This window comes from Gorilla gorilla, chromosome 20, assembly GCF_029281585.2.
Source record: "Gorilla gorilla gorilla isolate KB3781 chromosome 20, NHGRI_mGorGor1-v2.1_pri, whole genome shotgun sequence".
In the NCBI taxonomy this organism is placed as follows: domain Eukaryota; kingdom Metazoa; phylum Chordata; class Mammalia; order Primates; family Hominidae; genus Gorilla; species Gorilla gorilla.
Window position 1 is genome coordinate 57,444,399 of NC_073244.2, and position 57,898 is coordinate 57,502,296.

The 57,898-nt window shown below is 50.8% G+C and overlaps 1 protein-coding gene across 3 annotated transcripts; it reads right to left on the reverse strand.

The window, feature by feature from the left end:
- Window positions 1-7,137: 7,137 nt before the first annotated feature.
- On the reverse strand, window positions 7,138-44,679 carry NOVA2 (NOVA alternative splicing regulator 2). Of its 3 annotated transcripts, none has more exons than XM_031004457.3 (4): window positions 43,917-44,679; window positions 31,634-31,777; window positions 24,344-24,510; window positions 7,138-11,535 (listed from the first exon to the last, which is right to left on the reverse strand). In XM_031004457.3, the coding sequence occupies exons 1-4, from the start codon at window positions 44,191-44,193 to the stop codon at window positions 10,453-10,455; spliced, it is 1,671 nt and encodes a 556-aa protein (XP_030860317.1). In that variant the 5' UTR covers window positions 44,194-44,679; the 3' UTR covers window positions 7,138-10,452. The 3 variants fall into 3 exon arrangements, with proteins under 3 accessions (XP_030860317.1, XP_063557535.1, XP_055225755.1); XM_063701465.1 differs by lacking the exon at window positions 43,917-44,679 and adding an exon at window positions 32,894-33,825; XM_055369780.2 differs by lacking the exons at window positions 31,634-31,777; window positions 43,917-44,679 and adding an exon at window positions 24,743-24,868.
- Between the last annotated feature and the right edge of the window lie 13,219 nt (window positions 44,680-57,898).

Below are 57,898 nucleotides of genomic sequence, written 5' to 3' on the forward strand. Positions count from 1 at the left end.
AGAGGGACAGAGGGGGGACAGAGGGACAGGGTAGGGGGCAGAGGGACAGAGGGAGGGAGGATGGAGGAACATAGAGAGGGGATAGAGAGATGGGGGCACAGAGGGACAGAGAAGGGTGACAGAAGGGCAGAGAGGAAAGGGATACAGGAGTTATGGGCAGTAAGCTGGGCATGCCCCAGTTGGGATTCCAGATGGTGGACGCCTCGGCTCCTTTAACCAGTTCTCCTGGCTTTTTTTGTTGCCCCGCAGATTTCTTTTTGTTTTCCTCCACCTAAGGTTGCCAGGTAAAATACAGGATGCCCAGTTTCATTTGAATTTTAGATAAGCAACAATTCATATTGTAGCATACGTATTGCCCACATATTGCATGGGACATTTTTACACTTTTTTTTTTTTTTTTTTTTGAGATGGAGTTTCACTCTGTCACCCAGGCTGGAGTGCCATGGTTTGATCTCAGCTCATTGCAACCTCTGCTTCTTGGGTTCAAACGATTCTACTGCCTCAGTATCCAGAGTAGCTGGAAGTACAGGCGTGTGCCACCACGCCCGGCTAATTTTTGTATTTTTAGTAGAGATGGGGGTTTCACCACGTTGGCCAGGCTGGTCTCAAACTCCTGACTTCAGGTGATCTGCCCGCCTCCACCTCCCAAATTGCTGGGATTATAGGTGTGAGCCACCACGCCCGGCCTAAAAAGTTCTTCTTTTAATCTGAAATTCAAATGCCACTGGACACACAGTATTTTTATTTGCTAAACCTTGGCAACCTTATCTCCGTCACTTTCCAGTTTCTGCCTCTTTTTCATTTTCTATTTGTGTGTGCCTGCCTCTCCCTCTCTTCTAGTTCACCTCCACCGTCTCTATTCTCCTTCCTCTGTTTTTTATTTTTGTTTGAGACAGGGTCTTCCTCTGTTACCCAGGCTGGAGTGCCGTGGTGTGATCTCACTGCAAACTCTGCCTCCAGGGATCAAGCGATCCTTCCACCTCAGCCTCCCAAGGAGCTGGGACTACAGGCACGCACCACCACACCTAGCTAACTTTTGTGTTTTTTGTAGAAACAGGGTTTCGTCATGTTGTCCAGGATGGCCTCAAACTCCTGAGCTCACGAGATTCTCCCACCTCTGCCTCCCAAAGTGCTGGGATTACAGGCATGAGCCACTGCGCCTGGCCTCCCCGTCCCCTCTTAATGACCTGGCTCCTCTCATGTTTAGAGACCTCTCTTGAGACACCCCCACCAGGTCCCTGCCTAGGCCCCTTCCTCCCTCCTTCCCCCTTCCCAGCCCTCTTTCTAGGGCTGTTTCTGTGCTCCAGGCAACTTCTCTGTCTTCTTTCTCCATCTCTCTTCTCATTCAGATCCCCCACCTTTGCAATTCTCTCTATACTCCACTCACCCCCCGCCCAGAGGAGAAGGTTTGGGGGCTTTGAGGGAGCTAGGAATCTCCCATTACTCACCTTCATCCTGACCTCATCTCCTTTCCTTTCCATTTCCTGGGCCAGAGAGGTCATGAGGGTTTTCCAAAGCCACACAGCAGAACAGAAACACCCGCCCTCTCCCTCCAAATCCCTTCCAATTTCCCAGCTTCTTGGTGGAAAATTCCTTTACTCTTCCTGAAAATGGCCTGGCTTGGCAATGTTTCTGAATACCAGGCAATGCTTGAGGGTCGCAGGCCAGGACCAGAGGCGCCTGTGGCTCATGGGATGGTAGACTTTTGGGCACCTACTATGTGCTGAGAGTGAGGGATATGGCCTGTGGGCTGTAAATACAAGAACAGTGATGTGTCCTGGGCATCACCATATCCCTAGGCCCAGAACACAGTAGGTGTTCAATAAATACCTGTTGAATGAACGAATGAGTGAGTGGATGGACACATCCCCAGCAGGTGGAGCCTCATCTCCATGTCTGCCCTCCTCTTCATCCCTATCGCTCTTGCTTACTTTATCCTAGCCTGAGTCCCCCTTCTCCTTCCATCCCCCTCTGTTGGGCTTGTCCTTTTCTGGAGTCCTGTTATTGTTACTTTTATCACCTGGAGGGGGTCTCTGGTGACTACCATGCACTGAGCGTTTTCTCTGTGTCAGGTACTGAAGGGGTGAGTCACATGTAGAATCCTTCTGGAATATTCCAGAAGTCAAGTACAGCTTTCTAGGGCGTTTTCCAGATGTGGAAATTGGGAGCCAGGGAGAGGAAGAGAAAGTGCCTTGGGTCACACCAGAATCCAAGCGTCTGGCCTCACCCCACCCAGCCTCCTTGGCCTTGGTCTCTTGTTTCTCTGTCATTATCTGCCAAGCTGCATTTCTGACACCTCCAAAATGTAAGGCAATTACTTATCTTTTTTTTGTTTGTTTGTTTTATGAGACAGGGTCTTGCTCTGTTGCCCAGGCTGGAGTGCAGTGGTGCAATCACAGCTCACTGCAGCCTCGACCTCTCAGGCTCAAACGATCCTCCTGCCTCAGCCTCCCAAGTAGCTGGGACTATAGGCATGTACCAACACACCTGGCTAATTTTGAAGTTTTTTTTGAGACAGAGTCTCAAACTCCTGGGCTCAAGTGATTCTCCTGGCTCAAGCGATTCTCCTGCCATGGCTTCCCAAAGTGCTGGGATTACAGGTGTGAGCCACCACATCCAGTCAGGCTAATTTTTTTTTTTTTTTTGAGACGGAGTCTCGCTCTGTTGCCCAAGCTGGAGTGCAGTGGTGCGATCTTGGCTCACTGCAGCCTCCGCTTCCTGGGTTCCAGTGATTCTCCTGCCTCAGTGTTCTGAGTAGCTGGGATTACAGCCACCTGCCACCATGTCCAGCTAATTTTTGTATTTTTAGTAAAGAAATGGTTTCACCATGTTGGCTGGTCTCGGACTCCTGACCTCAAGTGAGCCGCCTGCCTCAGCCTCCCAAAGTGCTGGGATTACAGGTGTGAGCCGCCACACCCAGCCAGGCTAGTAATTTTGAAATATTTGCTCAGGGGTTGCAAACGTCCAGAGCCTAGGCAGGTGAGATAAGTGAGCAGTGCAGGTCAGGAAGGGGCTAAGCCTCTCTGCCCTGGGTGAGTGGCAGTGGCTGCCCCAGGCCAGCCCATTATGGGCAGGTGGCAATTGCAATCAAAGCTGTCACATGGCATTTCTCAAGAGGGTCTTGAAACCCATGTTTTCAAAGTCTCCCAATGTTTAAATGCTGGCAACAATTCCACAAAACACTGTTTGGGTGAAATGAAATTATGGGCACCGCACCTGCCTGTTGGCCGATGGTTTGCAACCTCTGAATTCATTTTAGTCCCACGTGTCAGGTTTTGTGTTAAGAAGAATTTCCCAATTCCAGTAGACTGTATGCTCCAAAAAGCCAGAGATACCCGGGTCTGTTTTGTTCATTGCTTTATCTTCAGCACCTAGAACAGTGCCTTATGCATCATAGGCCTTCAGTAATCATTTTTTAAAAAGTGAATAGTGTATTGATCCAAGCATAAGCCATATGATGTAGAAATAACAATTTAAAAAATCCCCGTGTTACAGATGGGGACATGAAGGCTCAGAGGAGCAAAGGACTGAGGGTAACACAGCAGCACGGGGATCTAAACCCATAGCTCACCTGACTCGAAAACCTCCACCTTGGCCTATCCTGATTCTACCTGGCGTTGTGTATTTGCAGGGCTGTGTGTGGGGATGTGCGTCCAAGACAAGAGCCTGTTTGTGGGACTGTGGCTCTGCATATGTGTGTGGTGGTGGTGGTGTCGGTTCCCCTGACTGGACACTGAGGCCCTGGAAGCTACGTTTTTTTTTTTTTTTTGAGACAGTCTTGCTTTGTTGCCCAAGCTGGAGTGCAATGGTGCGATCTTGGCTCACTGCAACTTCCGTCTCCCAGGTTTAAGCAATTCTCCTGCCTCAGCCTCCCAAGTAGCTGGGACTATAGGCGCGTGCCACCATGCCTAGCTAATTTTTTGTATTTTAGTAGAGACTGGGTTTCACCATGTTGGCCAGGCTGGTATCGAACTCCTGAGCTCAGGTGATCTGCCCGCCTCGGCCTCCCAAAGTGCTGGGATTACAGGCGTGAGCCACTGCGCCCGGCCTCTGGAAGCTAAACTTGAGCACCTGCTTCTCTTCAATCACAGTTACTCCGGATGCTCACCCCGTCCAGAGAGAACAGTCCTCCCTCCCCAGCTCCCCCATCTGGGACCATCCTCAGGGGTCCCCCCACCCTCTTCCCCTAAATGCCCAGAGCCCCGGGGGAAAGGGGGAAAGAATTTAGGATGAGGGTGGAGGTGCAGGGAGGAGGGAGAGGGAAGGGGATGGGTTAAGAAGGAGTGTGTGATGTCAAGCAAAAAAGACAACATTAGACACAGATGCTGAGATGGCGTTTATCGCGGCAAAAAAAGGTGAAGTCGCCGAGGGGAAAGGGGTGGGGAAAGGGGGTGTGGTGGGGGCTGGGGTGGGGGCCATGGAAGCTAATACATGGTGCACTAGGTCACACAACGGACACTGGGGGTGGGTGAGTGGGTGGGGTGGGCGTGGCCCAGGCATGGCAATGTGGGGAGTGGGAGGAGACGGCAGTGCACCCCAGCCAGGAGCTTCTGGAGGTGGTGGGGAGGAGGCGGGCGGCGTCTCTGGTCGCAGAGGATGGAAGGAATCAGTTAGAGGGGGTTGAATGGAGGCACTGGAGGCATGGCCACATTCCAAGAAATGGAATGAAGCAGTGGGACAGCAGGCAGGGAGCCAGCCTGGGGCCTGGGCCTTTTAATCTAAGGACTGGGGAGAACCAAGGGACCTTAGAGGTCCTCCAGTCCTCCCCACATTCCAAGAGGGAGAACAAGCCTGGAGAGGAGGCTACCTTAAGGTCCTAAGAAGGATTTAGCAATCGGTTCTCCAAAGATGGCCCTGCAGCCTCCCCTGCCCCCCATTCTTCTGCTACCCTGTCTCCAACAGAGAAAGGGGGAAGAGAGGTTCTGGCTCCTCTGACTCCACCATTATCTCACTGAGGCTCCTCAGGGAAATTGGAGGATGAATCCATTTCACAGAAGGGGAAAACGGAGGCATCCTCCCAGACTACACCTTTCCACACCTCTCCTACCTCCCTGCCGGGGAATCTATGCACCCCATCCCTCTAGAGTAATACTGATAGCTTGAAATCCTTAGCGATGGGGGCAGGTGAGGGGACATAGCTTAAAATTCTCCCAAATCGACCCGGGATGTGGGCCATGCCTCCAGTGGCCTGAGATGCCAACATAAAGAAAAGAAAAATGACTCCCCACGTCCCCTGGCTCAAACCCAGTACAAAAGTGACTATTTACAATGAAGGCGTGGGGAGTGTGTGGGGGGCACACGAAGGAGGGGGTCAGAGTGAGCGCTCCATTTGAGGGAGGCCACGCCCCTGGACCCGCCTTTTAAAGGGACAAAGCCAAATAGCATAGATATTTATAGAGGATGTCAATCCCCAGGGTGGGACAGACCCTAGGGGTGAGGGATGGGGGTGGGGCATGGGATGGGGTGCGGGTGGGGAGGCATGGGTGGTGGGAGGAGATGGAGGAAAGGTAGCAACTGCCCCTAGCCTCCCCCCTCCCCCCTGCCGGACACACAGTTTTCCGTGGGATGAACACAGAAGGGTTAATCAAAAAGAGTTCGATGAGCGAGTCTGACGGTCGAGTGGGGCGGGCTGGAGCAATGAGGCCGCAGGTCCCGGTGGCCGGTGGTGATGGAGTCACTTAGAAGATGAGAGGTTGGTGGTTTTGGGGGGAGAGGTGGGGTAGGGAAAGGGGTGGGGGAGGGGGGGTTAGGCAGTCCCCCCCCAGTTATCTCTGGGAGACAAGTGTCCTGGACTGGTTGAGAAGGGATTAAAAACCAGCAGCCTTCACCACCATGACCCCACAGATTCTCTTCCCATTTCCCTCCCTGCCACCCAGCAATCTCCAATGCAACTTGCAGGGGACACTAAGACGGACCATACACACCAGCAGCGGCGCCCGGAGACAAGCCCTCTCCAACCACGGCGTGGAGACAGCTGACCACAGTGCAAACGGATCGCGACAGCAGGGCTGGGTGTTGTCACCCCAGTAAACCAGTGTCCCTGGCTCGCCTGTGCCCCAGCTTGGGTATCGCGATCCCGTTCTCCCCATCGTGACATCCAGTCCAGGCTTTCAGGACAGCGAGCCCGGTTTCCAGGCAGGTGCTTGTCGAAGGCCTGGCTGGCTGTACCGACAGGCGGGCACTCAGTCAGCAGCCTGGACGCCCCAACTGCCATCCTCATCGCCACTCTTGTTAATACTTTTGCCACTGCACAGTCTATCACAGCCTCTAATCCCGGTCCTGAAACAGCAATCATCCATTCAGGGGGACTCCTCTCATTTTCCAAACAATTGGCCACCAATCAAAACAAAGTAAGAAGGAGGATGTGGGATGGAGGAACAGGGAGGAGAAACAGAACGAGGGGATATTGAAGGATTTGGTGGTCCAGAGGGGAGAGGAAATACACCTCGGAGATAAGCGGCACCTTGGTGTTCCAAGTAGAGGTCCCCAACCATCTATAGGTCGGCTTTTATCAACATCCACTTGGGATACCCATAATTCCCACCTACAAGTCCAGGGTAGGCGTTAGGGCAGATAGAAACGGCAAAATCATTGTCTTCTGATCACCACCCCTACTAATTATTGCAGTGAAGCCTCCTTGCCCATGTAGAGATGGCTGGGACAGGGCAGAAGAAGGTGGCTGGGCAGGTTGGCTCAGAGCCCCCTGAGAGGGGGGATGAAGGAGGTTAATTTGGCACATCGAACCCCCTCTTCTCATAGGAGCTTTGAGGTCCTTCTCTTGAATCCAGTTGGTACCGCCCCTTGGGCTAGCAGAGGAGGAGTTGAGCTTGTCGCCTCCTCCCCAGTTTCCATAGATTTGCCAGGAAGTTGGCAAGTGGGATTCTCCTTGGCTGGTGGAATTTGGGGGGACCCAAAAGGATAGGGGTAAGTTGAAAAGGAGAGCTTTTTTCTGTCTTTTTTTTTTTTTTCTTACAAAGATTCTAAGAAAAACTCAGGGTGGGAGGGCTGTGGAAGGGGGACCCAATTTAGCTCCATGTCTACACTTTTTCAATGCCTCTTAGGGACCTCCTCAAAGAGAAATGGTCCCATTTCCTTCCCTCTATCCAAGGTCCTCTCCCCCCAGAGCGGCTCAGTTCCAAGGAAGTTTGGCACTTTTTTTTTTTTTTTAAATGGGGAAATTGGGGAGAGAGAGTTGAGACATTTGAGGAGAGGAGGAAGACAGACAAAGACTAAGATGGAGACAGGACAGAAAACAATGGGAACCACACGGAGGGAAAAAAAATAGAAAGTCATAGGGAGCCAGGCAAAGAAAGGGAGGAAGACACTTGGAGAAGGTATGGGAAGCTAGAGGGCAAATGAGAAGGAATAGGGAGATAATTCAATGCAGCAAACACTTATTAAGCACCTACTGGGTGCTGAAGAGAAGGGTGCAAGGAGGCCACTCAGAGACTCTGAGATCAGATTGGCTAATAGGGAGACGGGGAAAAAAAAAGAGGTGATGGGTTTTTCAATAATCCTCATCCCTGACCCCACATCTGTGTCCCCTCTGGACAAACTGCAGCACAAAAGATTGAGGTCAGATTGCAGAAGGGACTTTCAAGAGATGGCAAAGATGGTGGAGTGAGTTTCCCAGGGTAAAATGGGGAAAGGTGTGTGGCTCTCTGCTCACCAACATGGTGAGTGAACTAGCTCACTGAGCTAGCAAAGTATACCTTTCAGATCACCCTGGCTGGCTGGGTAGGGGGTCCCCAAGAAATATGAATAGAGAGGGGTTGTTACACAGACACCCCAAGCAAACACTTTTCAGGAGGCCCAGCCTCCGGAGATGTGTCTGTGTGAGAGGAGTCCCGGACCCGGCTGATTGGGACCCAGACTCCAGTGAATGGGTTTGTAGAAAGCGGCTGCCAAGCGGAGGATGCAAATGATATGCAAATGAGCTCATTCAGATCCCACCTCCCCAGTCCCAGACCTTACTTCACCTCTCCCTGGCTCCTTCCCTTCCTCATAGGGTCCTGGGGGGCTGTAGGGGGATATTCCAGCTAGATACTGTAATACTCGCGTGCGGGTAGAGATACTGTGAAATACTGTAAGGTCTTTTGAGAGGTGGAGGGGAGCAATGGCCCACAGAGCCGCCCCCACCTCTAACCCCAAGAGCCCCCAACGGTAGTAGAAGATATGTACAAAGTTACATCAAGAATTGTTTTGGCACTCAGATCTCCATCTGGGTTCAGTCTGGAGATTAGGGGTGGGGCAACAACAATGGGAAGTGGGGGATAGGGGAGGGGAAGTGGGGCCTGCCTCCCACCCTGGAGATGACAAGGGCATGGAAAAAGTCACCCCAGTGCCCAAGTTACAGCCTCCCATCGGGTGGAAGGGCCGGGGTGGGAAATTCAGTGCAAGGTACCTCGAAGGCTATTGCTTTCTAGGGATTTTCACATTTTGATTTGGGGGTGGCTCTCTAGCAAGGGAGAGGGATCTCCTAGGCTTTAGGGGCAGGAATTGTCTCTGTGGCTTTTCTTCCCTCCTTTTTTAGGAGAGAGACAAGGAGGCTGGATTTCCCCCAAAGTCATAGAGAAGAAAAGGGTTTGGAAGACCTAGGAGGCGGACAAATGGGGGAGAGGGTGGGCATGGGGCGCCCCTCCCCCAGAGATGCTGATGATGGAACCAGGGCACTGGGCGCCCTGCTTTGGGTTGGAGAAAGTGGAGGCGGTCTCCAAGGAAGAGAGGGAGATGGGCGGGGGTAGAGGGAGGTCTCAGCTATCCTAGTCTACATGGTTGTCAGGCCCTGAAATCTCAGTCTGCCAACAGGTCCTTAGCACTCAGCCACAGCACTCAGGGAGCCACTCCTAAACCAACTCTCAAGGCCGCCTGGCTTGTCAGACTCCATCAGAACATTCTAGTTCTCCAGAGCCCCTGGTGAGCACACCAAAACATTCTGATCCATCAGACATCACCGAAGTATGCCAGCTTGCTGGAAGCCACCAAACCAATCTAACCTATCAGACCACACGAAGCATTCTGGCCCAAGGGACCCTACTATGGCTCACTGAACTCTACACCTGGCCATACTGGCCTGACAGAGCCACCACACACTTGGCTCACCCGATTCAATGAAACAAAGCCACGCAGACACAGGCATGCACACAAAAGGCAGGGGTGGGAAGGGAGGTCTTTAACAGTAGTTTGCACTAGGTCCATCTCCCACCCCTCCCTCCAGGGCGAGTTCGCAGACGTGACGTGTTTGAATGGAGATGACCCTGACAATACTGGTTTTTTTCCGTTAGAGTCCTCCAGATTGGATCCAAGTCCCGTGCCTTATTCTCTTCCTAGGAAGACCCCCAGGCCAACACCCACCAAAGAAGGGTGTGGAGGGAGAAGGCAGGTCAGAGACTGGTCACTGTCCAATACAGGAAGTACATGCTTCAGCCTAATGACATCACAGGACGTGACCTCTAGGCACCACCGGAAGTACATCTTCCCATGATATCACCAAAGTGACCTTCAAGGAAGAACTCATTGAGACATCACAGGAAGTACCTGCTCTCTTATGTTCACAGGAAGTAACCTCTGAGGAACTGCTTCCTGTGACATCATAAGGGGTGCCCAGAAGCACCCCAGAAAGTACTCAGTGACATCACAACAGAGACCCTCATTGCCATTACTCTAAGCCATCAGAGATACCACACCAAGTTGATCCAGCCTCTTGCAAGTCTTGTCCACAGGACTGGCCCAATCCCAGAGCTGGCATCCTTCCCAGCAGCACTGTCCCTGCCCCCCCATACAACCTGACAACAAAAGAGTGAACATTCCCACCTAGGAGGGACAGCTCCAGTGGGAGGAGAGTAGCTGAGAAGATCTGGGAACTCTGGGGTCCTTGCTCCAAATGCCCCATTTCAGCTCAGACGCCTCTGCTACCTCTACTCCCATGGCTTCCCTCAGATCTAGAACTGAAAGCAGAGAGGTGGGGTGTTGTGTTTTGGGAAGGCCCCTCATTCTGGGTGACCCAGAGGCTCCCTCCCCTCCTCCCATATGGAAACAAAAACTTATAAAGGGGGAAAAAATCCTTACCAAAAAAAAGAAAAAAAAAAGGAGGGAAAGAAAGAGAAAATAACGCTTTGTTTTCTATTAAAATCAACAAAATGCAATATATACAGATATCACACAGACCTGGGCCCTGGGACAGGAAGGGTCAGGCCCAGCCAAGCACAGGGAGGGAGGAAGGAGGGGTCAGTTCCGGGCTGGGGAGGGGGCTTCTGAGCCCCCTTCCCAACCGTCACTCAATCCTGCCTATGACTACCAGAAGGGGAGGGTGCAGTCGGGCCTACCCCAGCCCCATCCCAAGAGGAGCAGGACTACACCAAGCTGAGGTCAGGAGTTGGGGGGGGGGGGAGGAGGAGAGGGAAGAGGAGGAGATGGGAGGAGAGAAAAGGGTGGGAGCACACACCACAGGCCTCATCCCACTTTCTGGGGGTTTGAGGCCCTCACTCCCTGCTCGTAGGTGACCCGCTGACTGATGAGGTATTGAGCGGCTTGCGTGGCCGCGGGGCTGCCCGTGATGGTGACCCGCCGGTTCCGCGTGCCTGGCAGGAACTCGCCCTTCTTGGAGATCTGGATGCGAGCGCCCGTCAGCTCCTGGTACTCCACCAACGTCTTGCCCCCCTTCCCCAGGATGGCTCCCACCAGGTTCTCAGGCACCGCAATCTCCACCAGCTCCTTGGCACTCTCAGCCGCCAGCTTCTCCGCTGTCAGGAAGCCCCCGGCCGCCCCGGCCGCGGCTGCAGCGGCCACCAGCGGGCCGCCCCCTCCGCCCGCCCCGCCGCCCGCCCCGGCCCCGAGGTAGCCGTTGGCGGCTGCGGCCAACGCAAAGGACCCCAGGGCTCCGGGAGGCGGGGGCGGCGGCGGGGCGGCCCCTCCGGCTGGCCCGGCCCCGGCCTCGCCCGCGTAGGATGCCAGGAGGTTGGCGGCGGCGGCGGCTGCTGGGTTGGCCCCGGCGGCCACGGCGGCCAGGACGCCGGAGGCTGCGGCCGAGTTGAGGCCCAGGCCCAGGGAGTTGGTGTTGTAGCCGTAACTGGCCAGCGTGTTAAGCGCCGTGCTGATGGCCAGCAGGTCGGTGCCTGAGAAGGCGGGCAGCGCGGCGGGAAAGGCCCCCACGCCAGCCAGCCCGGCGGGGCCCAGCAGGCCGGAGGCGGCGGCGGCCGACGCTGCGGCCGCGGCTGGCAGCACATCCGCGGGGCTGGCGTACGGAGAGCCGGTGGGGTTGGAGTTGGCCACGGGGCCTGCCACGTTGGCGTAGCTGATGTTGAGGCAGCTGCTGCTCTGGGGGTCTTCTTGTACCTTCTGCACGATGGCGCTCACGGCCTTGTGCACCTGCTCGGGCTCGCCGCTGACCGTCACCACGCGCTCCTGCAGGTTGATGCCCTCCGGCTTCTGGGACAGCTGCACCCATGCTCCTGACTGTTCCATCACGGCTTTCACCGTGGCGCCCCCCTTGCCGATGATCAGGCCCGCCGTGCTGTTGGGGACGATCAGCTTGGCCTGCGTGGGGAGCAAAAGGGAGGGTCTTTAATTTATTTTATTTTTTTAATTAAATTAAATTAGGCTGGGCACGGTGGCTGTCGCCTGTAATCCCAGCACTTTGGGGGGCTGAGGCAGGCAGATCACTTGAGGTCAGGAGTTGCAGACTAGCCTGGCCAACATGGTGAAACTCTGTCTCTAGTAAAAATCCAAAAATTAGCCAGCTGTGTGTTGGCACATGCCTGTAATCCCAGCTACTCAGGCGGCTGAGGCAGGAGAATCGCTTGAACCCAGGAGGTGGAGGATGCAGTGAGCTGAGCTCGTGCCAAATTGCACTCCAGCCTGAGTGACAGAGGGAGACCCTGTCTCAAAATAAAATAAAATAATATATATATATAATTTTGTCTATCTATATTAGTAGAGATGGGGCCTTGCGATGTTGCCCAGGCTGGTCTTGAACTCTTGGCCTCAAGGGATCTCCTGCCTTAGCCTCCTAAAGTGTTGGAATTACAGATTTGAGCCACCAAACTGGCGAAGGGAGGGTCTTTACGGTGGCTGGAGACTGAGACGCCCCAGGTCATTCCCTACCCCTCCTCTCCAGCATCCAAAATCAGGCCCAGCATGGCCTTTTGATATGCACCAGTATGGTCCAACTAGTTGTTAAAAATATTGAAATATTTCAGGTCAGGTGCAATGGCTCAGGCCTGTAATCCCAGCACTTTGACAGGCTGAGGTGGGAGGATAACTTGAGCCCAGGAGTTTGAGACCAGCCTGGGCAACATAGCGAGATCTTGCCTCTAACATTAAAATTTTTTTTAAAAAATTGAAATATATCCACAATGGTTGGTTAATGAATAGCCAGTATTTGAGGTCCCCTCAGTAGCCCCTCAACCACCCTGTCCCATGTACCTGGGACTCTTAGTACTTCCTCTGCATCCAGCATCTAAAAGCTTAATGGCTGATCCAATGGGGCCCTCCAGGATCTCACTCCAAGCTTGCACGATGGCCCACCCATGCCTTCTAGTGTTATATACTCTGACTTCCAGCCCTGGAAAAGCCTTCATTAAGCCTTACTTTACAGATGAGCCTCTTGAGGCCCAAGAGGTGAAAGGACTTGTCCTAAGGTTCCCCAGTTAGTGACGGAGCTGAAATCTAGGCTCTTGGGTTCCTGATCCATTGTGCTCCCCTACACATGGTCTTCTCGTTGAACTCTCTGTTGTTATGGGCTGAAATTGTGTCCCCTTCAAATTCACATGTTGAAGGTGTAACTCCCAGTACTTTAGAATTTGACTGTATTTGGAGAGAGGGTCTTTAAAGAGATAATTAAGGTAAAATGGGGTCATTAGGGCGGGCCCTAATTTACTGACTGGTGTCCTTATAAGCAGAGGAGATTAGGACACAGATGCACACAGAGGGAAGACTATGTGAAGACACAGGGAGAAGAAGGTCAAGGAGAGAGGCCTCAGAAGAAACCAACCCTGCTGACACCTTGATCTTGGACTTGTGGCCTCCAGAATCATGAGATATGAATACCCGTTGTTTAAACCATCCAGTCTCTGGCACTTTGTTATGGCAGCCCCAGCAGACTAATCTAGTTGTCCTATCTGTAAAATGAAGATAATATGAGGGCTTTTGTCTGAGAAGGCAGACGTAAGTGGATGTCTTGGATGTCACACAATGGATCAGGAATCCAAGAATCTAGATTTCAATCTCCTTCTAACTCCTGGGACGGGAGCTCTCCAGGATGAAGAAGTTGGTCATTTGAATATGGTGACCTCTCCTTTCTCAGTTGCAGAGCAGCCATCCTTCAACCACCCATTTGTCCAAGCATCTGCAAGTCTGATCAATCTTAATTCCTGTGGAGACATTTCAAAACCAGTCATCTCCTTTTGCACCTCCGAGAGCATTTCTACACATAAATTCCTCCCTCTCAAAAATCCTTCCCATGTCCCCTTAAGCCCTGGGGGTGTCTGAGAAATTTGTGGGGGTGGTGGTTTTGGTTGTTGCAAGGACTGGGGGAAGATGTGGACTGTCAGTGGGGAGGACCATAGGTGTCTGTACCCCACAATGGAGAGTCAGTCCCTCACAAGAAAGAGCTGTCCCAGGCCCTATATGTCTACTTTTTTTTTTTTTTTTGAGACGGAGTCTCACTGTGTCACCCAGGCTGGTACGCAGTGGTGCAATCTCGGCTCACTGCAATCTCCACCTCCTGGGTTCAAGGGATTCTGCCACCTCAGCCTCCCTAGTAGCTGGGATTACAGGCGCCCACCACCATGCCCAGCTAATTTTTTTTGTATTTTTAGTAGAGACAGGGTTTCACCATGTTGGCCAGGCCAGTCTCGAACTCCTGGCCTCAAGTGATCCAGCCACCTCAGCCTCCCAAAGTGCTGGGATTACAGGTGTGAGCCACCGCACCCAGCCACTATATGACTACTTTTGAATGTCCTGTTGGACATTCATGCTGATGAAGAGCCTGTTTTTAAATCTCTGAGCCCACGTCTGGGCACGGTGGCTCACGCCTGTAATCCCAGCACCTTGGGAGGCCAAGATGGGAGGATCACTTGAACCCAGGAGTTGTAGACCTGCCTGGGTAACATGGCATTACCCCATCTCTACAAAAAAAAAAAATTAAAAACATTAGCTGGCCTGGTGGCACATGCCTGTAGTCCCAGCTACTCAGGAGGCTGAGGTGGGAGGATCACTTGAGCCTGGGAGGTATAGGCTACAGTGAGCTGTAATTGTGCCACTGCACTTCAACCTGGGAAACACAGTGAAACCCTGACTCAAAAAAAAAAAAAAAGTCTCTGAGCCCAGAACCCAACTGACACAGTGCGACCCTATCCCTCCAAAAATAAATAAATAAATAAAAATAACAAAATAAAAAAAATCTCTGAGCTCAGAGCCCAACCCCATGACACATGTAAGTACCAAGTATTGTTTGCATGGTTTTAAGAGCTACTGAAATTTCCAGGAACGCAACTACCAGTAAATCAAGAGCAGATTGTGCTTTGTTTTGCTCTGCACTTCACTAAAAGTTTTCATCATTTTAGAAAACCTGGCATCAGTAGCAACAGCATTTGTATTATTTAAGTCTCCAGTATTATACTCTGGATCACTTTACATATGTAGTTGTCTCACTTAGCTATGCTTAGGTGTGAGCAGCTGCCTAATTCATTATTCCTTCTATTGTGGTCCTGACTATTTATTTACATATTAAAATTCACCTTGGCTGGGCGCAGTGACTCACACCTGTAATCCTGGCACTTTGGGAGGCTGAGGCAGGGTGAATCACTTGAGCCCAGGAGTTCAAGACCAGCCTGGGCATCATGATGAAACCCTGTCTCTAGTAAAAATACAAAAAATAGCCAGGTGTGGTGGCATCTACCTGTGGTCCCAGCTACTTGGGAGGCTGAGGTGGGAGGATCACTTGAGCCCAGGAGGTTGAGGCTGCAGTGAGCTGTGATTGTGCCACTGTACTCCAGCCTGGGCAACAGAGCAGACCCTGTTTCAAAAAACAAAACAAAACAAAAAACAAAAACAACAACAAAGAAGCAAAAAATAAAATTCATCTTGTTTTATAACAAATCACCTTCCTTTTATTTCTTCTTTATTTAAAAAAGTCTCGTGGGATAAATAAAACATGGTATATCCATACAATGGAATATTACTTGGCAATAAGTTGAATGAACAAAGTACTGATACATGCTATAGCATGGATGAATCTAGAAAAAATTATGCTAAGTGAAAGAAGCCAGTTACAAAAGACCACAGCTGAGTTCATTTACATAAATGTCCAGAATATGCAGATCCACAGAGCCAAAAAGGTAGATTAGTGGTTGCCAGGGAATGGGAGGAAGGGGATTGGGGGTAACTGCCTACAGGTATAGGATTTCTTTTGGGTAATAGATACATTCTGGAATTAGAAAGTGTTGATGGTTGACCATATACTGTGTGATTCCTTTTACAGAAATGTCCAGAATAGGCAAATCTATAGACACAGAAAGTAGATTTGTGGTGGCTTGGAGATAGGGGGAGGGTGAGCTGAGGTGGGAGATCGAGGGGTCATAGCTAAGATGATCAAGATTTCTTTTGGAGGCCAGGCTTGGTGGCTTATGCCTGTAATCCAGCACTTTGGGAGGCAGAGGCCAGAGGACTGCCTGAGCCCAGGAATTAGAGATCAACCTGGGCAAGATGGTGAAACCTCATCTCTACAAAAAATAAAAATAAATTAGCTGGATGCAGTGGTGTGCACCTGTCGTCTCAGCTACTCAGGAGTCTAAGGGATCACTTGAGCCCAGGAGTTTGAGGCTGCAGTGAGCTATAACAGGTGCCACCACACTCCAGCCTGGGTGACAGTGCAAGACCCTGCCTCTAAAAAAAGAAAGAAAGAAAAAAACAGGATTTATTTTGAAGGCAGTGCAAATGTTTGAAAATGGATTGTGGCAATAGGTGTACAACTATGTGACTATAATAAAAGCCAATGAACTGTACACTTTATTTATCATGTATTTTATGTTTCTTTTTTTTTAAATAGGGTCTTGCTCTGATACCCAGGCTGGAGTGCAGTGGTGCGATAAGAGCTCACTGCAGCCTTGTACTTCTGGGCTCAAGTGATCCTCCTGCCTCGGCCTCCTAAAGTGCTGGGATTACAGGCATGAGCCCCCATACTGGGCCTAGAGCTGTGTATCTTAAAAGGGTGAGTTGTATGTGAATTATGTCTCAATAAAGCTGTCAAAAAGTCTTACGAGTGTAGATATGTCTATATGTGTATATATGAATATGAATAGTATTTCAGAGAGTCAAGTGAACATGACAAAATATTTGTAGGAGAAAGGGGGTGTCGCTGTGACAGAGCTCCCCATGCTCTGTTCCCTGTTGGTCTCCCTGACTTTATTATTATTATTATTATTATTATTATTATTTTTGAGACACAGTCCTGCTCTGTCACCCAGGCTATTGTGCAGTGGCATCATCTCAGCTCACTGCAACCTCCACCTCCCGGGTTCAAGCGATTCTCAAGTGAGCCGAGATCGTGCCACTGCCCTCCAGCCTGAATGACAGAGTGAGACTCCATCTAAAAAAAAAAAAAAAAAAAAAAGGCCAGGCATGGTGGCTCATGCCTGTAATCCCAGTACTTTGGGACGCTGAGGTGGGCAGATCTCTTGAGCTCACAAGTTGTACAGCCTGGACAACATGGCAAAACCTCATTTCTACAAAAAGTACAAAAATTAACTGAGTGTGGTGGTGCATGCCTATAGTCCCAGCTACTTGGGAGTCTGAGAAAGGAGGATGGCTTGAGCCCAAGAGGTGGAGGTTGCAGTGAGCCAAAATGGCATCACTACACTCCAGTCTGGGTGATACAGTCAGACCTTGTGAACAAGAAAAAGGAATCTTCATTTATTCTATAGTAAAAGAGACTAATGAGATGTAACAATCAAATGCAAAGCACGAATGTTGACTGAATCTCAGATTGAAAAATCATCTATAGCTATAAAAGATATTTTAGGGCAATTTGAATATGGACTTTCCAATGACACAATAGTATAGAATTAGCATTTTTGTTTGTTTGTTTTTGTTTTTAGGTGTGTTGACAGTAATACAATAATGTAGGAGATTGTCCTTGGAAGATACATGTTAAAGTACTTAGGAGTAAAGAGTCATGAGGTCAGCCAGGCACGGTGGCTCACGCCTGTAATCCCAGCGCTTTGGGAGGCCAAGGCAGGCGGATCACGAGGTCAGGAGATCGAGACCATCCTGGCTAACATGGTGAAACCCCATTTCTACGAAAAATACAAAAATTAGCCAGGCGTGGTGGCGCACGCCTGTAGTTCCAGCTACTCGGGAGGCTGAGACAGGAGAATTGCTTGAACCTGGGAGGTGGAGGTTGCAGCGAGCCGAGATCATCGCACCACTGCATTCCAGCCTGGTGACTGAGCAAGACTCCGTCTCAAAAAAAAAAAAAAATCACGACAAAAATTGTGTGTGCGCACGCGCATGTACACACATGCATGCACATGTGTTCATGCATGCACAAACGTTAACAACTGGTGAATCTAAGTGCAGTGTATGGGGACTATTCCTTAAACATTTTCAAAATAAAAAGGAAAAAAATCTATGCCCTAACATTCCCTTTTCCTCTTCTCCACTTTATTTTTCTTCATAGTATTTTTCACTCTCTAACATCCTCTATATTTTACTTATCTCTTTGTTTATTTTGTGTTTCTCTGTAAAAGAATTTCAAATCCACGAGGTTAGAGATTTTTGCCTGTATTATTACTGCTGGGTTCTCAGCGCCTAGAAAAGTGCCTGGAACACAGTAGATACTCAGCAAAGGGTGAGCGAATAAATAGATGGATGAAGACTGAAGGATGACATGCCCACAGGCCCAGGCAGGAAGGCGAATGGGTGGAGGCAGCAGGTGTATCTTACCTGGTGGGGGTGGGGAGTGGTAGAGTACTATGCAATTGGGCAGCCAAACTAAGCCTGATGGACATTTTCCAGATGAGTTGGAAATGCTGATTTGTAAAATGTGAAGCACCCTAGTTTTTTTTTTCTTTTTTTTGAGACGGAGTTTCGCTCTTTTGCCCAGGCTAGAGTGCAGTGGCGCAATCTCAGTTCACTGCAACCTCCATTTTCCAGTTTCAAGCGATTCTTCTGCCTCAGCCTCCCGAGTAGCTGGGATTACAGGCACCCACCACCACGCCCAGCTAATTTTTGTATTTTTAGTAGAGATGGGGTTTTAACATGCTAGCCAGGCTCGTTTTGAACTCCTGACTTCGTGATCCGCCTGCCTCAGCCTCCCAAAGTACTGGGATTACAGGCCTGAGCCACCACACCTGGCCAGCATCCTAGTTTTTAAATGTTGGCAATCTCTTAAAAATGTCTAAGATTTGCGTAGTAGAAACAATGCAATGTACTAGCCAGGCTACCCATTTGCAGTCTGTGCATACAAATCCCTGAAAAGCTGCCTTGGACTCTGGAGTCACCTGCTTGGGTTTAAATCCTGGCTCCCTGTCTGATGCTGGGCAAGGGACCTAACCTCTTTGAGACTCAGTTTTCTCATCTGTAAAACAAGGATATTCAGACCTCCTCATAGGACTATGATGAAGCTTAATTGAGCTTATGCATGTAATGGTGAGCTTGAAATCCAAGCATGACCACAAGTAGCTGGAACTGAGAATGAGTGCCCTTCAGGTGACTCACAACTGCTACCATTGGCAGATTACACCTCAGTCCCTATGTTTCTGCTTGGCCCTGTGGGTGAAGTCATCACCTATTCATTCAAATAAGTGTGACATGTGCTGAGCACCTACTATGTGCCAAGCATAGGGCATCATGTATGTGTGCAATTAATATAAGCCATAGAAGCACTCAAGAAATGATTATTGTCAGCTGGGCGTGGGGGCTCATGCCTGTAATCCCAGCACTTTGGGAGGCCAGGGTGGGCGGATCACGGGGTCAGGAGATCAAGACCATCCTGGCTAACACGGTGAAACCCCGTCTCTACTAAAAATACAAAAAAATTAGCCAGGTGTGGTGGCGGGCACCTGTAGTCCCAGCTACTCGGGAGGCTGAGGCAGGAGAATGGCGTGAACCCGGGAGGCGGAGCTTGCAGTGAGCCGAGATTGCGCCATTGCACTCCAGCCTGGGCGACGGAGCGAGACTCTGTCTCAAAAAAAAAAAAAGAAAAGAAATGATTATTGTCATTGTTATCCCCATGGATGGAGCTGGATTTAAATCCCACATCTGCGGTACAGCTATTATGGAAACCAGTCTGGCAGTTCTTCAAAAAGTTGAACATAGATTTATCATATGTCCCAACAATTCCACCCTAGGTATCTACCCGAGAGCTGGAAATATATATCTACAAAAAGACTTGTACATGAATGTTCAGAAGCATTATTCATCATAGCTAAAAAGAAGAAACAACCCAAATGTCTATCAACTGATGAACAGACAAGCAAAATGTGGTCTATGCATACAATGAAACATTATTTGTCTATAAAAAGGAGTAAAGTTTTGACACATGCTAAACTAGAGATAAACCTCGAAAGTATTACATCAAGTGAAAAAAGCCAGACACAAAAGACCATATATTATATGATTCTGTTTATATAAAAGATCCAGAATAGGCAAGTCCACAGAGACCAAAAGTAGATTAGTGGCTGGAAGAGGTTGAGACTGGGATCTGGGGGAATGGTGAGTGACTGCTCATGGGCACAAGGTTTCTTTTTGGCATGATGAAAATGTTCTGGAATTAGATGGTAACTGACGTACGACTCTGTGAACGTACAACAAAACTACTAAACTGTACACTTCTAAGCAGTAAAGCTTAGAGTATGTGAATTATAGCTCAACAGAGCTGTTATTTCAAAAAAAAAAAACACCAGGAAAAACAAACAGCCTGACAAATCAAGAAGATGGAACAGCATGTTCACAACCACAACCAGGAGTGGTATTTAGTCTGTGATGCAGTATTTTAGAGCAGTGAAGGAAGGATAGATTGGCCAAGAAAAGGTTTGAGGACAAGGGGTTAATCATGTGGGAAAAATAAAGTTAGGTTTTAAGAAAATTTCTACCTCTTCCACCTCCTAGCTGGTGGCCTATGAAAGTCCCTTTACTTCTCAGAGCCTCTTTTTCCACATCTGTAAAATGGGCATACTATTCCCGATCCATACGATTTGTGCAAATATTCAGTGAGACACTGGCAGCCTGCTCTCTGGAGTCACTCAGTCAGCAGGGTTGCTGTTTCTACAACACAGCAAGGTCCAAATCGTAGGTTGTTTTTGTTATTGTTTTTTTTTTTTTGAGACAAAGTCTTGCTCTGTCAGCCAGGCTGGAGTGCAGTGGTGGGATCTTGCCTCACTGCAACCTCTGCCTCTCAGGTTCAAGTGATTCTCCTGCCTCAGCCTCTGGGGTAGCTGGGATTACAGGCGCCTGCCACCATGTCTGGCTGATTTTTGTATTTTTAGTAGAGATGGGGTTTCACCTTGTTGGCCAGGCTGGTCTTGAACTCCTGGCCTCAAGTAATCTGCCCACCTCGGCTTCCCAAGGTGCTGAGATTACAGGCATGAGCCACTACGTCCAGCCTCCTAGTTTATTCTTTAGTAACTGTGTGACCTTAGGCAAATGCCTTCACCTCTCTGTGCCTTACCTTTCTCATCTCCAGTATTAGCATAACCACACCTACCCTATATTATTATTGGAAACATTTTTTTTTTTTTTTTACAGTCTTGCTCTGTCACCCAGGTTGGAGTGCAGTGGCGCGATCTCGGCTCACTGCAGCCTCCGCCTCCCAGGTTCAAGCGATTCTTCTGCCTCAGCCTCCTGAATAGCTGAGACTACAGGCGTGCACCACCATGCGCGGCTAATTTTTTTGTATTTTTAGTAGAGATGGGGTTTTGCCATGTTGGCCACACTGGTCTCGAACTCCTGACCTCAGGTGATCCACCCACCTCGGCCTTTCAAAGTGTTGGAATTACAGACATGAGCCACTGCTCCCGGCCTGTTATGGGAAACATTCAATGACTAAAGTGATGCCCAGTGCCTGGCACATGGGAAGCGCTAAGCCAATGGCAGCTGCCTTCATGATAGACCCTGAATTGTAGAACCACAGCATCTTAGAAAGATCTGCAGATGCAGACTTATAGAATCTTGGAATCCCAGGACATTAGAACAGTAGAATCTTAGATAATACATGCTTAGAATCTTGGAATCACAGAGCCATAGAACTGTTGACGTTTTAAAGCCAGAAGGACCAGAGACCATCTGCCCCAGTGATTTGCAAGCCCATGGAAATTTGCAAATACTACTACTACCACCACCAACAATAACAACAAAAGCAGCATCAACAGCTAACAGTTTAATAGAGTAACTTATCTAGGTTCCACCACAACCCTAAGATAGGTGTTATTATTACCCCATTTTCTAGATTGGGAGATGGAGGCACAAAGAAAGAACTTGCACAAGTTCTTTCACAGGTAATGAGCAGTAGAGTCAGGATCTGATCCCGGGCCAGAGTTTATGCTCAGATTCCTAAGCCTTACCAGAAATATTGATTCAGTGGTTCTGGACAGGACCCATGAATCTGCATTTTAAGCTACCCAGATGACTCAGATATCAGCTAGGGGTGAGAGCCACTGGTATAACCCAGAAGTGGCAATCTGGTGATCCTCAGGCCCCAGTCAGCCTACAGCCATATATGTTTTTTTGACCTTCATAGTGTTTTAAAAGCAGAGTTGGCTTGGCGCAATGGCTCACACCTGTAATCCCAGCACTTTGGGAAGCTGAGGCGGGTGGATTGCTTGAGTCCAGGAGTTTGAGAACAGCCCGCAACATGGTGAAACCCTGTCTCTACAAAAAATACAAAAATTAGCCAGGGGCCGGGCGCAGTGTCTCATGCCTGTAATCCCAGCACTTTGGGAGGCCAAGGAAGGCAGATCACCTGAGGTCAGGAATTCGAGACTGGCCTGGCCAACATGGTGAAACCCCATCTCTACTAAAAATACAAAAAATTAGCCAGGCATGGTAACAGGTGCCTGTAATCCCAGCTACTTGGGAGGCCAAGGCAGGAGAATCACTTGAACCCGGGAGTTGTAGGTTGCAGTGAGCTGAGACCAGGCCGTCGCACTCCATCCTGGGCAACAAGAGCAAAACTCCGTTTCAAAAAAAAAAAAGAAAAGAAAAGAAAAAAAAAATTAGCCAGGCGTGGTCGTGTTCACCTGTAGTCCCAGCTATTCAGTGGGCTGAGGTGGGAGGATCGCTTGAGCCTGGGATGTCGAGGCTCCAGTGAGCCTAGATCATACCACTGCACTCCAGCCTGGGTGACAGAGTGTGACTCTGCCTCAGACAAATATATATTAAATAATAATAATAATAAAGCATTTTAAAGTCAGTTGATCTAAAAAATTTATGGCTTCTTTTGAAAAATTTGGAAGATGTGGTAGCACTATGTTCATGTTCCCAAAGTGCAATAATTCAGTGGAGTTGAGTGGCAGCTTCTCCCTTTAAAGATGGCATACCCTCTCCAGAGAGCAACAACCCTCAAGGCTTTTGTTACCTTTTTCAATACTTTAGTTATTTAATTTATAATCCCTGGTTTGGCCCAGCTGCTGCACTGTAATAAAAGAGAAACGGAGGTCTACAGAAGGAAAGGGGCTCTGAGTAACACTGCAAGTCCAAGGCAGAAAAGAAGTAGACCTGTTTCCTGACTCAAAAATCCCATAATAACAACAGAGAACATTTTTGGGGCTAACTTTCTATGCATTATACACATAAGCTATGTGCTTTTCAAACATCAGCGAACACTAACCATCACCCTTAAGGAGGCATCATAATGAATCTCATTTTACAGGTGAGAAAAATGAGGATTGGAGAAATCAAAGTCACTTGCTCAAGGTCACATAGGACGTAAGTACTGTACGGAGAAGGATTCAACTAAACAACAGAGCCCAGAGCCTGAGTTTTCAGCTATGATCTCCCTCAGTCTTTGGAACACTCGGGTAATAAGGCAGGGAATAAATCCTGGTTCTATAACCTTTCGACTCCACTGTCTCAGAGCTCCTGTGGATTAGGGGGAGGCGGTAGAAGGCTCAGGCACAGATGGTGCTGACCCCATTTTCCTTGCAACATTCACAAACTCCTGATGAACCCTGAGTCCCTTGTGGCCACGACCAAGGCGGAGGGAAGAGGTAATGCCCTCGCCTCCCTGTAAACTGTGAATAACTTGTGCGCTGCTGGTGGGAAGGGATTCAGGAGAAACCTGGCGGGGAGCGAGGAGCTTCAGCACCAAGGACAGCGTCCGCGCTACACGCCCCAAGCCCTGCTGTCTTTTTTGGGAGCGCTCCACCCTGCAGCGCTCCTCCAGGCTTCTCCGCCCACCATTTCCCCATGAGCTTAGGGGAACTCAGGCCTGTGCTCTGCCCCACCTCAGGGCAACGACAGGACCCAAGAATTCCAGATTTTACGGACTCCCTCTCTCCTGTCTTTGCCTCTAGGTAGACGTTAACGAGCCCTCGCAAGGGGCCCTCCCGTCAGCCCAGGGGTTCTCGCCCCATTGCACGGAGTACGCATGCATAGGGGAGTGGGGACGGGAGAGAAAACGGGAGCCAGCCCCGCGTTTCCGTTGCCTTACGCACTTCCGGGTCCGGACAGCGCTGCCTGCAGCTTTGAGGGGAGCCCACCTGCCCCATGAGCGCCGTCGTCATGGCAACCGGACAGGCCTGGGAAGCGATTGGCCACTCCCTGCCACGCCCCTACGCCACTGCTTCCCCGTAACTGAGGCAACGGAGGGGCGCTGCCTTCCCCCTTCCATTGCTTCCTGGAGAGGGCTGTGTAGGAGAGGGACCCACCTCTTCTCTCGCTAATGAAACACCACCTCTACCCCCATACGTTAATTATGGAGGGAAGGAGGATGAGAGGCCATTTGTAAACTCTTCTGGATGTGGCTGAACTGTCACTGAGGTCACTTCCGGTGATAGCAGGAAGTGGGAGGCAGGTCGTTCAGAGAGACAATGGGATGAGGTGGAAGAGAGAAGAGGAACTAGAGAATCCTAGGAAGAAAGGATCGAACAATAGGGAATCGTGCCACATTCTCCCAGACCTTCACTCCCTCTCTGAATCAAGCCCACTCTAAATGTTCTGGAGTCCTTTCTATTCTATTAGAGCTGACTCCCTAAAAATAATACTAACCACTACCATGTGGTCTTTGACTGATGAGATTTCTATCAGCTTTGTCCCATTGAACCTCACAGTAAGCAGTGATGTGGGAGGAATGTTTCTTTGTGAATGTCAACAGCTTTACAGCAACCCAGTCTCTGCCCCAGCTGACCTGCTTGGCTCTGTCGGGGTTCATCGTGGTTTGGGGTTGAAGGATGTTGACCACCTCAGGCTTGGTCATCGCTTGTGGGATTTCTCGGACCTTCTCGGCAATAAAGCTGTGCACAGCATTCAAGGCCTCTGCCGTGCCCTGTACTAGGCATACCCGCTCTGTGGTTCCTGTTGAGCAAGGGAGAGAGAGGGCACACTCATGAGACAAGAATGGGAACATTCCTGAGAGACAGGCCCCATTTAATGGAAGAGGCAAGCTGAGGTCCAGAGAGTGGACCTGACTGATCACACGGTGAGCCTGGGGGAGCAGGCATGGGCTGGCAGGCCATGATGGGCAGCTGGGAGAATGAGTGCCATCCTGTTTTATAATCTGCACTTCATCTCCCTCCCCTAAAACAACCTCTAGGGATGGAAGAATGATGCTTAAATGTTTTGCGATGCCCACAGCAGCCCTGGGCAGGGGAGACAGGGCTCAGCTGCCTCTTCTCAGTTCTTGCGGTTGCCTGGTTGCTTTGGCAACCATTCACTCACTCCGCCCCCCTCCCCTTCTGGAAGCAGAGAGCTCAGGCCTGCAACGGTTGCCACAGTAACTGGAACCCCCTTATCGGTCTGGCTGGCCAGGTCCTCAGCCCACCCCCAGGGGGACGAGGGACGAGGCCCTGTTGTCATGGCAACCCCTGAAAGCCTGCAGCGTTAGCCTCTGGGCTTTTTGGAGAGGATGGGGGAAGAGTTGGGGGATGGGGGAGGCAGAGGAGAGGCATGAGTGCCTGTCTGAACCCACCAGATGGAGGGCTGAGGGGTGGGGGAGGGCAGGGGTGTGGACAGGGGAGAGCAGGGTGGGTCAAAGACTACTCATGGAGGAGTGGGGACCAAGGAACTGGTGAGGGAGGTGGGTAGGTGTCTTTCCTGGAGATTCTCCAGATACTGGCTGTGGCTCTGTCCTGGGCATCCTTCTCATTTCTGCATGAGAGTGTTAGGGAGTGGGGGCACGGGGGAGAGAGAAACTGGGGGGTATGGGGTATGTGTGTGAAAGACATTCTGGGTGACACTGTGACCAGTGTGTGTGTCTGCAAGGCTGTTTGGTGAGTGGTGTGTGTGTGTGTGTGTGTGTACTTGAGCAGGACTAGCTAGATGATCCTAATCTGTGTTTGTAGAAGATAAAGTGCAGAGACTGCCTTATGAACAGACTATGTGACACAGTGATTCCGGTGAAGATGTTCGTGTGTGCCCTTGTGTGTGGGACAGACTTTGGTGTCGCTTTGATGATGAAGGTTATGTAGACTCTTTGTGAGACAGAGCTGAGTGTACGTGAGAGTTTGAGAGAAAGAAACAAAAGAATCTCACAAAGTGGGATCGAGGCTGTACAATGAATATATACCACTTTGAGACTGGATGGCAGTGTATGTGTCTGCATTTGTGTGTGTACGTGTGTTTGTGAAAGTGAAAGAGAGACACACTTCTGGATGTTTCTGAGACTATTTGGATGACCAGTGTGTATATACACATATGTATAGGAGACAGGAAAGACCCTATGACTGGTGTGTGTGAACCTGAGAAGGAGAGACTTTTTGTAGGACTTTTTGGATGACTGGTGTGTTTGTGTATGTGTGTGTGTCTGAACATGTGAATTACAGCGAGACAAAGAAAACTTGACTGGTCAGTGTGAGAATGTGCGTGCCTGGGTGAGCCGGGATGCGTGTGATGTGTGGAGTGTGAGTGTGTCTCTCTCTCCTTGAAGGGGATTCTGCCCCTGAGAATGTAAAAGGTCTTGAGTGTGGCCGGGTGCGGTGGCTCACGCTTGTAACCCCAGCACTTTGGGAGGCCGAGGTGGGCAGATCACGAGGTCAAGAGATCGAGACCATCCTGGGCAACATGGTGAAACCCTGTTTCTACTAAAAATACAAGAATTAGCTGGGTGTGGTGGCACGCACCTGTAGTCCCAGCTACACGGGAGGCTGAGGCAGGAGAATCGCTTGAACCTGGGAGGCAGAGGTTGCAGTGAGCCGAGATCATGCTACTGCACTCCAGCCTGGCGGCAGAGCAAGACTCCGTCTCAAAAACAAAAAAAACAAAAAAAAAGAAAAAAAACAAAAAGTGTCTTGAGTGTGCACCAGGCGCCGTGTGGTTGTGTACCTGTGTGTCTGGGATACCTGGGGTGTGTGTCAGTGTCCAGCAAGCACTTCAGTGCAGCACGCTGGTGACACGACCCTGACTCCTCAATTGCCATTTCCCAGTCTGGCAGGCCAGCCTCGCCATGTGTCTGGGCGTCACTGTCTGTGGGTCACTTGTGTAGCTGACATCCCCCACCCGCTTTGGGCCATGTTCCTCACTCTTACTACCCCCCCTTCCCCACCCCAGAACAATGGCTTGGTCTGAGCCAAGGGTGAGTCAGCCTGCAGTCTGCCTCCGTCTGGTGTAAATAGGAAAGGGTGTGGGTTGGGGTGGGAACTGGGGGGCGGGGTAGGGGGAGGTGGATGCCCCAGGAAGAGCTGGCCGAGGGTTTGCCTCTCTGTGAAGCTTCCTTCCAACTCAGGAAGTCTTTGACCTTCCATCCCCTTGTAGTTTTTACAAGGGGGCCCACAAGGGCTTTTGGGGAGGTTGGTTAAGCCCCACAAGAGTGTCTAATAATAGCTGACCCTTATACAACCCAAGCGTCAGGCACCATTCTAAGCACTTTTTTTTTTTTTTCCCTGAGACAAGAGTCTCATTCTGTCGCCCAGGCTGGAGTGCAGCGGTGCGATCTCAGATCACCGCAACCTCTGCCTCCCAGTTCAAGTGATTCTCATGCCTAAGCCTCCTGAGTAGCTGGGATTACAGGCGTGTGCCACCACGCCCGTCTAAGTTTTGCATTTTTTGTAGAGATGGGATTTCACCATGCTGGCCAGGCTGGCCTCAAGTGATCCACCCGCCTCAGTCTCCCAAAGTGCTGGGATTACAGATGTGAGCCATCGCACCCGACCAAAGCACTTTATACATACGTGTTCACTTAATATATGAAGTAGGCAATATTATTATTGTCCCTGATTCCCTGCTAAGGACGCCGAGGCACAGAGAGGGCTCAAGATTTGTTCAAGTTCTCTTAGATGGTAGTGGATGTTCAGAGATTTGAACCCAGGTGTCTGGCTTCAGAGTCTGTGCATTCTGCTAAATTTGGGGTGCATGGAGTGATCAGCTCTATGTGTGTATCTTGGAGGGAGGCATAAAATGATGACAGTTTTTTGTATTTTTGATATTAAAAAGAATATGAATGCATTAAGTAGTCATTCAAGAGTATGCACGTTGATAGAGGTATGTTATAAAACTATAAAAATGTTTTTTGAAGTGTGTGTGGTGGGGCACAGTGGCTCATGCCTGCGATCCCATCACTTTAGGAGGCCAAGGTGGATGGAGGGCTTGAGCTCAGGAGTTCAGCCTGGGCAATATAGCGAGACCCCATCTCTACAAAAAAAATATACAGGCCAGGTGCAGTGGCTCACGCCTGTAATCCCAGCACTTTGGGAGGCCGAGGCGGGTGGATCACCTGAGGTCTGGAGTCCGAGACCAGCCTGCTAACATGGTGAAACCCTGCCTCTACTAAAAATACAAAAAATTAGCTGGGCATGGTAATGGACGCCTGTGATCCCAGCTACTCGGGAGGCTGAGACAGGAGAATCGCTTGAACCTGGGAGGCGGAGGTTTCAGTGAGCCGAGATCGCGCCACTGCACTCCAGCCTGGGCAACAATAGCGAATCTCTGTCTAAAAAAAAAAAAAAGTAGCTGGGCCTGGTGGTGCACACCTGTAGTTCCAGTTAGGAGGCTGAGGTGGGAGAATCACCTGAGCCCAGGAGGTTGAGGTTGCGCGAGCCACGATCGTGCCACTGCACTCCAGCCTGAGTAACAGAGGAAGACCCTGCCTCAATATAAATAAACAAATACAAAATAAAAAGTGTGTGTGTGTCTGTGCTTTTCTTCAGCAGTTAGGGTATAAAGCTTCAAGCAGATGTTCAACATCAGACGGTGTTTTAGAATCCCTAGGATGGCCGGTTGCGGTGGCTCAAGCCTAGCACTTTGGGAGGCCGAGGCAGGTGGATCGCGAGGTCAGGAGATCAAGACCATCCTGGCCAATATGGTGAAACCCTGTCTCTACTAAAATACAAAAAAATAAAAATAAAAAAAATTAGTCGGGTATAGTGGCACATGCCTGTAGTCCCAGCTACTCGGGAGGCTGAGGCAGGGGACTCGCTTGGACCCAGGAGGCAGGGGTTGCAGTGAGCCGAGATCACGCCACTGCACTCCAGCCTGGTGACAGAGCAAGACTCCGTCTCAAAAAAAAAAAAAAAAAAAAAAAATAGAATCCCCAGGGTGGATCTGGGCTGATGCAAGGGAGTCTGTGTGGCCCTTGCGCAGGTGCTTGCCTTTTTCTGCATTTCAGTTGCTCCATGTATGACCTGGATGGATTGAATCTAGGGCTTTGGGATCCACCACAAAGGAGGGGAGGTTATTTGTGTGTTCTGCCCTTCTCTTGGAGTTAAGTGCCAGGTAGGTTTTTATTTCATGTAGTAGACACCCAAGTGCTGTGTGTGTGTGTGTGTGTGTGTGTGTGTGTGTGAGTGTGTGTGAGTGTGTGGGAGCATGTGTGTGAGTGGGGTGTGTGTGTGAGTGTAAATGAGTGTGAGAGCACGTGTGACAATGTGTGTGTAAGCGTGTGTGAGTGGGATGTGTGTGAATGAGTGTGAGTGTGTGTAAGCATATGTGACAATGTGAGTGTGGGTGAGCGTGTGTGTGGCTGACTGTGTGTGACCATGTGTGACAGTGTGTGTAAGTGTGTGTGACTGTGTGTAAGCGTGTGTGGGTGTGAGTGTGAATGAGTGTGTGTGAGCATGACAGTGTGCGTGTAAGCGTGTGTGAGTGTGAGCGTGTGAGACTGTGTGTGTGTGCATGTGAGAGTGTGAGTGTGTGAGTGTGTGTGCATGCTAACCTACTAGGCCCAGAGTGCCCTTTCAGTTTCTCCACTGTCATTTCTCACATGTTCTGTCTGCTTTGGCTACATTGACCAAACTGCTCAGCAGCCTCTGAGTATGCCATTTTGTCTTCCTGGGCACACTTCCCTGCACTTTACCTCGCTCATCCTTCCCTACTGCTCTGGTCGTCTCTTCCAGGAAGCTCTTCCTGACCTCCCTGGGCTGGGTCCTTTGTGCCACTTGGGCTCCAACTACCAACCTCTAGACTTCCTGTCCCAGCCCTGACCACTCTGGGTCATCACTGGTGTGACGTCTGCTTCCCTGACTGGGATGTGAGAACCAAGGGAGCAAGGCTGGGACATTTCAGCCACTGCTATTGTCCCCATTTCTGTCCAGCACCGGGCTGGCATAGAGGAAGTGCTCAGAGAATGTGTGTTGAATGAATGAGTGATGAATGAATGACAGGGTGTCACGCCAGGAGTGGAGGGAAGTGTTTTTTGTCTCCTGCAGTAGCTTTTCCATTTTCCTACATTCCTGTGGGATGTAGGACTAGGATGTAGGGGGCCATGTCCTGCTTCTCTGAGTCAGCAGCCGGCTCATGCTGTATGATCTGGAAGTTGCACACCAGGAGTGGGGATGGGGGCTGACCACATGTCCAGGGGCTGAGGAGAGACGCTGGCTCCTGTTGCTTGTCTGAATACTGTTTGACCTGGTAGGACCAATGTCTGTCCCGCCTTCTGGGTTTCCCAGCTGCCTGGCCTGTGGGGTGTGTCAATGGGCTGGGAGGGGACGACATGTCTCGTGGCACAGAATGTGATCCAGGAGCAAGGAACCAAGTGTCCTCAGAGGAACATTCCGAACAGAGGTCTTATCCATATCTTGTGGGCTACAGGGGAGTGGGTAAAACTGGGCCAGGGTGGAAGAGAAAAGGAGGAGGTGTGCCTGGTTCACTCGATTTTTCTCTAAACCTCTTGCCAAAGCTGCTTAGTGAGATGGGAGGCTGGGGGCGGGGTGGATGGTGGAGAGAGAGAGAGAGAGAAGAGGAGAGAAGAGAGAGAGAGCAGAGAGAGAATGAGAGAGAAAGAGGGAGGAGAGAGGGAAAGATAGGAGAGAGGAGAGACAGGGGGTGGGGAGAGAGAGAGAGACAGAGAGAGAGAGAGAGAGAGAGAGAAAGAGAGAGAGAGAAAATGAGCGCGTACTGACCCTGGGCTCCAGCTCTGGTGTTTGACCTAAAAAATCCAAGGGGATTAAGGATGAACTAGAACCAGCACTGGACCAAAGATGCAATTCAGGAGGCCTTCCCTGGAGTCCTAGATGTCGATGCTTGTCGGGCATTGGTCTTGGGAGGGAGATAGGGAAAGGTGAGAGACTTTGGAGGGAATAGAGAGAGTGGAGGGGCCTTGGAAAATGTATGGTTGGGGGAGAAGGATGGAGCAGGGGGAGAGGCAGAAAAGGGACTGGGTTTGGAGGAAGGGAAGAGAAAAACAAGAGGGAGCTGAGACTTAGGAAAAAAGAGACACAGGAAGGGAGAGACAGACAAGCAGAGGCAGAAAGAAATGTGTGACTCTCGCAGAGGAGGACCTCAGTGAGAGGGGGCTAGTAGATACTGGTTGAATGGATGATTGAACAGAGTTCAGAGAGAGAGAGGAGGAAAGGAAAAACGTGAGACTATGAGAGGTGGAGGGAAGGAAAGGATGGGGAGAGAGACAGGAAGACAAAAGGAGAAGGAAAGATGAGGGGAGGGACAGGGAAAGCAGAGGACGGATGAAGAGGACAAGAGATGGGGGGTATCCAAACAGAACCAGAGAGATGGACAGAGAGGCAGACAGAGGGGCAAGAGACAGAGGGAGGCAGAGGGGAGCAAGAGACGAGAAGTCAGAAACAGAATGAGAGGGAGACACATAAAGAATGACACCGAGACAGAGAAAACCAGTGAGACTGGGCAAGAGGGGGTGACAGAATTCCAAAGGGGGGAGCAAGTGTGTGGAACATGGCTGGCTGGCCCCCAAGCCCGGAGGGACGCCCTGACACCTGCCTCCCTCCCCACCCTCGCTCCTCCAACTGACCAGAGGGGGCAGGTGTGTGGGAAAAGACACATCTGCCAGCGCATCATGCAAATGAGCTCATGAATATGCAGCAGGCCCATTGTCTTGCCCTGCCCCCACCCCCATCTGCTCGGCCAGGCCCCTCGGGCTGGGGGCAGCTCTGTCCCCTTAGGGGGAGGGGAGGCCCCCTCCCCACCACTGTCACTGTCCTTAGGGCAGACCTTCCCCCTCATCTAGGGCCCAGGTGGGAGGGAGAAAGGGAGGAAGGGCGGGGGGCCTAGGGCAGAGACCTGGGCCGGGGCTCACCGGGGTAGAAGTCTTTGGACTTGGAGAGCTTGATGGTGGCTCCGGTCTCCTTCTGCAGCTGCACGATGGTCTGCCCGCCCTTGCCAATGATGGAGCCCGCCGCGTAGCTGGGGATCAGCACCTTCAGGAAGTATTCGCCTTCCTCTGCGGGGGCACACAGGGTGGAGGGGAGTCAGCGGGGGAGGGGTCTTCACCTTTGGAGGGGGTGAGCAGAGGAAACCCCAGGGGTCACAGTAGCAGTATGGAGAATAATACAAATAATGATCTTCATTCACTCATTCATTCAACAAATAGTTATTGAGCACCTGCTACGTGCCTGGCACTGGTCTAGGGAAACAGCCAAGAAGAAAATAGACAAAGCTCCCCGATTTGTGGGCAAATGAGGCAAATAAGGCCGAAAGAGTTTTAGTGATTCAGCCAAGAGCTCGCACAGCTAGCTACATTCTTCTAGGTGGGGAAGACAGACAGTATATTTCATGTCAGATGGTGGGACTCCTAATGACACAAAAAAGGCAGGAAAAGGGGGTCAGGGAGGGTGGGAGGCTGCAGTGTCAGAGAGGGAGGCCAGGGAAGCTCTTCCTAAGAATGTGGCATGCTTTATTCATCATCACACACTTTTGCTGCACCTGATAGGTGCTATACTGTTCTAAGTACTTTCCAAATGCCAGTCCTTTGAATTTTCACACTTATCCTATGAAGGACCATCATACAGATGAGGAAACAAAGGTGAAGAAATCACCCAAGAACACTTGTAGGTGGCAGAGCTGAGATTTGGAGTCCATGCTCTGAACTATTATGATCACCAGGATATGGAGGAAGGAACGGAACCACATGGCTATGTGAAGGACAAGTGAGTGCAGAGGCCCTGAAGTGGAACTGTGCCTGTGCTCTTCCAGAGGGACTAAGGAGGCCCCTGTGCCTGGGGCTGAATGAGAGAGGGGAAGAGTGGGAGGAGATGAGGACAGAGAGGGGTGCTGGTGGTGAGGGGTGATGGGGCTCGCAGGCCACAGTGAGGTCCTTAACTTTTACCCCAAGTGAGATGGAGCCATGGGAGGGATGTGGCCTGACTTAGGTTTTAGGAGGATTCCTCTGATGCCCATGAGGGGAGCAGACCGTGAGAAGCAACAGTGGGAGAGCTGGGGGCCCAGTGAGGTGGCGACTGCAATGGTCCAGGCAGGAGGTGACGGCGGTCTGACAGGTGGAAGCGGTGAGCGGGGAGGCAGAGGAAGGCCGGACACTGGGGATGCTCCGAACACTCACTTTTGATCAGGCGCTGTGCTGAGTGCTTTGTGAGCTTGATCTCGTCCGTTCCTCACAACCTCCCGGTGAGGCGGGTGGAATGAGCTCCATTTTTACACAAGAGGAAACTGAGGCACAGAGGGGCACAGAGAAGTGAAGGCACCAGCCCACGGTCATCACCAGCCCAAGGACACGAACACAGCTACTGGGCTCAGATTCAAATCCAATTCTGATTCAGTCTCCTCCCATCATTGCTTAACACCCTCCACTCCTGGGGGGACCAACACGATGAAGGACAGCCTCGAAGACCTAGATGCAGTGCCAGCGGCAGCTTGTGGAGTTTTGGCCATTCTTTGTTATAGGCCAATTTTTCTTTTCCTTTTCTTTCTTTCTTTTTCTTTTTTTGTTTTTTGAGATACGGCCTTGCTCTATTGCCCAGGCTGGAGTGCAGTGGTGCAGTCTCGGTTCACTGCAACCTCCACCTCCCGGGTGTAAGGGGTTCCCCTGCCTCAGACTTCCGAGTAGCTGGGACTACAGGCGCCCGCCACCACACGTGGCTAATTTTTGTATTTTTCGTAGAGACGGGGTTTCGCCATGTTGGTCAGGCTGGTCTCAAACTCCTGATTCCAAGTGATCCGCCCACCTTGGCCTCCCAAAGTGCTGGGATTACAGACGTGAGCCACCGCACCTTGCTTATTATAAACCAGTTTTCTTGACCATGTGAAAAGCATTTTGTTAATGTAGTCTCAAGGCAAGTATCTAGCCTCCCCTGCCCGTTGCCCCTACGTGCCTCCAGGATGGAAATTCTGGACACTTCTCAGTATAAGAAGACCCTTTGCGGCCGGGAGCGGTAGCTCACGCCTGTAATCCCAGCACTGTGGGAGGCGGAGGCGGAGGCGGGCAGATCACGAGGTCAAGAGACGGATACCATCCTGGCCAACATAGTGAAACCCCGTCTCTACTAAAAGTACAAAAATTCGCCGGGTGTGGTGGCGCGTGCCTGTAGTCCCAGCTACTCGGGAGGCTGAGGCAGGAGAATCGCTTGAACCCAGGAGGCAGAACTTGCAGTGAGCCGAGATCGCGCCACTGCACTCCACTCCAGCCTGGCGACCCTTTGTGACTTGGCCCCACCCACCTTTCCAGCTTCACTTCCTCATCTTCCTCCGTGGGCCTCAGGCTCAGTGCACATTTTGTTCCTTAAACGTGCCCTGCTCCTTCCCACCTTAGGGCTTTTGCGCATGCTCTGTGCCTGGCAGCTTCTCTTCCCCTCAGTCAGTTTCTTTTTTTTTTTTCTTTTGAGACAGAGTCTCACTCTGTCGCCCAGGCTGGAGTGCAGTGGCGCGATCTCGGCTCACTGCAGGCTCCGCCTCTTCGGTTCACGCCATTCTCCTGCCTCAGCCTCCCGAGTAGCTGGGACTACAGGCGCCCACCACCACGCCCAGCTAATTTTTGTATTTTTAGTAGAGACGGGGTTTCACCATTTTGGCCAGGATGGTCTCGGTCTCCTGGCCTCGTGATCTGCCCGCCTCGGCCTCCCAAAGTGCTGGGATTACAAGCGTGAGCCACCGCGCCCGGCCCCCCTCAGTCAATATCTTTTGTCCTTTAGGTTCTCACTCAAATGTTGCTGCTTCTTGGAAGCTTTCCTTGAACCCCAAAGATAGGATGAATCCCCCTGTTTCATGCCTTCAGAGTAACTGATCACGGAGGTCCACCGTGGGTCACATCCATAGAGCTCACCCATGTCCTAGGGACTTGAACAGTGTCCCCAAAACTTGAACAGCACATACTAGGTTTGCAATAAGCACTGGGAAAAGAAAGGGAGGAGTCAGGCCATCCTGCTTCCAAATTTTAAGGTCTTAAACCATCCCCCAATGGGTTTTCAACTTTTTCTTTTAAGCAAAGGAAGCCTATTTTCTTTTTTTCTTTTTCTTTCTTTCTTTCTTTCTTTTTTTTTTTTTTTTTTTTGAGACAATCTCGCTCTTGTCACCCAGGCTGCAGTGCAATGGCGCGATCTCGGCTCACTGCAACCTCCGCCTCCCGGGTTCAAGCGATTCTTCTGCCTCAGCCTGCGGAGTAGCTGGGATTACAGGTGCCCACAACCATGCCCGGCTAATTTGTGCGTGTGTGTGTGTGTGTGTGTGTGTGTGTGTGTGTGTGTATTTTTAGTAGAGATGGGGTTTCACCATGTTAGCCAGGCTAACATGTGCTGAGATTACAGGGGTGAGCCACAGAGCCCAGCCAGGAAGCCTATTTTCAATGTCTCATGTAAAACCTCAACATATAGAACAGATAAAAGAGAAACTGCTCTAACGCTCTCTGATCTCTCTCTCTCTCTCTCTCTCTCTCTCTTTCTCTGTTGCCCAGGCTGGAATACAGTGGTGCCATCACAGCTCACTGCTGCCTCGACCTCCTGGGCTCAAGTGATCCTCCTGCCTCAGCCTCCCAAATAGCTGGGACTACAGGCACATGCCACCACTCCTAGGTAATTTTAAAATTTTTTGTAGAGATGGAGTTTTGCCATGTTGCTCAGGCTGGTCTCGAACTCCTGAGCTCAAGGGATCCACCTGCCTCGGCCTCCAAAAGTGTTGGGATTACAGGTGTGAGTCACCATGCCCGGCCTCTGCCTGGTCTCTTAAGATGAAAGTTCTGTGTTCCCTTATGTGTGTAAGATGGGGGTGTGGGAAGAGGGGCTAGATGTGGCTTTGCAGGCATGGGGAAGGGTCCAGAATTAAGGAGTTTCCTGACACCAAGGCAATCCTCTTAAACTTGCTTAATCAGACCATTAAGCCTATTAGGTAATTAACCCCTCTCTGGTGCCTTCCTACCAATCATCCTGACCCCTACTGAATTCATTCTCTTCCATGGACTCACGGATATGTCCTCTTCTCCACCCTCACCCTAAACTTGTCACAGATATGGGGTCCTTTATCTCCAGAAGGCTCAGAAAGATGGGGAGGGAATTCTCACTAATCCCTAGGACTCCATCCTCTCTCTGCTTCTTCAATTTCACTCCCCATCTTCTCCCAGCCAGAGCATCTTCCCTGCTTCCCTCTGAGGGTAGAAGGTATTCATCTTCTCTGAAGAAAACTGGGGTCACCCTCTTCCTCATCTTCTGCCCCCTCTCTCTTGTACTTCTTCAAACTGTCCCTACGAATTTTTGTATGAAACAGCAGAAGCAACTCTAGACTAAGAGTGAGGTTTGTGGTCGAGCGCAGTGGCTCACGCCTGTAATCCTAGTGTTTTGGGAGGCCAAGGTGGGTGGATCACTTAAGGTCATGAGTTCGAGACCAGCCTGGCCAACATGGTGAAACTCCCGTCTCTACTAAAACTACAAAAATTAGTCAGGCCTAGTGGCACATTCCTGTACTCCCAGCTACTCGGGAGGCTGGGGCAGGAGAGTCGTTTGAACCCAGGAGGCAGAGGTTGCAGTAAGCCGAGATCGCATCACTGCACTCCAGCCTGGGTGACAGAGTGAGACTGTGTCTCAAGAAAAAAAAAAAAGTGCATTTTGCCACTGATGGGCTCTATGCCCTTGGGCAAGTCTCCTCACCTCTTTGGGCCTCAGTTTTCCTCATCTATACAATGGGAATCATGATAGTGCTACTTCATGGGGTTACTGTGATTAATGAAATGAGGAAATGTAAGGAAAGGTACTTCGGATGGTCCCAGCACGTAGGAGATTTGAGAAATGTTAGATATCCTCATTATCAGTATTGCCTACACCATGAACACAAGTTCAGTGCTTATCACAGCATCAGACACAGAGCAAGCACCCTACACGTGGGGTTTGGGGGTTGGGTTGAGAGGTAGGAGAAGGAGGGGTGATCCTACTTTGTTAGTCACCCATTTCCCTAGGGGGCTGTCCCAAACTTTTCCCTCCTTGGAGGAGGAATGTCCTCTCACTGATACAAGCGAGACCTTGTCTCCATTCTCTGCACTCAGCCTCTCTCTAATTCCTGTCTTTCTCATGCCACCTTCTAGAATTTTGCCCCTTTTATGTCCTTCTGTACTGGAATTATTCTTTCTTCTCTTTTTCTCTCCTTCTTCCTTCCCTTCCTCCAACAAATCCTTCCTGAGCGCCCATGACCTTCCAGTCCTTGGTTCAGGTGCTGGGGATGCAGCAGGGAACAGACAAGGTCCCTTTCCTTTAAATTCCTTTTAAATTTTAAATGCATTTATTTACTTATTTATTTATTGTGTTTTTGGTAGAGACGGGGTTTCACCATGTTGCCCAGGCTGGTCTTGAACTCCTGGGCTCAAGGGATCTGCCTACCTTAGCCTTCCAAAGTTCTGGGATTACAGGCGTGAGCCACCGCGCCTGGCCTAAATGCATCCATTTAAAGAAGAAATTAGGCCGGGTGTGGTGGCTCACACCTGTAATTCTAGCACTTTGGGAGGCCGAAGCAGATGGATCGCCTGAGGTCAGAAGTTCGAGACCAGCCTGACCAACATGGTAAAACCCCTTCTCTACTAAATACAAAAAATTAGCCAGACGTGGAGGCGCATGCCTGTAATCCCAGCTACTTGGGAGGCTGAAGCAGAAGAATTGCTTGAACCCGGGAGGTGGAGGTTGCAGTGAGCTGAGATCGTGCCACTGCACTCCAGCCTGGGCAACAAGAGCGAAACTCCGTCTCAAATAAAAAAAAATTAAGAAGAAATTTAAAAATCGTTGCTAACAATTGGAGCTTGAAGGGCTGGTTGTTTTTGCTCTCCCTAACATACATTAATATAAGCATACAATGTTCAAAAATGAAAAAAAAGTTTGTCCATGGACCACCTTAAATCATCTTGTGGGTGGCTTGATGGTCCCTGTATCAGACTAGTGCAAATCTGACGCCTGGAGCCCCCTCTTCAAGTGAGTCTCCTATGGACAGTGATTGGCTAAGACCTCCCACCTGTAGAGACTCAGCACTTGAATTCCCAGGAGTCCCCGTTGTGAGCATCAGTCTGTGCTGGTCCTTCCCAGAATTTTATGCACAGCTTTTCTGTTTGGGGAAGTTTTCCACCATGTGAGTCCTACCTCCCCAGAAAGAAACCAGGTCTCTATTGACCAGCCTTCCTCACAGCAAGGGCAGACACGTGACCTCAGCTGAACTCGGAGCCCTCAGCCATCACGCACGCCCACCCTGTTTGAACAACCAAGTCACTGCTTGTGAGAAAGTTCTCCCTTGTAGTGAGGCAGAATCTACATGCCAGAACACCCGCCCATTCCCATCCCACTCTTCACTCTTCCCTTGAGTCCAGGCAGCTCCCTCTACCCGATGTCGGAGTCTGAAGAACTGAAGATAGCAAGTTCAGGTCTCCTGACTAATTTCCTGCTGCAATTTCAAACATTTCCACCTTGGAAAGGTGCCGTCTTTCCCCTTCTAGTCACTGAGTCTCTGCTCTTGCTCCTTTTGTATCCACCCCCTCAGGGATGCTTCTGACGGCTTTCAAAAATCCCAGCACTTTGGGAGGCTGAGGTGGGCAGATCACCTGAGGTTAGGAGTTTGAGACCAGCCTGGCCGACAAGGTGAAACCCTGTCTGTACTAAAAATACAAAAGTTAGCCGGGCATGGTTGTGGCACGCCTTTAATCTCAGCTACTTGGGAGGCTGAGGCAGGAGAATCACTTGAACCTGGGAGGCGGAGGTTGCAATGAGCTGAGATTGCGCCACTGCACTCCAGCCGGGGTCACACAGCAGGGCTCCATCTCAAAAAAGAAAAAAAAAATCAGCCAATACTCCCTTCCCCCTTCCATAAATAACAATTGCCTACCCAAGAGATTTGGGGTGTTGTAGTAAGAGTGGCCTATTTTAGTGTCAGAGAGTTCATCCTCTAAGGTGGCTTTGATCTTGGGGGTCATGAATGACAAAGGTAAAGCTGAAGGGGTGTGGGTTGTTGAGGTGTTGTTTTTGGTGTTAGTGTGTCCAGATGCAACATCAATGTCGGGTGTTGTCCTCATGGCACCTCATGGTTTTGTTTGAGGGCTGGGGATGGGAGAGCTGGCATGTTCCATGAGGGTACGAGGAGGCTGGGGTTTGACATCGGTATTGTCATCAGGAGCCTGTGGGGATGCTGCTGGCAGACAGGGTGTGAGGTGGGAGCAGTACTGCCGAGGAGGGGTGGGACTTCAGGCATGTGATGTGTTTCTGTGAATGGCGGTGTTGCCTATTTGGTGTGAAATGCAATACAACTAGAGTGTGCTTATGTAGGGATGAGATGCTGAAAGGTGTGATGCTGCCTTGAGTTGTGACTGTCTCTAAGTGAAAGAAAGGCAGATGGGCCACGGTTTTCTTGGAGTGAATCACCATTGGATGGTGGATGGTGAAAAGGGAAAATGACATACTCAATGACACTTATATAATAATATAATGATGATGATGATGATAGCGACTGTTTACTGAGCACTTACCATCTACCAGCCTTACGCTATGTGCTTCACATACACAATCTCATCTAATGCACAAAACCCAGAGAGGAAGATCTTCCTGCCTCCTTGTTTCAGACAAGCAGGCTGAGGCTCAGAGTAGTGAAATAACTCGCCTGAGGATTCCACACCAAGCACATGATGGTGGCAAGATATGAATCCTGCAAGAGCTCATTCTAGGAGGGGCTCTTAACCTGGTGATGTTGACTTCATGATAAAGAATGTGGCCGGGCGTGCTGGCTCATGCCTGTAATCCCAGCACTTCAGGAGGCCTAGGTGGGTAGATCACCTGAGGTCAGGGGTTCGAGATCAGCCTGGTCAACATGATGAAACCCCGTCTCTACTAAAAATACAGAAGTTAGCCAGGCGTGGTGGCACATGCCTGTAATCCCAGCTACTCGGGAGGCTGAGGTACGAGAATTGCTTGAACTCAGGAGGTGGAGGTTGCAGTGAGCTGAGATGGCACCACTGCACTCCAGCCTGGGTGATACACCGAGACTCTGTCTCAGAAAAACAGAACAAAACAAAACAAAATAAACAACAACAACAAAAAACAAAGAATGAGGGATGTGGCTGGGAGTGGTGGCTCACACCTGTAATCCCAGCACCTTGAGAGGATGAAGTGGGTGGATCACCTGAGATCAAGAAATTTGAGACCAGCCTGGGCAACATAGCAAGACCCTGTCTCTACAAAAAAATTCAAAGAATTAGTCAGGCATGGTGGTGCACACCTGTAGTTCCAGCTACTGGGGAAACTGAGATGGGAGCATCACCTGATCCTGAGAGGTCAAGGTTGCAGTGAGCCATGACTGCACCACTGCACTCCAAGCCTGGGTGACAGAGTGAGACCCTGTCTCAGAAAAAAAAAAAAAAAAAAAAAAAGAGGGATGTTAGGAGCAAGATCTGGCTGGTGTAAGCTATGTTGAGGGTGTGAGATATGTATGTATGTCTGTATATGGGTTTTTATTTTGGGGGGGTTGACAGAGGTGGGAATATAGTCAGGAGTACAGGGGTCATTATCGTTGCAGCTTAAGAGTTACGATCTGTATCAAGGGGGCCACTGTTTGTTATTGTCCTGCCAGACTGGGGTCATTTATTTCTGCAAGGAGTCCCTGACTAGAGTTTCCGTCCAACCTCTTCACCCAAGTCTTCCTGCCCTTAGTGCCTTGTTTTCCTCCCAGCGGCATCTGCCAGCCACTCACAGTGCCCAGAAGCGAGTGTGAACCGCCACCATCTCCTCCACTTCTCCCATCTGCTCCCAGAAGCAGGCAGGAGGGGGGCAAGAATCTCATCTGTCCAGTAGGCCACTGCTTGCTGGGACACCCAGGAAAAGCCCTCTGAGCCTCAGTTTCCCCACCTAAAAACAGGGTCCATTCTAGTGTCTCCCCACACAATGGAGCCAGCCGCCTAAGTTCACATCATGGTTCTTCTGCTTATCAGCTGAGTGACGTTGGGCAAGTGACTTAACCTCTCTGTGCCTCAGTTTTTCATCTGTAACATGGGTTAACATGATAGAATTGTTGTAAGGATTAAGGAATTGATCCATGTCAAGCACTTCCCATGATAGTTCCTGGCATACTGCAGTATCATAAGTCTAGACATTATTATAACTGATTATTATTATTCCATCATAGCGTGTTGGGAGAATGATATGAAATTGCACGTAAGACATTAAACAATAATATAGGTAGCTATTGTTAGTATTATCCTTGTGTTTTTTGTTTTTTTTTTTTTGAGATGGAGTTTCGCTCTGTTGCCCAGGCTGGAGTGTGGTGGTGTGATCTCGGCTCACTAAAACCTCCACCTCCTGGATTCAAGCGATTCTCCTGCCTCAACCTCCTGAGTAGCTGGGACTATAGGCGCCCACCACCATGCCCCGATAATTTTTGTATTTTTAGTAGAGATGGGGTCTCACCATGTTGGCCAAGCTGTTCTTGAACTCCTGACCTCAAATGATCCACCTGCCTCAGCCTATCAAAGTGCTGGGATTACAGGCATGAGCTACCGTGCCCAGCCCCTTATGGTCATTTTTATGTGCCCACATGGCAGATGAGGACACTGAGGCTCAGAAAAGGGGATGGGTTGGCCCAGCATCACCCAGCTATGAATGTATATTATTGAAAGAAGCCCTCAATTTTGGGATCAAAGTCCTGGACCCTTGCCCAGCCCTGCCCCTGAGTGTGTTTCTGTCAATGGAGGCCTGTCCCTCTGCATCTCCCAGCCTCAGTTTCCCCATGAGTAAACAGAAGCGGGGTGGGAGACAGTCTGGAGGAGATGGTCCCTAAAGGCTCATCCTAGTTTCCCCACTGTGGAGGGAGGCAGGATAGCACAGAGGTTACGTCCAGGAGCTCCGGAACCAGGCAGCCCAGGGTTGGGTAAATTCTAGCTCCATCACTTAGAAACCGTGTGACCTTGGGCAAGCGGTTTCATTTTGCTGAGCCTCAGTTTTCCTCATCTGTAAAAAGATGCTCAAATCATGTCTCCCAGGGGTTGTACTGAGATATTAACCCATATCTCAGAGTAGTAGGTGCCAAGTAGGCAGATGTGACTGTTATTAGCAGCAGTGGCGTCAGTGTTAAGTTGTGCTGAGAAGTGATCAGATTCTAAGCATCTCAGTCCCTTCAAGAGAAAGGTGGGAACCCCCTACCCTCTGGAGGACGGTGAGTGGAGGGCTAGACAGTCTGGCTGGGCTCAGGGACCTCCTGGGTCCCTGACCTCTCCAGGACTGGGAACAGCAGTGGGGCAGGAAGGAGGGAAGGAAGTCGGGGACATATTCATGTGTGTGCTGGGGGTGGGGGAGCAGGAAGAAGGACAGGAAACTCCCTCCCATCCCCTCCCCCAACTTCCCTTTCCTCCAATTTCTGCTGGACACCCTCACAGGCATCCAGGGGGTCCCTGATTCATGTCCCACCTGGATGGAGGTTGGGGAGGGCTAGGATGGGAGGAAGAAAGTCGGCTTGTATTCATCTGTAGGGAGGAGGTAGGAGGCCCCCACCCCACCCACTGCCAGGCCTGGCGGAGAGGAAAGGGTGCACTCTGCCTGAAGCCATCCCTCTCCCATCCGGAGGAAAAGGCCAGAGGAAGTGAAGATTTTGGCAAGGTGACCGCGGGGAGGGACGTGTCCGCTGCGGGGTCTCCCTCCTACCAGGGAGCTAGAGGACTGGGCTCTGAGGACCCCAAAAAACCCCACCTCTTCCCTGAGCCCCCCACGGCAGGGCATGCACCTAGAGTTCCCAGCTGGGCTTTTCTTCTCTGGTACACACACCTCCTTGGGTCACACCCAGGGAGAGCCCCTCTCTTCCCTCACACCGCCTTCCGTGGTGTCAAACATTCGGCAATCTCCAACACACACGGACACACACACAGCCTCCCTTGTCAAACACATGCAGAATCATCCCCATATCTCTGGTGTCACACACTCAGCCATTTCACACACACACCTCTCCTTGTTACACCCATACACACAGCTGGGTGTCATATGCACACGTGCCCTGTCACATGGGGACCCATCCTTCCTTCTCCTTTTTACACACCCTCGTGCGTTTCACCCACAAGCCCCAGCCTCTCCCTCGTCATACACCCACCTTCCCTGTTGCACACACCCCCTCTGATGTCACTGTTGCACACCTCCATGTGTCACACCCAGCCACAGCCTCTCTGGAGTCACACCCACACCCTTTTCTTGTCACATCCCCTCACCAGCTTCTCTGAGTCCCACCCCACCCCAGCCATGCCTGTGTCACACACACTGGACCCCTTTCCTCTGATCTACACGGCCTCTTCTGGCTCACACCCAGAGCCAGCCCATTTGGTGTCCCCCACACACCCCCTTGCATGTCACACATACCCTCTCATGTGTCACACTCTGCCACAGCTCCCTTGGGGGTGACAAGCACACACCTTTCCTTGTCACACGTACCCGCTGGAGGGTCTCAAACATGGAGCCCAGCCCCTGTCCCCTGTCTTTCTCATACACCCCCTCTATGCTGTCATATTCCTGATCCCTAATGTCACACATCCAGGCCGTAGAGGGCACACATACACACACATGCACACACATACACACCTGTCCTAGCCTCACATTCTCCCACCTAGCTTTACACACCCACCATTTCCTCCATTTCACCTCACACACCTACCCAGCCTGTCCCCACGCACGATCCGGCCAGGGCCACACAAGCCTCCATCTGGGACAACCCTTGTTCAGGACATCCCCAGGGAGGGAGGCTGGGAAGCTCCCGGTCCACAGGCCTCTACTCCTTCCCCTCCCCCAGCCAGGACACGCGAGCTCGGGGAACAACCCTGCTCCGAAAGGGTCACATCACACACCCCTCAAGGACACACAGACACCTGCCCTGAGGCTCCCACGCCCCCCATCTTCTGCGCCCCCCAAGGACACTTATCACCCCCTCCCCCCCACCCCTCTCCTCGCAGACAAAGCTCCCAGCCCCGGGCCTCAGCGAGAGGAGGAGGGGGTCCAGCCCCCTCCTCAACTCCCCGCTCTGTCCCCCGCCTCGGGGAGGGGTGTCTCTCCCCTCCCCAGAGCCCTTGCACCTGCCACGGGAGGGGGGGAAAGGATGGAGAAAGGCGAGGCCCCCTGCCCGCTCCCCCGCCCCGAGCGGCAGCCCTTTCTCACCTCCCGTGTTGCTGCGCTTGGTGCAGACCACCTCGGGGGGCGTTTCGAGGGGCCTCTTGCGGGAATCCGGGGCCTCGGGCTCCATGGGGGGGGCCTGGGGCGGCGGCTGCTGCTGCTGCGGCGGCTGCGGCGGCGGCGGCGGCGGCTGCTGTGGCGGCGGCGACGGCTGCTGGGGAGGCTGGGGTTGCGGCGGCGGCGGCGGCGGGGGCGGCGGCGGCTGCGGGGCCGCGGAGGCCGTGAAGAGGCCGTGCACCGCGCCGGCGGCCATCATCCTCATGGTGGGGGGGGGGGGCGGGGGGCGGGGGGCGGGGGAGGGGGAGGGGAGGGGACGTGGGAGGGGGAGGGGGCGGTGGAGGGGTGGGGGAGGGGGAGCCCCGGAGAGGGAAGGCGGGGGTAGGGGGGAGCCGGTTCTCGGGGGCTGACAGAGCCTGGAAAGCGGCCGTGAGCAGGATGGCAGGGCCGAGGGGGGTCTCCGATAGGGCCGGGAAAGAACTGAGAGGTGGGGTCTCTCCTGGGACCACAGAGGCTGGGGACTGGACGCGCCACTGGGGGGACGGGACTCCCCGCTTCTTCTTGGCTCCCTGGGGCAAGAGGGCCGAGCCCCCCAGACCCTGCTCGGGGTGGGGGGCCGGAGGAGCGTGGCCGGAGTGGGAGGCGGAGGCGGCCGCTAGTGGGGGCCCGGGGGGCGGCGGGCGCGGGCGGCGGCGGCGACAGGGCTGGCGGTGGCTGCTGGCCTGAGCATCTTCTTCCCGGAGGCTCCCACAGCGCCTGGCCCCTCCCACCCTACGAGGTCACGCCCATGCCGGGTAGGGCCACGCCCTTCGGCGCCCCCATTGGTCCAGCCTTGAAGCCTGGACCACGTCCCTCTGGGTTGGCCACGCCCCTCCCGGCGGCAGAGAGCTGGACCCGACTCCCCCAGGCTGCTGGGAGGACCCCGGGTTCCTCCAAGCCGTCCCCACTCCTCACCTTGAATGAACGTTTATTGAGCACTTACTGTGTGCCAGGTCCGGTTCCAAGCAAGCACGTCACAGACGTTATCGCATTTAATTCCCAGAGCGACCAGCTCTGTGAGTTACGCTTATTATCCCTATTTTACACATGAGGAAACAGTCTTAGGAGCTTATTTTGACTTCACTTGGTCAAGACAAGAAATTTCGACTAGGCGCGGTGGTTCATGCCTTTCATCCCAGCACTTTGGGAGGCCGAGGCGGAAGAATCACTTGAGCCCAGGAGTTTGAGACGAGCTGGGCAACAATATTGTGAGACCCCATCTCTACAAAAAAAAATTTTTTTTTTTTTTAATTAGCCAGGCGTGGTAGCACATGCTTGTAGCCCCAGGTACTCTGGAGTCTGAGGTGGGAGGATCTCTTGAGCACAGGAGTTTGAGGCTGAAGTCAGCCATGATCAAGCAACTAGATTCGAACCTGGGAGACAGAGCAAAACCTTGTCTCAAAAAAAAGAAAGAAAGAGAAAGAAATTTCACTTCACTCTTTTTCAATCCTTTCAGCTGGGAAATTCCCCTTCAAATCTTTCATCCATCCTTTGAAGAATCAACACCGTGATGCTGAAAGGGCTCAGAGGATTGAATTCACTGAGCTGGAGTTGCAGCCTGCAGCACCCGCCCTGGGGCACAACTGGCTCTCCATTCAAACAACAGTACTCAGGGCCTACCTACTAAGTGCCAGGCACTGTCCCTGATGCTGCGATACAATAGAGAACAAAACAGCCTTGGCCCTTGTACAGTATTACTACTCATGTCATTAAGAAAAATTTGTTTTCAGATGACAAAGTGGAGGCCTGGGAACATTGAGGGTGGCTTCTTCAAGGGCACACAGCTTGAGAGAGAGAAACTGGGATGAGAACGCAGGACAAGTCCAATTTCAGAGCCCAAAGTCATTGGAACTAGGGTGCCTTTCTTTGGAATGGATCATTGCTATTATTCTGTGTTCCTTGATGCAAGAATTTCCTTCTCCCTGGGTTCTTAACCTCCAAGGAATCTTTCCTTCCTGGGTTGGTCAGAGGCAAGGTTAGGCTCAGAAGGGGTCTGGATGCAGGTAATTGTGGCCACTGTATGATCTGCGGCAGGGGGATCGGCTCCAACCCGCCCCCTGCTCCTCCCTTGCCATGCTCTCAGGTCCCCAGGATGGGGGGGGTAGCAGATGGCCTGGGGTGGATGGGGTGGCTACCCATCTGTCCCCTCCCCCCCATTGTCCCCAGAGCCAAGGGGGATGGGAGGGGGCTGTGGTCCACTGCAGTCTGGATCCTCCCCCTCCATCTTCCTGGAGGGAGCTGAGGAGCTGGTTGCCATGGAGATGGGGAAGAGGCAAGAGGGATGCAGGGAGATACGGGGGTCAGGCTGAGTACCACACCTTAGACCCTTTGAGTCAAATAGCCTCACACCACACAGGTACATATCCCAACATCCATGAAGTTAGCTGTGAAGTTTCCCCCTCTGTGTGACACACACACAGTCACACTGGCCCTGCTGCAGGTGCACGGTCTCAACACAGTCTCTCACAGACACACTTATAGGGGATAGGCACATGTACACACACATACACACTCATCTGTAATGCACATTCAGTCATGCAGACGCAAAGCCACAACACAGGCTCTCATACACAAATAGACAGACACACATCTAATATGCAGGTATGTCCCATGTGCACACATTCAGAGCCACGACAGCTCCACACTTGGCCCCACACACTCGGAAAAGTTACAAATCCATGATCAAAGCCACAGGACATCCATGGCCTATGTTACATAAGACATATCAGCGACATGTGATGTATAGACTGACGAACAGACTCAGTCATTCCTTGCACACAAATTGGGTAAACACACACATTTAGATACACGGCCCACATAGGCTAACGCACACAATAACTGGACTTCACGGGCCACTCAGTGACACGCACAACACACATGGAAAGCTGTGTGCCGCTCAGCCCCCACCCCCGAGTCATGCCTGCAGCCCCAACCCTGCACTCCCCCCATCGAGCCCTCCCGTTTGGACACACACAACAGCACGGTCGGTCACGCACTCACACTCACACACAAACACAAACCTCCTGCTAGATATTTTTAAACCCAGGCTAGTTCTGCTGCCATGGCAACCGCCCCAAACCCATCACCATAGCAACCCAACGTCAGCTTTCCAAGCACCAAATCCTGGGGGACTGCAGGGCCCCAATCAGAGGCTGGCGGAGGGGGCTGCTGCACCCTTTGCCATCATCCATGCCACCCTTGTGCCCCCACCCCAGAGCTTTCAGGGGAGCAGTCACCCTAGTCTGGGCAGGGGCCAGAGTCAGGGACATCAGAGACCCCCACCAAGCTGGGGCAGGGGATCCCCGAACCTGCCTTTTCCTTCCATCCTGGCAGAGCTATATGGAGGGGCTCGTTGGAGTGAAGGTCAGCCTACAGAAGCCTGGGTTTGAGTTCTGGCCCTGCCATCTACATGCTGTGTGACTTGGGCATGCCCTTACCCTTTCTGAGTCTCTCATTCTTTAATTTGGAAAATGTTGCTGCTGCTGTTAATACCCCCTTTATTTTTATTTTATTTTTTATTTTTTAATTTTTTGGTATTTTTAGTAGAGACAAGGTTTCACCACGTTGACCAGGTGGGTCTTGAACTCTTGACCTCAGGTGATCTGCCCACCTCGACCTCCCAAAGTGTTAGGATTACAGGCGTAAGCCACCGTGTCTGGCCAATATCCCCTTTAAATGACTGTTATGATTTGGTGGTTAAAAGCCCAGACAGATCTGCATCCAGATTCTGGCTTTCCCACTTCTTAGCCATGTGAACTCAGGCAAGGGCCTTCTCCTCTCTATGACAAGTCTCAGGGGTAAATAGTCCAACTACATAGGGCTGCTGGGAAGATTCCCTAGCAAAGGGGTATGGCAACTGTCCTAAGAACTTTGCATGTATTCTAACTTACCAGTCTTAAACATGGTCTATGGGTGGATTACTATTCTTATACCCATCTTGCAGAAAAGGAAACAGATCCAGAGAGCTTGCCTGGTGTCACATAGCTACAAAGTTTAGAAGGATGGGATTTGGGCCGGGTGCAGTGCCTCACGTCTGTAATCCCAGCACTTTGGGAGGGCGAGATGGGAAGATCACTTGAGTCCAGGAGTTCAGGACCAGCCTGGACAGCATGGTGAAACCCCATCTCTACTAAAAAATACAAAAATTAGCCACGGGTGGTTGTGCACACCTGTATTTCCAGCTACTTGGGAGGTTGAGGCACAGGAATTGCATGAACCCAGGAGGCAGAGGTTGCGGTGAGCTGAGATCGTGCCACTGCACTCCAGCCTAGGTGACAGAGAAAGACTCTGTCTCAAAAAAAAAAAAAAAAAAAAAAAGAAGAAGGAGAAGAATGAATGGGATTGGATTTGAGCCTGGGCAGTCAAAGACACATCTTTAGCCATTTCTCTCTCCTGCCTCTCAAAGAGGGCAGTTTGGAGAAGGGTGACAGAATGGTGCATCCTTGGAAAGGCTTTCTAGCTTTGTTTTCTGGGATGAGATGAAAGGCCTCAGTCTTCCAGCCTACAGAATGGAGGTTGAAATGATACTGCTGGCTGGAGTGTCAGGAGGATCGATAAGGCAGTTTGTACCTGTTGGGCTCTGAGGACAGGCTGGCACCCCTGAGTGCTCTTGTAGGTGTGGAGCAGATCAGGAGAGGCTGGGCGAGTGGGCAAATGGGCAAGGATTACTTGTGCAGGCTCAGGAGGGAAGCTCACTGGGGCTTAAGCCTCAGCTTTCCCAGCCTGGTGATCTTAGGCATGGGATGTCTCCAGCCTAAGCCTCAGTCTTACCATCTGTCAAATGGGAATCATGACCATACTCAGGGTGTGACAAGGAGTCCATGAGCCAAAGCAGGCAAAACCACTTGGCATGGATCTCAACAAAGAGATAAATCTGAGCTGCTATTAATATCATCCATCTACTCAGCACACAGGATTTAGGAGAGGCAGGACTGCAAACTTTTTTTGCAGGGTTTTTGCAAACTTTGTTGACTCACAGTGAGAAACACACATCATGATGCAATGCATATATTAGTTTGGTGCAAAATTCATTGCAGTTTTTATCATCAAAAGCAATGGCAAAAACCGCAGTTACGTTTGCACCAACCTAATACAACTGAAATGAAAGTTTCATGAAACCACGCTTCATCTCCACCTTAGTCTACATTATGTTGACACTATGTGCGTAGACTCTGATCTATCCTTTTTTTTTTTTGAGACGGAGTCTTGCTCAGTTACCCAGGCTGGAGTGCGATGGTGCGATCTCGGCTCACTGCAACCTCCACCTCCTGGGTTCAAGTGATCCTCCCACATCAGCCTCCCGAGTAGCTGGGATTACAAGGAGCCGCCATCATGCCCGGCTAATTTTTGTAGAGATGGGGTTTCACCATGTTGGTCAGGCTGGTCTGGAACTCCTGACCTGAGGTGAGCCGTCTGCCTTAGCTTCCCAAAGTGCTGGGATTACAGGTGTGAGCCACTATGCCCGGCTGACTCTGATGTATTCTATGCTATTGAAAAAACTACTGGTTGATTTTACAGCCTGCTAAGCAGTTGTGACCGACAGTACAGAACACCCTGGTGTGGAGATTACAATGTGGAATCCTTGAGTCCCTGGAGCAGGGAAGTGACATCATAGGGATGATGAAGGGGAGGGGGCTATATGGGGGCTGGGATGAAGCCAGAATGGACTCTAAGAAGGAGGGATCCTTTGCCTTTACCCCCTGGCAGAAGCAGGGGAGATGGAGATCATTTGAGCTTGGGAATTCAAGGCTGCAGTGAGCTGTGAGATGGAGAGGTGTGGTCATATACCAACACCAGAAAGCAGCTACCTCAGCGCTTTGCATAAAAAGGTATAGTGGGGAGGAGCATGAACCCCAGACACTCATCTGCTTGGCAAATATTTACTGAGCACCTACTATGTGTTGGGCACTGTTCTAGGTGCTGGGAATACAGCAGTGAACAAAACAGCTACAAATTCCTGACCTCATGAGCTCACGTTCCAGGGAGACAGATAATCAAGTAAAAAAGTAATACATAGAGTGTGACAGATGAGGGTAACTACCATGGGGAAAATGCAGCAGGGGAGGAGGAGGAGGCATAGGGTATGGGGGCAGGGGGGATGGCTGCAATTTTATTTATTTATTTATTTATTTATTTATTTATTTACTTGCTTGCTTACTTACTTACTGATGGAGTCTCACTCTGTCGCCCAGGCTGGAGTGCGGTGGTGGGATCTCAGCTCACTGCAACCTCTGCCTCCCGGGTTCAAGCGATTCTCCTGCCTCAGCCTCCCAAGTAGCTGGGATTACAGGCCCGCGCCATCATGCCCGGTTAATTTTTGTATTTTCAGTAGAGATAGGGTTTCACCATGTTGGCCAGGCTGGTCATGAACTCCTGACCTTAAGTGATCCACCTACCTCGGCCTCCCAAAGTGCTGAAATTATAGGCATGAGCCACCACACCTGGCCTGCAATTTTAAATAGGGTCGACATAGAGAGAGAAGGCCTCGCTGAGGAGTGACATTTGAGCAGAGATCTGAAGGAGGTGAGGGAGTGGGCCGCATGGGTCTGTAGGGGGAGCAGCAGGTGCAAAGGCCCTGAAGCAGGAGCATGTCTAGTATGTTGGAGGAAGAGCAAGGAGCCTAGGGAAGCTGGACGACAGTAGGGGAGGGGAATAGTGGGAGGAATAAGGCTAAAGAGCCAGTCAGGGAGCCAACTGTGCAGGGGGCCTTGAGGACCACCATAAAGACTTCAATTTGTATGCCTGTAATCCCAACACTTTGGGAGGCCAAGGCAGGAGGATCATTTGAGGCCAGGAGTTCGAGATTAGCCTGGGCAACATAGTGAGACTCTGTCTCTACAAGAAATTAAAATAAATTGGCCAGATGTGGTGGCATATACCCGTAGCTCCAGCTACTCTGGAAGCTGAGGATCGCTTGAGCCCAGGAGGTCAAGGCTGCAGTGAGCCAAGATCACGCCATTGCGACAGCCTTGGTGACACAGCGAGACCCTGACTCTAAATCAATTTTTTGTTAAAAGACTTAGATTTGACTCTGATTTAAGTGGGAGCCATGGGGGGGTGGAGGGGGTGGTTTTGAACAGAGGAAGAACTTGAGCAGACTTAAATTTTGCCACAGGATCCTTCGGGTTGGGTGCAGTGGCTCATGCCTGTAATCCCAACACTTTGGGAGGCCAGGGTGGGAGGGTTGCCTGAAGCCAGGAGGTTGAGGCTGCAGTGAGCTGAGATCGCACCGCTGCACTCCAGTCTGGGTGACAGAGTGAGACCCTGTCTCAAAAAAAAAAAAAAAAGCTGGGGAGGCCAGGCATGCTGGGTCATGCCTGTAATCCCAGCAGTTTGGGAGGCCGAAGCAGGCAGATCATCTGAGGTCAGGAGTTTGAGACCAGACTGGCCAACATGGCAAAACCTCGTCTCTACTAAAAATGTAAATATTAGCAAGGTGTGGTGGTGGGTGCCTGTAATCCCAGCTACTCGGGAAGCTGAGGCAGGAGAATCACTTGAACCCGGAAGGTGGAGGTTGCAGTGAGCCAAGATTGCGCCACTACACTCCAGTCTGGGCGACAGAGTAAGACTCTGTCTCAAAAAAAAAAAAAAAAAGACCTGGGGGGAATCCTTCTGGCTGTGTATGAAGAACATGGTATCAGGGACGGGGCAGAAGTAAGGAGCCCAATAGGAGGTGACTTGGACCAACCAGGTGAGAGGTGCTGGTGGTTGGACCAGGATGTGAGACAGCAGTGCTGGTGGGGAGATGTCTTGGAATCCCAGTTCTCCCCTGTGACTTTGGGCAAGTCATTTCAGAGTCTGTTTCCCGATTTACAGATGAGGATGATAATAAAGCTCCCACCTCACAGGGCTCCTGCGTAGTCTTCATTTCACTGAGCGTGAGTAGCCCCTGGCACAAGTGCTGCCTGCCATTGTCACTAATTTTATCCTCGAGGCTCCTGGATCAGGGCACTTCTGTACCCTGCCCAGTGGTGCACAGGTGGGCTTTGGGGAGGAGGATAAGGAGAAGAGATTTAATCTTGTGTGCTGATTGTGTGTTTATCTGATCCTGGGGATATCTGAGTCAGGGCTTTCTCTTCCTAACAGCCTCTCTGTAGTAGGGAGTATTGAAGTCCAGCGACGGGTGTTAGCTTGCCCAGAAGCCCACAGTGAGTTGGGGGCTGAGCCAGGGCTAGAAATCTATCCCTGCCTCCTGTTTTCTCAGGCCTGTGTTCCCGGTCCTGGCTGCCACCTTGGTGATTTTGGCAACTGACTGAGTCCCCTCCCCCGCTCCAGCCTCAACATCTTCCTATGAGTCCCTGCTGTCTCTGGGAGAAATTCCAAACTCTCCCGGTTGCTCAGGCCAAAACCTTGCAGTTGCCCTTGACATCCCTTTCTTCCTCACACCCACATCCACTCCATCAGCAAACCCTTTCTGCTCTACCTTGAGTTCCAAATCTCACCCCATCTCCCTACCTCCAGCGGCACCACCGAATGGGGGTCCATTAGCTCCCACCTGGACTCTCCCAGGAGCCTCCTCCCTCAGACCCCACTTCCACACCGGCCCACCCTTTCCCACCAGCAACCAGAGTCATCCTTTTTTTTTGAGACCGAGTCTCGCTCTCTCGCCAAGGCCAGAGTGCTGTGGCTCAATCTCAGCTCACTGCAGCCTCCACCTCCTGGATTCAAGCTATTCTCCTGCCTCAGCCTCCTGAGAAGCTGGGATTACGGGCACGTGCCACCACACCTGGCTAATTTTTGTATGTTTAGTAGAGACGGGGTTTCACCATGTTGGCCAGGCTGGTCTCAAACTCCTGACCTCAAGTGATCTACCCGCCTTGGCCTCCCAAAGTGCTGGGATTACAGGTGTGAGCCACCATGCCCGGCCCAGAGTCATCCTTTTCAAAGGTGAGTCAGATCACACACCACGCTGTATCTAAAAGAAATAAAAATGGGGTTTCTGGCCAGGCACAGTGGCTCATGCCTGTAATCCCAGCACTTTGGGAGGCCAAGGCAGGAGGATTGTGTGAGGTCAGGAGTTCAAAACCAGCCTGGGCAACACAGTGAAAGCCCATCTCTAAAAAAAAAAATTCAGCCACGCACAGTATCTTCCACCTGTAGTCCCAGCTACTTGGCAGGCTGAGATGGGAGGATCATTTGAACCCAGGAATTCAAGGCTGCAGTGAGCCTTGATGGCACCACTCGCACTGCAGCCTGGGTGACAGAACAAGAGCCTGTCTCAAAAAAAAGTGTGCGTGTGGGTGATTTCTGTAAGAACCTTGAGGAACAATCTGTATTGCTCTATTTCTTGGCTTAGGTTGTGGAAGACGAAGGCACTTTCTGTGTGTCTCTTATGACTACAAATAGTATGAATGGGTCGGCTGTGGTGGCTCACGCCTGTAATCTCAGCACTTTGGGAGGCCAAGGCGGGTGGATCACAAGGTCAGGAGTTCGAGGCCAGCCTGGCCAACATGGTGAAACCCCGTTTCTACTAAAAAATACAAAAATTAACTAGGCATGGTGGCACACACCTGTAGTCCCAGCTACTCAGGAGGCTGAGGCAGGAGAATCGCTTGAACCCAGGAGGTGGATGTTGCAGTGAGTTGAGATCGTGCCACTGCACTCCAGCCTAGGCGACAGAGCGAGACTCCATCTTAAAAAAGAAAAGAAAAGAAAACAAACAAACAAACAAAAAACCCCAGTGGAACTGTGAGAGAGCGGGGCTTTGAACCCTGGCAGCCTGGCTACAGGGGCCGTTCTTTTAACTGCTTCACCAGCTGCCTCCCTTTCTCACATGTCCCCCTCCCTCAGCTGCAACGCCTCCCCACCCCATGGTCCTCTCTCTCCCTGGGGATCTCGATGCTTCCCTGATTTAGAACCGCAAGTGCGTAGACTTATGCTGATTCTATGCAATCGTCTTCAGTTACATTTAATTTTAGTAATTTCTCCCCTTCATCTGTCCCCCCACAGGCACCCACTCTTATGTGCTTAATTTTTGGCCTTCCAATCTTTCTATTCTTTTATCAAGATCCCTGTGTATCCTTGCAGTTAGTTTTGCTGTATGTGGGTGTGTGTGGTGTTTTTTTTGTTTTTTTTTTTTTTGAGATGGAGTCTCGCTCTGTCGCCCAGGCTGGAGTGCAGTGGCGCGATCTTGGCTCACTGCAAGCTCCACCTCCTGGGTTCATGCCATCCTCCCACCTCAGGCTCCCGAGTAGCTGGGACGACAGGCGCCCGCCACCACGCCTGGCTAATTTTTTGTATTTTTAGTAGAGATGGGGTTTCACCATTCACAGGATGGTCTCGATCTTCTGACCTCGTGATCCACCCTCCTCGGCCTCCCAAAGTGCTGGGATTACAGGCGTGAGCCACCGTGCCCAGCGCTGTATGTGTGTTTTAAATTTGTAGAGTCGTTGTTAAGCTACAAACCTCATTCTCTTTCTTTCTTTGTTCTTTTTGAGAGCTCTCTGGGTGGCTATGCTTATTTCTAGCTGGAGATGAGTGCCAGAGTCTGCCCCGGTTCAAGTTCCATCCTCACTGCTTATTGGATGAATGACCTTGGGCAAGTTACTTAACCTCTCTGGGCTTCAGTTTCTCCATTTGTAAGATGAAAGTTGTTAAATAATGGTCACTTTCTCATATGATTGTTGCAAGCTGGTTTTTTGTTTGTTTTTTAGAGATGGAATATTGCTCTGTCACCCAGGTTGGAATGCAGTGGTGCCATCATAGCTCACTGCAGCTTCAAACTCTGGTACTTATTTGGTCTTGAAACCCACAGGGAAACAGTAGAACAGTGAGTTTTGCAAAGGCAGGAACAAGGAATTGAGTAGAAGGTAACTCCTTATGCTGGAAGGTCCTGGGCTCCAGCAATCCTCCTGGCTTGACTTGCTAAAGTGCAAGCTGATATCCTTTTCTTTTTCTTTTTTTTTCTGAGATGGAGTCTTGCTCTGTCGCCCAGGCTGGAGTGCAGTGGCACGATCTCGGCTGACTGCAACCTCTTCTTCCTGGGTTCAAGCAATTATCCTGCCTCAGCCTTCCAAGGACCTGGGATTACAGGCACGCGCCACCACGCCCTGCTAATTTTTGTATTTTTAGTAGAGACGGGGGTTCACCATGTTGGCCAGGCTGGTCTTGAACTCCTGACCTCGTGATCCAACCACCTCGGTCTCCCAAAGTGCTGGGATTACAGGCATCAGTCACCGCTCCTGGCCCAAGCTGATATCTTAAAGCATTCAGCATTGGGCATTTACTGAGCAATACACTGATGTTAGTTTCTCCCTCTTTTACATTGCTGTGTAGTATTCCACTGTGTATTCCATATTCTACTTCTCCAACCCTAATGATGGACATCTACTTCTTTCCAACTCCTTGCTGCCTAAATTGCACTCCAATGGACATCCTCATACAAATCTCATTTAAGGGCCTGTTGGACAGTGTGATAATTGGGTCATCAGGCATCCTCATATTTAATTTCTTAAAGTATTGCTGGATTGTTCGCCAGAAGGGATGCACCTCTTTGGCCTCCTACCATCCATGGCAAATGATCCATTCTTGCATATATTCCTCCAGAACTTGATGTTCTTAGACTGTCTAATTTTTGCCAATCTGTTGGATGTCAGAGAATGAATGTATTGCTTTGATACTTTTTTTTTCCTTTTTTTTTTTTTTTTTGAGACGGAGTCTCACTCTGTTGCCCAGGCTGGAGTGCAGTGGCGGGATCTCGGCTCACTGCAAACTCTGCCTCCTGGTTTCATGCCATTCTCCTGCCTCAGCCTCCCGAGTAGCTGGGACTACAGGCGCCCGCCACTGTGCCCGGCTAATTTTTTGTAGTTTTAGTAGAGATGGGGTTTCACCGTGTTAGCCAGGATGATCTCGATCTCCTGACCTCATGATCCACCCGCCTTGGCCTCCCAAAGTGCTGGGATTACAGGCATGAGCCACTGTGCCCAGCCCTTTCTTTTTTTTAAGACAGAGTCTCGCTCTGTCACCCTGGCTGGAGTGCAGTGGTGTGCTCTCAGCTCACTGCAATCTCTGCTTCCTGGGTTCATGTGATTCTCCTACCTCAGCCTCCCAGGTAGCTGGGATAGCCACGCCTAGCTAATGTTTTTGTATTTTTAGTAGAGATGGGGCTTCACCAGGTTGGCCAGGCTGATCTCGATCTCCTGACCTCAAGTGATCCATGCGCCTCGGCCTCCCGAAGTGCTGGGATTACAGGCCTGAGCCACAGCGCCCAGCCTTGATACTTTCTTATGTAGATCAGCTTAGCTTCTTCAGGTTTCCTCGGTCTTCATCTCTACCCAGAGTTACCACAAACTAATGTGTGTGTGTATATAAGGCTTTCAACATGAACCCTTCAATATTATATATGTACATTATATATATACACACACACTATATATACACATATGCACACACACACACATATATGTATATATACACACACATATTATATATAATATTTCGGAGACAGGGTCTTGCTCTGTTGCCGAGGCTGGAGTGCAATGGTGCAATCTCAGCTCACGGCAGCCTCAACCTCCTTGGCTCAAGCAATCCTCCCAACTCAGCCTCCCGAGTAGCTGGGACCACAGGCTTGGGCCACCACACTTGTCTAATTTTTGTATTTTTTGTAGAGTCGGGGTTTTGTCATGTTGCCCAGGCTGGTCTCAAACTCTTGAGCTCATGCAATGCACCTACCTTGGCCTCCCAAAGTGCTGGGATTACAGGCCTGAGCCACCATGCCTGGGCCAAACACTTTAATATTTTAATTGCTGTCACAGTAGAAAAGGAATCATAATAGTACATCCCTTCTAAACTGTTATGACGATTCAGTGAATGATAATAGCCACTGTTTATTATGTGTTTACTACACGGCAGGTGCTGTGCTAAACTCTGTATACATTTACTCACTTATTTCCTCTAAAAGCTCTGGGAGGTCCCTGCTGCTGCTATCGCCCCCATTTTATAGATGAGAAAACTGACACATGAAGAAGCTGACTGCAAGAAGCAGAGCTAGAATTGAAACACAGGCAGACAGGCTAACTATCTCACTGCCTCTCAATGAGCCTATGCAGGAAAAACACACAGGGCTTGACAAATATTCTGTATCATCCCACCTGTGATACTCAGGCAGGGCAGTCCAGAAGGGCTTGGGGAATGTTTGCTGATTGCCTCTGCAAATTTCTTTTTTCGAGATGAGGTCTCGCTCTGTTGCCCAGGCTGGAGTGCAGTGGCACGCATAATCATAGCTCACTGCAGCCTCAACCTCCCCGGTTCAAAACATCCTCTTGCAGCAGCCTCCTGAGTAGCTGGGACTACAGGCACACACCACCACACCCAGCTAATTTTTTTTATGTTTAGTAGAGATAGGGTCTCACTATGTTGCCCAGGCTGGTCTTGAACTCCTGGGCTCAAGCGATCTGACTGCCTCAGCCTCTCAAAGTGCTGGAATCACAGGCATGAACCACTGCACCTCCTCCACAAATTTCATAATGGGTTGAGCTATTGGGACATTTTCCGAGCATAATAATAATTGCATGTTGCATTTGGGAGAAAAACATCATTTTAGAGCGTATAAAACCTGAAAGGGACCTCAGTGGGTTGTTGCCGCATCTGTAAAAGGTTCGGGTAAGACTCACGGTCCCTCTCCTTTCCAGAGCCCCTCTGTTTACCACATCAAAGCATTTATAACCATAACCATCACAGCCAGATTCTTTATTTATTTATTTATTTATTTTGAGACAGCGTTTTGCTCTGTCGCCCAGGCTATAGTACAGTGGTGCAATCTTGGCTTGCTGCAACCTCTGCCTCCAGGGTTCCAGTAATGCTCCTGCTTCAGCCTCCCAAGTAGCTGGGACTACAGGTGTGCACCACCATGTCCATCTAATTTTTGTATTTTCAGTAGAGACAGGGTTTTGCAATATTGGCCAGGCTGGACTCAAACTCCTGACCTCAAGTGG

Excerpts from the sequence above, each read along its gene's own strand:
- NOVA2 (XM_031004457.3), bottom strand. The coding sequence starts at position 44,193 with ATGAGGATGATGGCCGCCGGCGCGGTGCACGGCCTCTTCACGGCCTCC. Across the intron at positions 31,778-43,916 it reads CAAGCGCAGCAACACGGGAG|AGGAAGGCGAATACTTCCTG; the intron begins GTGAGAAAGGGC and ends GTGCCCCCGCAG. Across the intron at positions 11,536-24,343 it reads ACCCCGACAGAGCCAAGCAG|GCCAAGCTGATCGTCCCCAA; the intron begins GTCAGCTGGGGC and ends CTCCCCACGCAG.